This window comes from Mustela erminea, chromosome 19 (genome assembly GCF_009829155.1).
Source record: "Mustela erminea isolate mMusErm1 chromosome 19, mMusErm1.Pri, whole genome shotgun sequence".
Classification (NCBI taxonomy): domain Eukaryota; kingdom Metazoa; phylum Chordata; class Mammalia; order Carnivora; family Mustelidae; genus Mustela; species Mustela erminea.
In genome coordinates this window covers 41816943-41874325 of record NC_045632.1, presented here as the reverse complement: position 1 = coordinate 41874325, position 57383 = coordinate 41816943, and the positions used below count along the sequence as shown (strand labels likewise).

The 57383-nt window shown below is 52.7% G+C and overlaps 1 protein-coding gene across 2 annotated transcripts; it reads right to left on the bottom strand.

Moving 5' to 3' along the window:
- Positions 1-13350: 13350 nt before the first annotated feature.
- BEAN1 (brain expressed associated with NEDD4 1) lies at positions 13351-50068 on the bottom strand. Of its 2 annotated transcripts, none has more exons than XM_032326180.1 (5): positions 49861-50068; positions 40073-40179; positions 23487-23747; positions 16607-16757; positions 13351-15621 (listed from the first exon to the last, which is right to left on the bottom strand). In XM_032326180.1, the coding sequence occupies exons 2-5, from the start codon at positions 40095-40097 to the stop codon at positions 15282-15284; spliced, it is 777 nt and encodes a 258-aa protein (XP_032182071.1). In that variant the 5' UTR covers positions 40098-40179; positions 49861-50068; the 3' UTR covers positions 13351-15281. The 2 variants fall into 2 exon arrangements, with proteins under 2 accessions (XP_032182071.1, XP_032182070.1); XM_032326179.1 differs by lacking the exon at positions 49861-50068 and adding an exon at positions 39456-39617 and having other exon boundaries at positions 40073-40155.
- Between the last annotated feature and the right edge of the window lie 7315 nt (positions 50069-57383).

The window sequence follows — 57383 nt, the reverse complement described above, 5'->3', positions numbered from 1 at the left end:
AAGATCTAAAAATGGCCTGTAAACATGTGAAAAACACTCAAATTCAGAAATAAAAATGCTATGGTCTGAATATTTGTGCCCCCCCACCCCCACCCCATCCCACCCCAACACCAAATGCACATCTTGTAAACATAATGCTCAAGGTGATGGTATTTAGGAGAACGCTCTGGAAGTGATTAGGCCATGAGAGCAGAGCTCTCATGAATGGACTCAGTGCTGTTATTAAAAGGGACCCCACAGAGCTCCCATGCTTCTACTATGTGAAGACACAGCAAGAAGTCAGCAGTCTGCAAACTGGCCAAGAACCTTTGCCAGAACCCAGCCATAGTGGCACTACATTGTACTTCTAGCCTCCAGAACTGTGAAAAATAAATTTCTGTTGTATGTAAGTCAGCAGTGTGTGGCATTTTGTTATAAAAGCAAATGGACTAAGCAAATTAAAAGAACAGTGACATACTATTTCTCGCCTACCAGACTGGCAAAACAAACCAAACCAATCCAAAACAACAAACACATTCTGCTGGTGAGGCTGTGGGGAAACAAGTACTCACATACGTTACTGGTGGGAGTACACGTTTGTACAGCCCTTCTGGAGAGAAGTTTGACAACAGCTAACAAACTACACCTGGACTTACGTTGTGACCCAGCAATCCCACTTCCGGGTTCCAATATATACTTCCTACAATATGAAAATATCTATGCACCCGGTTATTTATTGCAGCGTTGGTTTTAACTGCAAAATAATCGGAAACAACCGAAAGATCGTACGAAACCGCTAAATGAACTACGGTACAGCCACACAATGGAGTAGAAAGAAGAATGAGGAAGCTCTCTCTGAACAGGTGTGATTTCCAGGATGTAAAGAAATGTTGAGTGAAAACAAGCAAACCAATATCCAAAGGAGTATCTTTGGTACGTTACTTCCTATAAAAAGGAAGAAGAGACCTAAGAGCATACACAGATGCAGAGGAAATGCAGGAAGGATAATCCAGAAACTGCACAGCCTGGTGAGCAAAGGCTGGAGACAGGCAAGGATGGGGTTGCAGGGAGGAGCAGGGAATGATTCTTGTGTGAATGTGACTTTTTGTGTAACTGACTCTTAGAACCGTAAGAATGTGTCACTTGACCCCCTCGATAAACAAGATCAATTAGAACGTAGGGGGAATGGAACACAGAATATAAACATAGCTGATCCTGACAGCATGGCAAGTGAAAAAATGGCCACACTGGAGGGCAGGGGAATGGGAATATAGAAATAGCCTGAGTAACTGGAAAACAGTATTTCGACTGGATGCGGAAAGAGTAAAAGCAAAAATCACTCTTCCTAGATGCTGTCCTATAGTTTTACAAGTGTTTCTCATGGAGGTAGGGTCAGGAATTAAAGTCATAGACTCAAACAAGTAAGTAGACAGTAAATTTTTTAAAAAAAGATTTCATTTATTAATCTGAAAGAGTGAGAGATCCCAAGCAGGCAGAGAAGCAGGCAGAGAGAGGGGGGGATAAGCAGGCTCCCTGCTTAGCAGAGAGCCCGATGCTGGGCTCGATCCCAGGACCCTGATACCAGGGACCTGAGCTGAAGGCAGAGGCTCAACCCACTGAGCCACCCAGGTGCCCCAAGTAGACTGTAAATTAAGAGAGTTGGGTTCATTCTGTTCTAGAGAAGGAAGTCATAAATAAAAGGGGGGCAGGTAGAATAAACCCAGTGATGTTGGATTAGAAGCAGAGGTATCCGTATAAACTCACGGTTTTAAAGTTCTATGTAGTTACGGAAGTAGAGCCACATGTGTATATGCATGGGTTAGGACACATCCCCGTGTTTCCTGACCATCCCCTAAATAGGCTTGGAAGCAGTGACACCTGGTAACAGTGAGAACACCTGGCGCCTGGGGCTTGGTGACTAAACATCATTCTCCAATCAAAGGAACCAGGACTCCTAGGACAAGGGATTTATTCCAGGGATGCAGCAGGTAAATATCATCAGTAATAAGATGTATTAATGTCATGAACCCTTCGATAAGATGCACCAAGGACACAGCATAGTTTTTTCACGATTTTTAAAAAAGATTTTGTTTATTTATTTGACAGAGATCACAAGCAGGCAGAGAGTCAGGCAGAGAGAGAGGGGAAGCAGGCTCCCCGCTGAGCAGAGAGCCTGATGTGGGGCTCGATCCCAGGACCCCGAGACCATGAACCCAGCCAAAGGCAGAGGCTTAACCCACTGAGCCACCCAGGTACCCCATGTTTTTTCACGATATTTTGCCAGAAATGCATAATTCAGCCATTAAAAAAAACAAAAAACCCACCACACTAGACAAACCCAAATTGTGGGACATTCAATGAAGTAAAACTGGTCAGTATTAAGTTTTGATCCAAAGCATCAAGATCATGAAAAACAAAGAAGAGACTGAGACAGTGTTACAGACTGGAGGAGAGGAAAGAAAAGTAACAAATGCAATGTGGGATCCTGAATAGGATCCTGGAATGGAGAAGAAGTGCAATGGGAAAACGGATGCAATTTTAAAAGGTACGTGGTTTTGTTAATGCCGTATCAGTATTAGTTTCCTGTTCTTGACAGCCATGCTGTGGTTATGTAAGACGTCAGTTTCAGGGGAAGCAGGGGGAGGAGTATAAGGGAATTCCTTGTGTTGTTTTGTAACTTTTCTCTAAATTTAAAATTAGTTAAAATAATTCTCTTCCTGGGAAATAAAAGTGGAACACAATACTATAAATCTACAATCCCACATTGACAAGAAAAGACCAGGGGGTGCCTGGGTCGCTCAGTTGGTTGGGTGTCTGAATCTTGATATGAACTTGGGTCTTGATCTTAGAATTGTGAGTTTGAGCCCCGCTCTGGGCTTCCTACCAAAAGGAATTAAGCTAACACCATAACACTGAGTACCTCCCGATGGTGGATATTATGGTAACTTCTGCTTTTGTTTTCGTATTCATCTATATTTTCTTTTTTTTTTTTTTCGAAGATTTTATCAATTTATTAGAGAGAAGAGTGCAAGTGGGGGAGGAACAGAGGGAGAGGGACAAGCAGACTCTGAGCTGAGCATGGAGCCTGACTTGGGGCTCGATCCCACCACCCTGAGATCATGACCTCAGCCGAAATCAAAAGTTGTACACTCGACCTATTGAACCACCCAGGTGCCCCTCATCTGTATTTTCTAAGTTTTCTACTTGATGGTTTCATTCGATGGATCCTTGGAAACCATGGTGAATGAGTCAAGGGGAAGTTTCTCAGAGAGCTTATGTTCTAGTGTGGGAAATGGAAAAATGAATCAATGAAATGTCTTCGTGTAGAAAATAAATCAAGCTGATGTGATAGATGCGTGGCCGGGGTCTCTCCAAGAAGGTGACTTGTGAATAACAAGAAAGATGGGGATGGGGTGCAGAGTGGGGAAACGAACAGTTTGCACAGAGGCTGGGAGGTAGGAGTTGGCTTAGCTTGTTGGGGAACCTAGAAGACACCAGTGTGTCTTGTCTGAAGTAGGTTGGGGGTGGGGAAAGGGCTCGAGATGAGGTCCACAGGATAGGGAGCCCCTGGGGCTTGTGGCCTTGGGAGCCCCTGGAGAAAATTGAGCAAGAGAATCCTGGAACTTGGTTTAGACAGGGACCTTTGGCTTTAGCTCGTGGATAGATGGGGTCATTTGCTTGCATGGGGAGTCTTGTGGGGAGAGCAGCACCTCTGGATGTACCCATTGTGTGCAAGTGTGTGTGTGTGTGTGTGTGTGTGTGTGTGTGTGCGTGTGCATGCACATGTGGGAGCAAGAGGTGGCTGGTGGAGGGGGACTCAGCCGAGATGAGGGGAAACCCCACTGCTGGATGGGGGGCCAGCATATGATCCTGAGCTCCAAAGTGTGGTTTTGTTCTCTCTTTTTTTTTCCTAAGATTTTATTGAGGGAGGGAGAGAGAGAATGAGCATTGAGGAGAGGGGAGCGGAAGAGAGAGAGTGAGAGCCTGATAGAGAGAGGCAGTCTCCCCACTGAGCCAAATCCCAATGTGGGCCTCGATCCCAGGACCCTGAGACCATGAGCTGAGCTGAAGGCAGGTGCTTAACTGATTAAGCCACGCAGGCGCCCCAGGTTTGTTCTCTGTTAACCAGAAATTAGCAGCGAGAGAGGGGAGGCTGACAGAGGAGTCTAAGCGGGTTCAGAGTGTATTCTGAGTCTGTTTATCTACACAGCTGTCTTTTCATCTGCCCTGTGACAGGTGCCTTAAGGATGCTTAAGGAAACTGCCCCTCGGAGGTGCCCAAAGGATGTGGAGGGACAGGAAGTGCCCAGAGGAGGGCAAAGGGGCGCTGTGCTCCCCTCACCTCTCTCGCTCTTCCCAGCTTTCTGTGAGTGGGTCTCACCACACTCGCTTTGCCCATGAGGAAACAAGGCTCAGAGAGAGTGAGTGGCCCAGAGTTCCACAGTCAGTAGATGGCAGGGCTGGGACCTGAGGGACAGATGAGCAGACTTCTCCCTGTGCCTGTTAAGCTGTGGGTCCCAGCTCTGCTGCTTGAGTAGTCACTTCCCTGGTGGAAGAGCCGTGTCCTCAGTCAGGGTGTCTGTCCCGGTACCATCCAGGGGTGACATTTTCAGCTGTTGCCTGAGTGGTGGTCTTGGATGGAACTCCCAGCTCCCACAGGAGGGAGGTAGTGCGTGTTGGGGGGCTCTCGTACATGAGAGGGCGTCTGAGTCGCCCTCCAGGGCCGAGTGACCCTATTGTCTGGGCTGCTACCCTTGCTGGTGGGCTCTGGCTCCCCGAGAGGCTCCAGTTCACTCTCTTCAAGCCCAGGACCTGGGAAGCCCCTCGGATGGCGCACTAGAGTTGGGGGTCCAAGGAGTTGGGAGAGGCGTTCACAGAGCTCATCCATCTCGGAGGAAGTGTTTGGAGGAACAGTGTCCGTGCCAGGGGTGGCCAGCTCTGGCTCTACTTCTGGCTTTGGGTCCAAGGACTTCCCGGACAGTTGGGGACCTGGTGTCAGGCAGAGCTGGCTGGGTATGGTGACCACCGTGTTCTCAGGAGCTCCATCAGGGATCGGGGACCACTCATTGCTGCTAGCTAAGGAGGTGACTGCCTCACCTAAAGGTGGACTGGGAGCCAGGCCTGGGCCCTGGGCTTGCCCTCCCTTCAGGCTGCTCGGGAGAAGGTCCTTGGGGAACAAGGGCGTCTGGTGCAGAACAAGGTCACTGTAGCAGGTCAAGAACTCCTCACTGTCTGAGCGAGTGCTGGCGCCCCACTGGGAGTCGAAGGGGAGCAGGGGGGCAGCAAGGGGGTTGTCGGGCAACGTCGAGACCTCAGACAGACTCAGGGCCTCCGGCACAGTGCTCCGATGGTCAGGGCCCTCAGCCAGGGCCCTCTCAGACCCCAGCCCTTCGGGGGGCCCCAGGCCTGGCCGGGTCCCTTCGGGGCAGTTGTGGGCCTTCACCGGCCTTCTCCCGGAGCTGTGCCTGGAGTAGGGCCTGGCTGATTCCTCTCTTCTCAGTCCCAGGACCTGCCTTCTCGAGGTTTCCAGAACGGCCTCACATGCAGCTCTCGCCAGGAAGATCTCAAACACCATCTGCTTGGCGTCCTCCTTGCCGGTGGCCCGGACTAGCGAAAACTCTGCCTCGGAGGTGGCCGCGTAGCCCAGCCTGCCCAGAAGGGTGTGCAGCGTGTGTTTGGAAAGCACGGGCTGCACCCGGTAGGCGAAGTTCCCAGTGTATGTCTGGAACCAACAGGGGTATTCATTAGAGATGGGACACAATGCAGCAGAGTGGCTGTGAGTGGCCGTGAGTGGCCAGGCAGGACTGAGGGCTGATGCCCGGGGGCACTGGAGGCTCCTGAGAGGCAGGGGTCTGGAGCATTTGGCCAGAATGGAAATCTGGTCCATGATCATGTTATCCTCTGTCCCATTTTACAGAAGGGCACACTGAGGCCTAGAGACTGAACAGGACCTGGGCTCAAGTTAAACACAGCAAGAAAGTAATTGAACTGGGGTGAGGCTCCGATATCCTGGCTGCTAACCCAGCAGTCCTGGCCTGCAGCTTGAAGAGATTACAGTTTCCAGAGCCAGATTCCTCCCCTTGTTGATTATGAGTTCCTCGGTTCCTCCTCTTTAGAGAGGCCTATGGTCTAGCAGCTGGAGGCTTGTGCTGCCTGAGTTTAAGGCCTATCTGGGCTACTTATTAGCTGGTGACTACGGATAAGTTGCATTAACCTCTTCTACTCTCAGTTTCTCCACCTGTAAAATGGGACCAGAGTCAGTGGGCAGGATGGATATGCTGTCCCCCTCAGCTGCAGAGCTCTGGCCACTACCCGAGACCCCTTTGCTCAGAGGCGTGGTGGTGCCTACCTTCAAGGACCTGATTTCCTTCCTCCAGGGAAACAGAAGTAGGTTGACAGATATGAGCTCCAGAAACTCTAGTGCCTGTACCAGGTCATGGCAGACATGCTGGGCAGGGCTGGGCGCCCCTGGGAAGTGAGTGGTCCCCGGACCAGGGACCAGAAGCTCAGGCAGATAGAACCGAGAGGGGGCTCCCGTGGCCAAGAACCGCTGGGCCCTGTTGGTGAGGGCTGCGTCCCTGCAGACCCGCAGCCGGCCTGCCCCTGCCTCCTCCTGGTAGTAGCTGATGAGGTCACCCAGGAGGGACTCCAGGGCAGCCTCCTCTAGGCCCGGGGATCGAGGCTGGCTCATGGTGGCTCCAAGGGCCTGGGTGACGAGGGAAGCCGTGGGCCTCCCCAGGCCAGGCCCAGGCTGGTCTGCCTTTGGCCCGCCCCAACGCTCAGACAGGAAGCCGAGGAGGAAGTGTGCTAGCAAAAGAGAAAGCTGCACACAGCCCGGCCCACCACTGCTTGTCACTCTGGGGGGCTCCGACCTGAGAGTGGCTGGGGCTGGGCCATCTCCCCCCGCCCCCACCACCGCCCTGGAGCAGTGCCAAGCTCTGGCTCCGTCCTCGCCCGTCCCCAAATGGGAAGTCAGATACAGCTGCACCCACATCCGTCTGCACTCGTGCCAGCCTGTAGCCTTCAGCCCACTTCGGATGTGCCTGGCTAAGGTCCTTACGCTCCTGCTTGAGAACGTTCTCTGGCTACAGGAGTGTGCTCTGCTGGTGTGCGGAACAAACGGCGAGGGCGGGGGTGTTAACACCCAGGCCCAGCCCTCGGCCAGCCAAGCAGGGTGGGCGCACAGACGCCCTAGCTTCTTGCATTCGGTGGGACAGTTCCGAGGTGTGTTCACCCTTGCTCCCCAGCGGTGGCCCACAGCAGTAACCTGCTCACGACGGCACGCTTTGTGGGTTCACGTCTCTCCCTTGTCTTCGTTCCCTACTCCCCTACTCCCCCTGTGCTTCCTGCCATCCCTGCCCAAAGACTGCTTTGGGGGTAACAGAGCCCAACAGCTGTCCGTGTACTCTCGACCCTTGACCATCTCTCTCCCTCCCAGCCTTCTGCCGTCCGTTTTCATTTTTATTTTGTAACTCACTGGTTTATACTCAGACTCGAGATTCGAATTCTGCCCTATGGCCCCGGAGGGGTGGGGATCATGCTATAATCTCACCAGGTCCCAGTGTTCCCTCAGGAGGAAGTAGATTAAAATGACAACAGAGATGGGGCGCCTGGGTGGCTCAGTGGGTTAAGCCTCTGTCTTTGGCTCAGGTCATGATCCCAGGGTCCTGGGATCGAGCACCGCATCGGGCTTTCTGCTGAGCTGGGAGCCTGCTTTCTCTCTCTCTCTCTCTCTCTCTGCCTTCTTGTGATCTCTGTCTGTCAAATAAATAAATAAACCTTTTTAAAAAAAATGACAACAGAGGAGATTTTCTCTTTTAATACAGACCCAGGTATAAATTAGGGCAGCACGGTTAGGATCTGGATTCACCCCACTGTCTGAGCCCCTTCCCACATGATGGGGCAAGGTGAATTTGGGGAGAGATGGGTGAGGGACAGTTTTCAGAGTTGGGCTTCCTTTCTTTCTTCCTTCCTTCCTTCCTTCCATTCAATCACCCAATACTTAATTAAGTCATGATTCACTCATTCAGCCACTCAATGACTCACTCCTTCCGTGTGGGTCAGCGTTTCTCAAAGGGTGCTCCACACGGAGCCCTTACTGGGGGTTCATAATCAGTCTTATGTGAATAAGAGTTTCCTGTGGCCAAATAAATTCTGCTGGGCTACTGAAGGGTCCCCCCGCTCCTTGGCTCTAGGACTTCTCCTGGAGCAGGTGTCGGGGTGTGTTTCTGGGAGGGGGCAGCACGTGCACTCTATCCTGACTTCTCAGACGCTGGGTCCCCTTTCGTGTCCTCCCGTGATGCTTGGGGAAGAGCTGTCCCTGGGAAGCCAGCCTGTGTCCCCGTCCATGCTGTCCTGGGGGCTTCGGAAGCCAACAAGACAAAGCCCCAGCCCTGGGGTGGCTCACAGTTTGGAGAGCCCCAAGGAGAGGGTGGTGTGACCTGTAGGAACTCAGCCCAGGATTCTTTCTCATCAGCTTTCTGTGACACCGGGCTGGCCTCCGGGCCCTCCCGTCACCAGGAAGGGCATCTGCCTGGTGCTTGGCCTTGTAGCTGCCTCAGACCTGGCCTCGCCACATCTGGGGGCTCTCGGATCCTTGCCTCTAGCTCCCCTGCCTCTTGCAACTTCTCTTGAGCCCCGTGGCCCAAGGGGAATTCTATCCCCGTGCTTGGGAAGTCACTTTCTCATTGGAGGACTCCTTGATAATGGGTTGCCAGGGAGCAGCACCTCTCCTCCCGAGCCAGTCCTGGAGGGTAGCAGGTGTCAGTCTCTCATTTTCCTCTTCCGCCCCTTCAATTTGGCGTGTCTTCTCTTACGCTGACCCTGAGGCCTTCCCCTGGGGATGACCCCTGGGTCCTCTTGGGTCTATCTGGATAACCCAGGCTCGTTGCCTCCTCTGAGTGCCTTCGCCACGGAAGCTAACACAGTCTCGGCTTGCGGGAATTGGGGCCTGCACATCTTCGGAGGCTGTTACGCAGCTCACCATACCAGAGGTATGAGACCCAAAGCCATGCTTTTCCCATGATGCCAAAGATTTATAAGGGCAGAGAAGGGGGAATGGTGGATTTGGGCGAGGGGGATATGTAGAGTTCCAGGCCACTGAGCTCTATGGAAGAGGCCATCGCCAGGCCAAGGAAAGGTGGTAGTGGTGGTGGCGGCGGCGGCGGTGGTGGTGGTGGTGGTGGTGGTGTGTGTGTGTGTGTGTGCCTAACACAGAAGGGCCTTCATTCTCATCGTCTCTTCGTCTCTGTTTCTCTCCTTGGCCCCAGGCGGATTTGCTGCCTAAGGAGAGGGCTGGAGTGGCTTGTATTTTTTTTCCTATTAAAAAAAATACTTTATGTATTTATTTGACAGAGAGAGAGACACACACGGAAAGAGAGAGCACACAAGCAGGGGGAGTGGCAGGCAGAGGGAAGGAGAGAAGCAGGCTCCTGCTGAGCAAGGAACCTAATTTGGGCTTGGTTCAGGACCCTGAGATCATGACCTGAGTGGAAGGCAGATGCTTAACGGACTGAGCCACCCCGGCACCCCCTTTTTTTCCCCATTAATAGCCAAAGTTTAACAATTTGGTACACACAATTTAATCTCCACTGCCACCCCCCCCCCCCATCCCGTGTAATTCTTCTGTTGCTTTTAGTTACTTATATATTGATCTAAGCACTTCACTCATTCTGGACATCTTGTTCCCCAGCTCTGGGGAAGCCCATCGTGCCTGTGAATTTTGTCTCTAGGGTGGGTCGAGAGCGTGGTAGGGAAGGCTGGGCCGGGGGCCGGGAATTCCCACTCTGTCCTCTGGTGCCTGGGTCAGCTCGGCTTCTCCAGGACCAGCTTCCTCCCCACCAGACCTCTGCGGCCCCGTCAGCTGTCGGATTTGGTGGTGTTGTCTGGGCCCTCTGGTAAGTGACTGGCTTAGTGAGAACCTTTCTCTGCCTGCCGGCCTAACTAACTTTGGTGACAATGCAGGAGACGGGGAGTGAGGGGGGCACAGGAGATATGCGGGAGCTGTGGTGCGGTCGGGGAGGTTGGGGGTCCCGAGGTCCAGAGAAGGAAAGGACCTGGCTCAGAGTCACAGTGAACTGATGACAGAAGTCGCGACAGCCAAGCGTCTGGGTCCCAGCACCTAGCCTTCCCTCACAGCTATCCCTGCTGCCCAAAGGCTCCCAAGTCCCCTGCAAAGCCTAGGAGCTCAGGGACACTCAGGACCCAAGGAGTCTACAGGGGTGGGTGCTGCCTGGTCAGGGGCTCCCAAGTCTGCAAGTCTGCACTTACCCTCCTCCAGGCTGTTACACACACAGAGGAATTTGTTTCCATTGTAATTGAACAGACTGCTCTTGTCAGTTGTCCTCTCCATAAGGCCCCCCGATCCCTGGGGGTTCACCACTCAGAGAAGAATCATTCGAGTCTGGCAGGGATGGCTCAAATACACAGGGACAGGCCAGGAAGGGAAGGGAAGGGCGGGCAAGAGGACGAGATGTCAGAGCCCAGCAGTGAGATAGGCCCTGAGGCTGGGCCTTTAGCCAGCCAACACAGACTTGGGACATCCACAGCCATTGCTCCTATGGGAGAATGAAGGTGACATGGTGGGCAGCAGAGCCAAGAGAGGCAATACACCTGCCCATATTCTTGGACCTCCTGGATGCAGCCAAGCCTGAAGTCAGATTTATCACTTGGACAATTTAGTTACGCGAGTCAATAAATATCCTTAAGAGGGTTCAAGCTGGGTTTCTGTCTCTTGCAGTTGAGTCATGGAGATAGGTAATGGGTCTCAGAACCTGCCAGAGGATAGCGGGTTCCCCTTTCAAAAGTTGCCTCTCCTCTCTCTGTAATCCAGGTGGTGTGGTTTTGTGGTGGGTCATGGAGCAGGCAGCTCCCAGCTGTGGAGCAGAATGCTGGCCAGCCCCAGGACCTCAGGCGTCAGGCCGGGGAGGAGTTAGTGTGGTAAGGCTGGGGCTGTGACAACAGGGGCTGGGGACCTGGAGCCTTGGGATTCCCGGGAGAGGTGCCTAGCAGGCACAGGGGGATTGTGACCCTGGGGGCAAGGGCGTGCCCAGCCCCCAGCCCCGACATACCAGGCCTGACCGGGTAATTAGCTCTGACTGAGAGAGTTCACCTGACTGGGGAGGTTCAGTGTGAGGTCAAGCAGAGCAGAGCCCACGACCAAAGATTCGCTCTCTCAGACGCCGCAGCTGCTTGTCGTTCTACCGCTCACGCCCGTGACCTGGTCAGTCATCAGGTGGACACCAGCGGTGGCACCTGAGTAGAAGTGGGTGGCCTCGGAGTGTGCATGGGGGACCCCTGAGCGTGTGGACGCCTAGTGTGGGGCGCTGGCGTGTGCGCCCCAAAGCCGCCCAAGCGGGCATGTGTGTAGCCACGGGCGGTGTGAGCAGAGTGAAGCACACATAAACATGTGTCCGAGGGTGTTGCGAGGAACTTGGTGTGAGAGACCCCCCACTCTGTGTGCATGTGAGGGGGCAGGCTTCGTTATGTCGAGCCAGGTGGTGTTCTGAGGGGCGGCTGTGGGTGGCCAGACTTTGTATCAACCCTCCTTCCTCTCTCGGGTGATTCGGGCTGCTCATGCGTGGCCAGCGTTGGTGGTGTCCTGTCCGAGACCTTGGGGTGCGCCGTGACTGTGCATACTGGCCCAGTGGCAGAGCTTGCTGACCGTGGGGATAACTTTACCTGCCAGCCGTGGCATTTCCATCATCAGAAGATTTTCTTTGGCCACAGAAGCCCGCTTGGCTGCACCAGGGACAAGGAGAAAGCAACTCATCTCCGTCTTAATTACCAATCCTCCTACCCCCTTCCTGGTAGTGGCAACCATCAGGGTGCTTGAGAGTCTGTGAGCTACTGTGAGTGCTGTTGCCTTTCCTGTCTGGTGGCTAACTTTGAGGTGTGCTCTCCACTGCCTCCTTGGAGGGGGACTGTGTGACCACAACGTCCTGAACTGGCTTCCTTTCCTTCCTTGTTCCGCTGCCCTCTCCATCTGGGTGCTCCTGGGTCACCTCCCTCATCAACCCCTGGTGCCCTCCTCCTGTCCCAGGATCAGGTCCTGCCCCGTCCTGTTCCCACCATCCTGAGAATTGTCACCTCCCCCTCTCACCGGGCCCCTGATGAGCCCCACTGCCTGGGGTGTGCTCCTCGGCCCCACCCCTCAGGCCGTGGCAGAGAGAGGCCAGTCTCCTTATAGGAGTGTGCTTGGACCTTGCATGTGGCGCCATGTGTAGACACAGGGTGTGTCATGGGTAGGGGAGGCAGGAAACGCCAATCCCCGCAGTCTCCTGGGCTGGTGGGGGATCCTGTGTGTCGTTGGAACTGAGTGTTGGTGTAGTTTGGGCTGGAGTGGCTGGATACCATCGCCGTGAGGGCTGCCACATTCATTCTGGACAAGAGGGCCCCAGAGTACAGAGGTGGCCCCTGAGCCACACACACTGGTGTTGAGGTCAGAGGCGTGATTAGTTTGCATACAGGGAGGGGTGCTTAGGCCTCAGGCTGTGCCCAGAGAGAGAGGCTGGGGGGCAGGCGGGATTCCTGAGAGTAGAATGCTTGACTGGCTAAGCCTCACGAAATATCACCAGGGTGGAAGACCAGTTCAGAACCCAAAGAGGTTTTGTCTACAACTGCTAATGTCGGTGGGCGGTGGGTTTGCAAGTGAGAGAAGGGAAGCGCGTGCTATTTTCCCAAGGCAGACCTGTTGGCTTTGAACAGTGGCAGCAGGCGGCCAGCAGGTGGCAGTGTGGGCTTGGAGTGGGTGCAGGATGGCTGGGACCTGGAACTGATGCTGTACCTTTCTTCGGGACTGCGTCCCACTTTCAGGGTACTCCCGGGTCTAGGACTCTGCTGGTGGATGCCACTCGAGTTCGAGTGGGAGGGAAGGGTGACAGAGGAAGGCAGCCAGCCTCTGCCAGAGAAGGGATTAATGAACAAAGCACAGGAAAGAATTTCTGCAAGGGGAAGAAAGCAACTCATCTCCGTCTAATTACCAATCCTCCTACCCCCTTCCTGGTAGTGGAAACCATCAGGGTGCTGAGAATGAACTGCTGGGCTAGGAGAAGGCTCAGTGTCCGGGGATCCTGAAGTCAAGTCCAAAACTTGATGGCCCGTGTTGGTGACACCCTGACCACGGCTCAGAGAGACGAAGCTGTGTTTCAGGGAGGTTAAGAAAAGAAGCGAGTCAGCGTGGAAGTCCCTGACTACCCCAATAGCCGTGTCAACAGGGAAGTGACAAGATTTCAGGGCTTCTCCTCTTGAGAGAAGGAAGGTACTTCCGATTTGCTGTTATTTACTTAACGTTCCTTACATGTGAACGATGGCCTGAGCCCCTTACCACACGCACTCCTTCTGAATATTATTTTTGCAATATTTTTATTGATACGATATATTTATTTTGAACACAGAAAAGATACATTGTTGCTTATTTAGCGCTTAAACCAGGAACGAGAAAAGCTGTTTAGCTCCATCCCTCAAACATTGGTGAGTACTTAGGGATTTTTATCTTTTTTCCCACAGTACTCTCTAGGGTTGCAGAAGCAGGATGCATTTCTTAAAAGAGTCCCATCCCTGGAGTGCATTTAAAGGCTATACAGTACAACAGACAGATATTTTTTGCCTAGAAAACAGTACACCACAGAGGCGGACAGAACTGCTTGTAAACAAGGTCCCTTTCCTGGCGGAGTCGGGTGCTTCAGGATGCCGCAGAACCTCTGCACGGATTCCTTTCGGTTCTGCACCGGAAGAAACCCTATTTCTACAGAAAGTAAAATTCACGATTGCCATCCTTGTCACCCTACTTCTCAAGAAAGGGATTACTGAAATGTCTTAGCCCTTCATTAGAAGAATGGAAATGGGGGGCGGGGGTGGGTGGGGGCAGGGGGGAGGCAGGGTGGACTCGAGTTTTCCACTTCCTGCCGCTGGCAATGCTGGCGGGACACTCTGCAAAGCTGTTCGGCTGCCTCCCTCTGGCAGGCTGGGTCTTCATCCATCTTCTTGGATGGAAATTGCTGGGAGTTGTGGGCCACTCTGTAAGCAGGCACACCCATATATCCCTTCCGGGTGCCTCTGGCGGTGAGGCCCAGATCTGATCTCTCATGGTGGCATGCTAGTATTTCGGGGGCCCGCTTCCCCAGTATTTCATCTCTGCAAGTGCCCTGGAGGGCAGGGGCAGAATGCATCAGCTCACGATTCCCAACTAGGAGCTGCCGCCCGGGGGAAGGGTAGACAGCTCACACTCGGCCATGGTGGTCAGCTGGGCACGCACTTAGCGAGGGGCCACGTCTCTGTCTCAGAGCTGTGCCCAGGCCACCCTTCTCTTCTTTGAAGACCCTCAGCCCTGGGCCGTGGTTGGACTGACACGGGGACAGCTGTAACCCACCACCACCACTGTCGCACGCCGGCCAAGGACCCTGCTCATCACCAGTCGCTTGGGGTGGGGGCCCTCCAAAATAACGCCGCCAGCGCCATGAGGCCGGGGGCACTGGGTTAGGGAGGGGGCGGGGGGGGCGGTGAGGGCTTCCAGGTTGTGCCTGGGCCCCCAGGCCCGTGTCCCTCACCCCGTAAGTGTCAGGGTGGTGATAGTGTGGCTGCCCTGGAATTGAGGGAGGGGTCCAGTGTGTGGCTGAACCTCACTGAGGCCTGTCCCACTGCCCAGGAGGGCGTGTTGCCCTGGAGTGGGGGTGGGGGCAGGCGGCCGACCTGGGAGGGTCAGGCAGTTTCTGGAGGCAGAATCAGAGTTTGGGCACAGCCTGCCAGGCGAGGGCAGAGGCAAACAGGCCAGGGAGAGGGGGGAGCAAGGCCCTGTCCCTCTCCAACTGTCTTCTCCCAGCATTGCCTGCAAAGGCATAACCACAGGCTGGGGAGGAGACGGGAGGTCAAGAGAGCTTCATTTTTAATGAAACCTTAGCAGATGGGTTTGTGTGGATGTGGGAGGGGGGCTGTGTGTATTCACATGTCTGTACATGTGTGGTGCGTATCTGGATGTGTGTGTGCATGTGTGTCAGCGTGTATGTGTATGTACAAACCGTTTATCTGTGTGTGCACGTAGAAGTGTGTGCACAGCTCTGTGTGTGTGTGTGTGTACTTGTATAAACTATCTGTATGTGCACATGGGAGTGCTGTGTGTCCATCTGTGTGTGTGTGTGTGTAGGTGTACAAACTGTGTATGTATGTGTGCACGTGGGAGTGCTCTGTGTGCATCTGTGTGTGTGTGTGTGTGTACGCATGCCCTTGTAAGCCTGTGTGTGTGTCTGTGTGTGTGCACGCCCTTGTGGCTCAGCCCGAGGGACCGCAGGACCTGGCTGGCTGGGTCACTCACAGAATCCTTTCTGGACGAGAGGCCGGGGCCCGGGTCGGGGTGGGTGAGCCTGGGGAGCTCCTGGGCCCCGGTTCTGGGCCCGGCAGTGGCAGCAGACCTGATGGGGGGCCAAGCCCGCACACGGCCTCGTAAGGGGGCAGGGTATCCATGGAGACGGTGTGGAGGCCAGCCTGGCCCAGGATCCTCTGCGCCTGCTCGTATCGGCCCGGGCTGTGGATGATGCCCCCATACAGGATGCCATCCAGCACTGGGTAGGAGTCGGTCAGCGAGTAGGGTGGTGGTGCGTCCGTGGGGATGTACAGCTGAGTGGCTCCTGGTCCCACACATTCCTCATAACTGCAAGAGAAGAGGCTCCCTCAGGGCTCAGTGGAACCTGGCTTCAGGGGCCAGTGTGGGGGCTTTCCCGAGGGCTGGGAGCCTGGCGACAGGGACAGTTGCCCTGGAGGTTTGTCATGCTGGCTCTAATGAAACCCTCCAACCCCCCCAGGAAAGGCACCGCTGAACCACTGAGACTGGATTCTAGTCCTGACTCAGCCCGGGCTCCGTCTGAATGTGCTTGGGCAAGTCACTGAACTCCAGGTCTTGGATAGCTCAGAACAGTAGCCACGGCCAATGGAGCGGCTTCCTAGCCGGCACTGAGAGTGCATGGTCCGGGTCAGCAACCTCAGTCTGTCTGACTCTCCTGGGCCTCAAGTCATGGAAACGGCCCTTCCAGGCTTAGAAGGAGACCCTGGGGCTCCTCAGAAACCCAGAGGTGTAGGGCAAAAGAGCACTTACAGCCCCCCAGGGGGAATGGGGTACAGGGTGATGGGGCTGTGGCTGTTTGTGGGGCCAGAGGGGTCTCCTGGTAAGAAAGCAAAGGAGGTCCTGATCTCTCTTCTTTTGCCAACTATTAGCCTGTGGGTCATCTGCCTGAGGGTGCCAGGGAGAACCCACAGGCCCCCCAGAGAAGAATTCCCCAGTGGGACCGGGCTACCTGATGGTCATGAGTGCAGTTTGGACACAGTAAGGCCTGACCCAGTGCATGGGGTTTTGGGTTTTGGGGGTGCATACGAAGGAGCCGGGGCCTGGACCCTCCACCCCACCCCCTGACACGAGTCAGAAGGAGCTGAGCTTCTCCTTCTCCAGTGACATCTGTTGAATCATGCCCTGTGTCATTGGGACCTGCTTGGTCAGGAGATGGCCACATCCAGAGATTTTCTGCATTTACACCGTTTGGGGGAGATGTTGCTATTTCCCCTGGACGGGGTGGGGGGCGGGTAGGGATTCATACCCAGTGCCCTTCCGGCTCCTGCCCTCCCCCCCAAAACCGTCTCCTTACCCTGGTGGAGAATCCGGGTACATATCTCGAAGCACTGTGGCATCCACGTCCCCATCAGAACTCAGGTCCAAGGGAGGGGACCAGTCTTCGACAGGGCTACAGCTGTAGCGTATCCGGTGGCTCGAGCGACTGTACGTGTGCCCATCAGACACTGCGGGGGACAGACATTCAGCCTGGGCTTTAGACCGGGAGCAGGGAGGGCCCTACGTGTGTAGCTGAGGCCACTGAGACCCTGTGCTCTCCAGCTCACCATCTGGTCCCTCACCAACCCCAGCGGCCTGTCATTCTCTCAGAGCTATAGCCCCAGAATGTAAGCACCACTGCTGTGCTGGGCATGGGGTCTCTGAGAGGAAGTGGAGTGGGTTCTGCCCTGGTGGGACTCCCAGGGTGGTGAGCAGCCTGTCCTGGTAACAGCCTGGTACTGAGTCATGAGATTTGATAGATGCAGCACTGGCTCTATGGGAACAGGGATGAGCTGACTCAGCCTGGAAGTCAGGGAGGCCTTCCTGGAGGAGGGGCTCCTAAAGCTGGGTCTTATCTAGGAATTAGCCAAGAGAAGAGGGACAGACTGGGCAGAAGGAAAGAACAGTTGAGCTAAGGAAGGAGGTTAGAAATAAGAGTGTGGTGTGAAAAGGAAGCTTTGAAACTGCGGAGAAGGGCTGGGACATGAAAACTGGGGAGTCAGGGAATGAGGGCCACAGAGGTCTCTGGGGTCAGGCCTCCCTTCTCCCTGCACCCAACCATACATTATTCCCTTATTTATCCCAGGAGAATAGGCACTTCTGTAATGAATTCTGGCCACTGCATATACTGTCTTCTCTTCTGTTTTGTTTGTATGTTTACCATATAGTAGTACATTAAAGGCTCTGAAAAGTCCTGCAGCTGAGCATTGCATTTGACAGTACTTGGGCAGCATTTGATCACAGACTCTTCTTTTCTTGGATCTAGTAACACTGCTTAGGAGGTGCTGATAGAGCACATGCATTCAACAAATGTGGTTCAGAGGGGCTCGGCGACTTGCCAGAGGTCACACAACAAATTACTGGTAGGACCAGAGGGCAGCTCAATAGCCTGGCTCCTCACTCTCTAAAGCGCTCCACCTCCCTGTTTCTGGCAGTTCTAGTAGAGGCTAGGGGACAGGGGAGCTGCAAAGATGGCTGAGGCATGAGGTCTCCCCACCCACACTGGGGTCTCCGCAGGCTCCTCCCTTCAGAGATCAGGAGGCGACATCAGGGGGTGGGGATTATCTGTCTGGGGTGGGGTTAGTGACCTGCTTTGAGGTCAGCAGCACCGTCTATTCCCATCTTACACACTGAGGCTATCCGTCCCCATTCTCCATTCTACAAGCTGTATAATGTTCTTTCCACTTCCCTCATCTCTTTTTGCCCACTCCTGATACAACAGTGAGTAGAAAAATCTGGACGTGAAACTCTATCTGCAGGTACAATCCCGGGTTTATCTATGGACCTTGAGAAAGCTCTCGGAAGAAAATATTCCAGACACGTTAACAGTGGCTCTGTCTTGATGACAGGATCATGACCCTTATTTTCTTCTTTATATTTTCTGTATTTTAAAGGTTTTCCCACGGTGAACACATATTACTTCTCTACTAGGAAAAAGGTCCCCAATAACGCATGCTATAAAAAGAAGCTGAAATGAGATTTGTTTCCCTTTAGGGCACCAGCTGAAGGGTGAGAATTTCTGGAAGAACTTGAGGAAGAAACTCAGGAAAGAAGAAAGCATGAAATAGGGTGAGGACAGAGGTGGGATGTGGGCCTCTGGGCTCTGGGGCGAGGAGGGGCCCACCAAAGCACGCAGGAGCTTAGGGCTTGTCTCAACTTCGGGAAAGCTGAGGCTGTGTCCTAGACCATGGTGGGAGAGCTGTGGTGGGCACGCCCGACAGCTAATGGAGCCGAGCACACTGCCGTGCCCCTCTCTGCTTGGGCTGCTTTCCTGGGGCTTCCCAGAGGCCGAACAGCTTAGGGAAACTGAGGTTGCTCTGAGGCGCTCACCTAGCTCAGAACCCGATCCTGAGTTCACCCAGCTCAGTGCAGACAGAGTTCCTGAGGAACAGCTGGAAAGACTCCCCCGGCCCCTCATTTCAACTCCCCAAATTCTTTTCTCATCTCCTCTCTCTACTTCCACGTCAGCACAGACCCCAGTGGTCTAGGCCTCTGGAAGTCCCCTTAGCCACCTCATGGGGAGTGAGATCTCCCTACCCCTTTGTTTGCCAAAGTCATGAAACGCTTCAGCTCATGATTTAACCCCAATCTGAGGTAAACGCCCCTCCACGAGCCCAGGAATAGAGAATAGGAATTTGCACCCACAGGCACCTGCTGTGTTCACCCCACACCTGTGAGAGGCGCTGTGGCCGCCTCCTGCTCTCAGATGGGGAAACTGAGAGGTGGGGGCGCTCACTCTAAAGCCCCGGCAAGTGAGAGACCCGCTCTGCCTCCTAAAACTGAAGATCTTTCCATCTTACAGAAATAGAATTTCTTTCATTCACTCACTGGTTCATTCATTCATTCATTCATTCATTTTCAAACATTTATTGGCTCTTCTCTCTGTGCCCGGCTGGACGGCAGAAGGACTCTGAGCACAGGCAGAGGAGGGCCAATTGTGTCCTGAAGGCAATGGGGAGCCACTGAGGGGTGTTGAGCAGAGGATGGCAGTGTTCCCAGGTCAGTCACTTAGGCTGCCTTGCAGAGAATGCCTAGCAGCTGCCGGACAGGTGGCTGGCAGGGGGCAGTGGCCAGTGTCACCAGTGTGGTCCTGGCTCAGGTTTTCTCGGGAGAGAAAGAATGAAAAGAATTAACATGTATTGAGCACGGACCCGGAAGCCAGGTTCTGTGTGACTTAGTCCTCACAGTACCCTGTAGGCATGGGTCCCCGTGTACCCATCATGTAGGTGACTCGCCTGAGCTACACAGTGGTTAGACCACTTTCCCCGGGTTGGACAGTAAGACGTGGAAGATGAAGGCCATTTTGGATCCCTGGTTCTGAGGGGCCCGTGAGACCTTGAGGAGAGACGCCGGGGGGAGCCCTGGCCGAGGGTGACCGGTAGTGCCTGAAACAGGCAGGTGGCTGAGATGGAGCCGGAAGTGCGTGTAGAGAGAGGACCTGGGGTCAAGGGTTTGGCTTGGAGGGACCTTGCTATTCCTCTCCTCAGAAACTAGGAATCCACAGAGAAGTCTGAGGAGGTGCAGGCAGAGTGCTAGGAGAGAGAGCAGGAGAGCCCGAGTCAGGGCAGCCAGGGGAAGGGGGTGTCTGGAGGACAGAAGCGTCTCCAGGGCTACCGGGCGGGTGCTTGTCAGTGCTCTGCTGCTTTGCCCTCCCCAAAGTGAGGCACGGGGTGCTTTCTTTCTCGCCAGCCTCCTTCCAAGGCTCCTGGCACCCCTGTGCACCCTCCAAGAAGCTGTGGGAAGCTATGGGGGGCGTCAGTGCCTCTCCCCACCGAGGCCTCAGGCAAGAGCTGAGAACCTAAGCAGGGCAAGGAGGCGGGAACCCTACACATGGGTACCCATGGGGACAGGGAGGCAGGGCTGCACCCATCAGCACTGGGCAGCAAAGGCCTGATGCCGGGTGTGGCCTGGCTGTGACCTGCTGTCACACCACTAACTCCACAGAGATCAGGGCCAGGGCCTTGCTCATGGGGCACCAGCCCTGGGCCTCCAGGCCCATCTCTCTTCTTAAGGCCAAGGTCGACCTCAAACCTCAGCTTGGGATTTACTCTGGCCCCCTCTCCCGTGCTCTAAGTACCAGGCTCCTCAGGCCTGGGAACTTCCAGGCTGTTCAACAAGGTGCTTTGGTACCCCGGTCTTTAAAATGGGCAAGGGGCACCTGGCTGGCTCTTGATCATAGGGTTGTGAGTTCGGGGCCCATGTCAAGTGTAGAGACGACTTTAAAAAAATAAAACACTAAATAAAAGGAAATGGGCAAACACAGCTCTTGCAGTGAGGAGGAAATGGGGTGGTTCCTTCCCTGGTGGAACATCTACTCTGGGTGAGATCCTGTGCTGGGCGATGGACCCCACTGGTCAAGAGCTACCCACAGGTCCTGTTTTCCATGGTGCAACTCTGCCATCCCATGATAGGGGCATTGGCAGAAGTGTGGGCAAATGCCAAACAAGTACAGGGAAGGGTGATTCCATCCTACCTGGGCAGGATGTGGTGGCATTTGAGGTGGGCCTGAAGGACAAGTAGGCTTTTGTCAGTTGTGCGGGGCGGGGGTGGTGGTGGTGGTGGTTAGTATGGGGAATGGCACTGTGGACCTAGGAAGAGCATATGCAAAGGTGTGGAGGTTCCCCTAACCCTAATCCTCACTCCTTATTGGGAGTGGGCATGCCTGGGCAAGAGCCTCCCACTCCTCCAGGAGCCGGCTGGTGCTATAAGCATAGGAATAAGCCAGGCCAGTGCTGGGCAGTGCTCCTGGCTTGTCTTCTTGGGGAGTCCTCAGCTTCTGAGGACCCTAGAGGGGACTGGGTTGGCTGAGCTTCCAGTACCTGCTTGATTCATGCTGACTCTTCTCTTTAGCTTCCCCTGTTGGGCAGTGAGGGCAAACCACTGACCTGCTGACCTGCTGTCCCCTTCCTCCGTCGTGGCCACATGTCCCCTGCCAGGTGATGTCCCTCTGTGTCTCGTTGAGAGGGGCAGCTTCCTGCTCTTCTACTTCTCCTACCAGCATTGCCAGCGGAGCAACATCCAGGTCCACAGGGCCCCTAGGTCTTGGGTGCATTTGCCAGATGGGGCCCTGGGCCCATGGGGTGCCCCTGGTGCTGTTTCCCCCACACCTTCAGCCTCCCTCAGTGGTGCGACCCATGGCACGTGGTGGGGAGCCTGCAGGAGCCTAGGCTGGGCTACCTGTGCTCAAATCTGGGGTCCACCTGGCTGGTTGACTGACCTGACTATGGTCTGAATGTTTGCTAAACCCTCTGGCCCCCAATTCTTATATTGAAATCTGAACCCCCAAGGTGCTGCTAGTATGAGTTGGGGACTTTGGGAGATGATTAGGTCACGAGGGTGAAGCCCTCACAATAGGGACCAGTGCCCTCACAAAAGAAACCCCAGAGAGCTAGCTCATCCCTTCTACTGTGTGGGGACACAGCGAGAAGGACGTGGGCCCTCACCAGACACCAGATCTGCAGGGGCCTTGATCTTGGGAGTCCCGAGCCCCCAGAACGTAGGAAAAAAGTTCTTTTGTTTACAAGCCACTCCGTTTTTGGTATGTTTGTTATAGCCTCCTGAATGCCCCAACCTCAACTTCCTTTTTAAAAAAAAAAAAAAAAAAAAAGATTTATTTATTTATTTGACAGAGATCACAAGTAGGCAGGGAGGCAGGCAGAGAAAGAGAGGAAGAAGCAGGCTCCCTGCTGAGCACAGAGCCTGATGCGGGGATCGATCCCAGGACCCTGAGATCATGACCTGAGCTGAAGGCAGAGGCTTTAACCCACTGAGTCACCCAGGCGCCCCTCAATCTCAACTTCCTTATCTGTAAATAAAAAGTAGTCTGACCTCCAGGACCACAGTAAGGGTGAAATGAGATCATGCGTGAAAAGTGCGGGGCCATCAGTGAGTGTCCTGCCGTCCAGGTCCTCCCTGCCTCAGCTCCCGGCGGCCGGGTGCGGGAGGCGAGTTGTAGTTGCTGAAAGGTAGCCCCTTCCTCACCCAGTTAACTCTGTGTGGAAGGGGGAGGAAGTGGCACAAAGCTGCTGGGTGATCAGGGCATGTTGGGCGGGGGCTGTGGATTTCAGGCCTCTGGTCCATGTGGATGAGATCCCACCCAACCAGTTCTTAGATTTTTATTTTCATTCTTTCTCCCAAGCTCTGCCTGTCCCAGAGGAGGAGGAAAGATTCCCAGGCCCTGCCATGGCTCTGGAGCCTCCAGGTGGCTTCACCTGTGGTGTGATGGTGGCCTCTGGGCCCATATGGCTCCCAGAGTCCAGGCCGAGGCTCCGTCAGGCCTCAGGGCAGGCTTTTTCCTGCTTTTGACAACCATTCTGGGAATTGAATGAACTGAGCTCCTTCTTGCTGCTGTTAGATTACGGTCCCCTTCCAAGTGTCAGACAAAGTCAGGTGGCTGCCTTCTCTAAACAGTTCAGGCCTTCTGGCCAGATGGACACTTTGGGGACTGGTTGCCCCAGGAATTAACCACCACGTCTGTGTCAGGGAGATTCCCCTCATTGGGAAAATCTCCAATCCGTTCTCTGTGCACTTTGCAGGCTCCCTGGGGGTAGAGTCACTCACGCATCACTCGTGCCATCATTCATCCATCCGCTTATTCATGTGCCCAACTGACCCCCCACCTGTCCATCCCACCACCTTCCTATCTGTCCATCTTTCCATCCATCCATCCATCCATCCGCCCCCCCATCTATCCATGCGCTCACTCAGCCCACCCAGTCCACGCCTGTATCCACCCACGCTAGCCATTCATCCTCTCTTCCTGTGTCCTTCTGTCCACCCATGTCGCCAACCATCTCCCACCCCACCCACTCACCCATCTTTCCCTTCAGCCGCTGGTCTGTCCACTCGCTCGCCCCACCCCCATTCCCTCACCTCTCCATCTCCTCATCCCCCTCCCCATCTGTCCCCCCATCCCACGCCCCCATCCCTCTCTCCCTCCGTCCTTCCACGCAGGTCCCAGCTGGACCAGCTGTCAGTACAGTCCCACACTGGCCAAGGCTGGGGAGTAGACCACACCCTTCCTTTGACCTTCAGGGTCACCTTGGCAGACTCCTGGACCTCTCAGGCCCCTGAGAGCCTCTGATCTCTTCCTGACCACCCCGTCCCACCCCTGGCAGGGCTGCCCCCCTCCCCTGTGTCTCCTGGGTGGCCGTCACAATCAGACAGGAGGCCAGGCCCCGGGGTGGACGGCAACTCACCGTATCCTTGCTCGTACTCTCGGTGGTAACGGCGGCGGTGGCGGTGGTGGTGGTGATGGTGGCGGCGGTGGCGGTGGCGGTGACGCTGGAGCCGGGCCTGCCGGTCCCTGCGGATACTGCCCACGATGATAGTGATGCAGGAGAGGATGATGACCACCCCTATGACTGCACTTGCCACCAATACAGGAGACACCAGCAGGTGGCTGTGCTCCGAGCTCTCTGAGTACGTGGGGTAGAAATAGCTGGTTCGGTTGTACCGAGCTATTGGGAACAAGGAGAGGACATTGAGTTGGGGAACAGACCCTGCCATGTTTCCTCTTCCAGCCCGGCTGCCTGTGAGTGATGTATCCCTAGTAAATGGAGGACAGTCAGGCTTCAGCCCCATGGACGGTGTCCCAGCTGCCTATGAGAGGGAGGAAGGGAACAGTGCTTTGCTCTACTCCCTGAAGGAGCCTCTGAGACTGCGGCTTGACCTCCCCTCCTCTTTTCTTCAGCTCTGGCCGGAGAGCTCAACTAGCTCACAGGTAGGAGAAGAAAAACTCCAGGCAATAGACTTGTCCAAGGTCACAGAGCAAATCAGTGGCAGAACTGAGGCCTGAAGTCAAGACTCAGTGCTAGATAGGGACTCTACTCCACCAAGATTTGAGGTTGGAAGGTGAACTTTACCTTGGAAAGGGGTCAGTGATGGATGGGGATGTTGGTCAAAGTATGAGGACTAACTCTGCTGGCCTCTAACACTGACCTCCTGCTTTGGGGGGGTGATACCTCCCCAGGGGGTTCCAGGGAAATCAAATGGTAACTGACCCAGACACGTCAAGGGGTTGGATCAGAACAGAGAAGGCTTCCCAGAGTGGCTGTACTAATATTAAAAAAGACAGACTTCAAAACAAAAACTGTCATTAGCGATAAAGGGGCATTTTATAATGATGAAAGGGCAGTCTGTCAGGAAGTCGTAACAATTATAAACCTATATGCACCTAAGAACATAGCCCTACGATATAGGGAGCAAAGGCTGAAGCACTGAAGGGAGAGACCAACGACACGGCGGTAACGGCCGGAGACACCAGGACCCCACTTTCGACAAGGTACAGAATTCAGTTTCATGTTTGCTTTTGACTGGTTGGGCCTGCTTGAGTTTTTGGGGAAGTGCCAGCTACTTATTTTTATTCCCTTGGCTGTCAGCTAGCTACCCTAAGCTCAAGTTGTCTGTTTTTCCTGAAGACCCACATCTGGAAAGGGGCAAAGTGGGGCTCTCCTCCTTGTCTCTCAGGCAAAAGAGATCCATTTAAATTGTCCAGTCAGACCTCAATTTAGGAGGACTCAAGCCCTTGGCTGTGGACATGGAGCACACCAGCCACACTTTCCTCAGTCGAGGCTGGTGACAGACGTTACTAAATGACAATGGTTCTTATTCCTTTTGGGTCCAGGAGGCAGCCTCCATGTCCTTTCTAGTAGTGGTCCACATGGTGATTCTACCCAGTCAGGGAATGGAGCTTTTGGTCCCACTTGCCTAGTGTGACCACGGTGCCCTGTGCTACTACTACTCTGCAGCCAGTGGCCAGGGCTTTGGCTCAGACTGGAGCTGAGCCATGGTCACCTATTACTGGATTCTCTCTAGTAAAGTCCAGGCTGCCCAGCTGTCCAATTGATGTCACACTCTTCCTCCTCACCAGGTGGCCTCTCATTTTGGAGGCCAAGGGCAGGGGTGGTGCATGTCAGGGACATCGCTCTTTTCCAGAAAGTAGGAGTGGGGGTGGGGTCCACACCATTGTCAGGGCTCTAGACTGTCCCATTCAGTGTGTCCCCGCTGCTGCCATGGCTTGCGTCATACCGGTCACCCATGACTCAAGGCAGACGTGCTCCTGGAGAGCTGGCCCGTCCAGGATGGTGCCAAGCCCGGCTCCCTAGAGCTGGATATGAGTGTGTGTGTCTGTTCTGTGCTGCTGAGGTGCCGGTGCCTCAGGGTTACCTTGAAGATGCCCCGCCCTCCTCCGCGTCACCTGCAGATGAGAGCCTTGTCCCCCAGCAGTGCCAGTCTCATCACCAGTTGGGTGCAATGATGGCATCACCCATGCCCGCAGACAGAGCCAGTTGGTGCCGGCGCCCACCTGCCTGGCTGGTTGAGCAATTAATCTCCCAGTCACTGGGACTGGCAGAGGTAGGTGCTACTTTAAATTATGAGGGAAACTCTTCCAATTTCTAAACGCAGGGCCCATTATATCAACAAGATATGTATGACTGCAGAGAAATAACAGGGTGACAGCCCTCCTTCCCACCCCTCTGCCTCCCCATCCCCCCTACACCAGCTGTGGCAAGCACAGAGGATAAGGCAGGTTTTGCCTCTCTCCTGGACTTTCTTCCCAAGTGGCTTCTACAGAGGTGCCCATGGTCAAGAGGAAGTTGTGCCTCAAAGTTCCAGCTCTTCCCTGAGAGGCTGCCCTCCCTCCACAGACCAGCCTGAGTAGCTCCCCTTTCTGGAACATCTACTGTGGGTCCCACACTGTGCTTGGTACTCCTCACACACTTAATTCTCATGATGGCCTGGGCTAGGATCCCCAATTTACAGGTGGAGAAACTGAGCCCTAGACAGATTAAGCAACTTGCCCAAGGTCACGTGGCCCACGGAGAGGGAGCTGGGTTGGGAGGCAACCTCAGGCCTACAGTCTGAGCCAAGGGCTGGAGCCTGTGACTACCAGGCACTGGGCTCTGGAAGCTCATGTTTTCTTGGATCTTGATAAACTAAAAAGTTCCTGTCTCTAAAATGATGGTTGGCTGCTTCTGGATCCCTTTATTGTAGTCAGAGCAGGCCGTGATCTACAGCTTATGCAGGGTGAAGGCGTACTGACAGCTGAACGTTGCTGATAAGACACCAGGATTCCAGAGAAGGGAGCCCGTGTGTGTCAGGAAGAGACAGATTGGGACAAGTAGATACTCAGGGCTGAGGGGCTGGGGGAGGGGACCCCTCTTCTGTGTATCTTCCATTTCTGCATCTGTTCCAGAGATGTGGTTGGGACTGTGGGGAGGGGCCCTGGGGCAATTTCTCCACAGAGCAACAATGGGAATACTAAGGTAGCTCTCACCGGGCACTTACCAGCAATGGTCAGGCTCTACACCCTTTATAAGCACCATAATCTCACTTAATCATCACAGCAACCTGAGAGGCAGATATCTTTCCCACCCATTTTACAGATGGGGAAGCTGAGGCACAGAGGTAGTGAAAGGGGTGGAGCCAGAACTTAGATCCAGCTTGTTCTGTGCTGTTCCCGAGCCTGCACTCACACTCCCTCTGGTTCCACATGGGGTTGACAGCCCCTGGAGGGCAGGACCTGTGTCCCCTCGGTCTGGTCACTGGGTTTTTCCAGCGTCTTGGGCGAAGCCAGCCCACAAAGGGAACTCGGGGGCCATTTGAGTCTCAAGGAGGGAGGTCAGGGGTGGGTTGCTTGTGTTCTTGGGGGCATGGGGACGGGCTCTGTGGCTACTCCGTCATTCTCACTCACCCGCTGGCACGTCCTTCTGCTCATCACTCACCCAACCGCCCAGCCCAAATGCGGGATCCGCGCTCGTTCCCCAGCCCGGGCAGATTGTGGGGATGGAAGGGGCGTTACCGTCTAGGGGAGTGGATCAGGTCTTAACCGAGGAGTCCAGGTCTGGGGGGGGGGGCTCCAGATCGATGGTGAATCAGTCTGGCAAATCCCACCACAGGAGAACCTTGTGCTTCGGAGGAGTCATGAGAGAGGTGGAGGCTGAGGCAGTGGCCAGACCGTGAAGGGTTTTGAATGTCAAATCAAGAGACTGTCCTCTATCTCCAGGGCGGAGAGGAGACTTGGGTGAAGGAGTGTGGTCACAGTGTTTTAGGAGAGCCCTCTGAGTGCAGACTGGGGTGGGGGGCAAAGTGGGGACTGGGGGGCCAGGGAGGAGGCTGCTGCCAGGGTCCACGTGAGCATGGGGCTGGGGTCGGGGAGGCTGAGGCCCACGGCCCCGCGCTGTGCAGAGCCGAGTACAGAGCCAGGCTCTGGTGGACACCCTTGGTAGGCAGAAGGCCACTGCAGTTCCTTTGCCTCTCTGATTTGATGTGCTCTGAGCAGGCCTCAAGGAGAGGCCTGATGCTTCCCTACTCGGCAGGTAGGGTCCCAAGGGCCCCTTTGAGGCTGAGGCGGTACCCCGAGGCCATGGGCCACTGTTGTGCCAGGCATAAATCTCTGCCTCCAGATTTCTGGTCCAGCTGGGAGCCACAACTGAGTCAGAAGGCTCTATGTGACCCAGGTCTACATGTGGGGCAGGGTCTGGGACCGGCTTCTCTTCTATGCAGATACCTTTGTTACCCTCATTTATAGATAAGGAGGCTGGGTCTTGGTGAGCTGAAGATTTGCCCTGGTTTTGTGGCAGATCTGGGATTTGAACCCAGGGTGTCTGACAACTCATCAAATAGTGGCACCAAGCAGGGGAAGAGAGTGGGATGTGGTGGGGGTGGAGGCAGGGGAGCTGGGCTCTGTGTCTGGTTCTATCGCTCATTTGCTGTGTGACCTTCGGCACACTCTGCCCTCTCTGGACCTGCTGGCACTCTGTCCAAAGAGATACCTATTCTCGAATGTTCATCCCTCCAGGGTGGGTGAATGGGTCTGAGAGGGGTCGGGAGCGGGTGGCAGCTGGGTGAGCACAGTGGGTGTGAGGGGAGGCGATAAGATTCAGTCCTGTGTCAGGAGGATAGGGTCAGGGCTGTCTCCAGTCTGGGGAATAGGCAAGGTGGGGAAACTGAGGCAGAAGATCACTACCAAGTCCTTGTTGAGTGTAGTGTGCAGGCAGCTCTACAGTCCCTCTGTCTGTGTACAAGGAAGTGGTCTTTGCAGCCTGAAGCTCCCTGAGGAGCGCTGACAAGGGAAGGGCACCAAGACTGGAGGTGTTGAGCCAATATCTTTAAGCCTGTTGTCCGGCCCACTCCCTCAGAGAGGATGGCTAAAAGGAAAAGGAGGGCCATCAACTCAAATCTGACTGATGGCTCCTGTCACAGGAAAGTCTGAGGACATTTGTCATGGATCCACTTCCCTGGCAAGTCTGGCCTCAGCTGTGCAGTTCTTCCTACACTGCTGAGTGACCTCCAGTGAGGTCACTGGAGGGAATATGGGAAAGAAGATTCAGACGCCATCTTCTCTCTGCTGGATGTTGGCAGGTCCCAGCCTTCTGGCAGGAATATGCAGAGGGGCTGGGGCAGGGGACATGGCAAGGTGGGCTCACTTGCATGGGCATTTCTGGGTCTCCTCCTTTGCTTTTTAGGGTAGCCTCTCAGCCCATTTGCCGAAACCTGTCCTCTTGCTAACAAGTGTCTGTGATGGAGAGATACAAGAGTGCTGGGGCAGGGTTCAGGGATATCCACATGGTGGGGCTGGCTCTTGGAGGACAAACAGAGGAGGGAGGAAGGAACACAGAGAGGTGAGGTCCCAGCAGAGCTCCAGAAATGAGGAGGTGCTTCTGGGGTGAGGCTGTAGGAGGTCACCTAGATGGCAGCTAGACATTGGGATCATGGAAGTGAGGAAAAGGCGACTCGGTGTTCAAGATTCTTCTTACAATGGGGATGCGTCTCTACAAGAAGTCAGCTAATGTCATGTCAAGGTCTTGAAACGTTTTACTTGGCCATTTGTGGCATCATAAACAGGGTAGATTATAGTGGAGAGGAGGACTGGAAAGTGAAGTCATCTCCCCTCAATCCTCTATAAATTTACTCCGCCAACCAACCATCCACCCTCCATGTATTTATTTACCTGGGCATCTACACAGCATTCTCTTGATCATCCATCCATCCATCCATCTGCCCATCCATCCACTCACCAATACTCACTAAGTGCATTTTCCACGTCTGGACATGTGCTAGACACTGGGAACATGGTACAAATCAGACCACAATGAACCTCAAACTGTGGGAAGCAAGAGGTCCTACATAGGTGCTCCAGGGCCAAGAAGAGAAACTTGGGACATGATGGAGCTCCCTGCTCTCCCTTCACACAGAGTAGCTCTGTTTCCATCTGTTTCACACATCAGGCTTAACAGGGGAGTGCTCCACTGCCTACTAGAAGCTTCTCAACTACTACATTAAAATATAACTGGAAAATCTAAGTGACTACCCACAGGCCTTTCATGACTCTATAAATACAAGATGAAAGTGGTTTATTCCACTATTAAGATGCCACTTAAATAAACTCACCAAAATGAACTCACATGGACGATCGCTTCTACATATCGAAAGAGCTTACTGTCTTGTTATCATTCACTAAAGTTTTATCTCTGGTTGGGTGGATAATTTATTCATTGGCTGGGGAAATTCACTGTAACAGTGTCACAAACCACTTTTCCCTATTTCTATGGACTATTTCTACGGAGCAAATGGTGAACTGGGCGACATCCCAGAAGGAAAGCCATGACAGAATTAGGCTTTCCACTTGAACCCACACCAAACTCTCATTTTCTTGCTAGAATCATCACTGGTCCCGACCTCCTCGTTTTCTCTCTTCTTTTGTCAACACCTAAAGTTGGCTCTTACGCTGTTTTCCACAAAGAACATAGGTTTTTATAACACTGGCTGAGTCATGGTCAATGTTCAATGAGTAGGAAGTCATGTAACTGTGTTGGGAAGAAGATGCTGGGGGGCTGGCTTGGCCCACCCATCAGCTGGGGGGATTAGCTCCCACATCCCAGCTTGCATTACGAGACTCAAAATCATGGCTTGGAAAATGACCATTTACTACAACATGGACTTTCCAGGAAGTTCATGAATAATTGATATATAACATGTTAAATTTATGAAAGCTGCAAATTATCCTCAGCTATCCCACCACAACTGGTCCAGGCTCAAGCTATGTACTTGGGCTACAGTATTCTCTTCCTTGAGTTTTGCTTTGGCCTTTTGCTTTCATGGGTTCTGATTCTGGAAAATGTTAGAGGTGATGAGATTTTGTCCCCTGCTCCACAGAGGTTCTCTCAGCTCCTAGAATTTATGAGGCCATCTGGAAAACCACCAGGGCAACAGTGTATTAAAAATAATGTCCCAGAAGTAGACAGGGCTTCTTCTGGAAATGCAAGAATGGTTTAAGACCAGGAAATCTATTAATATGTCATTTCCATAGATAGGATGCGAAAAACTAGATGGGGCAAAGCCAGGCATCTCTTGGCCATGATCTTGGTGATATTAAGTGGTTGTTAGCATCACACTGAACCATGGAGCTCTGGAATTGCTTCTTAGCATTAGTGGTTCATGGAACATGGATTTCTAAAAATGTTATGGGATGTCTGGGAACAGCCTTTTATCCTCTGAACCCCCGAGGTTGCTTTGTAGCCCTTAGTGGTCTTTGGAGCCAAACAGGCACATTATCAGTCCCTTTATTCACCAATATTCTGAGAAGGGTCAGTCCTCACCTGCCTTCCTTGGGGGGAAAGGCTAGCACTCCTACATAAGTGTGGCTTGTCCTAGGCTGTGGCTAAGTAAGACACAGATGGTCCTGGGTTCAAAGCCTGCTTCTTGCCCTCTGCTCTCTTTACCCCTCTGAACCTCTATCACTTACTTCATCTGTAAAATGGAAACAGCAGTCTCGGCTATGAACTAATTAAAGCACAGTGCCTAGCAGGATGCTTGTCACACTGTGTGTGCTCAATATAGGACAACGAAACCTTAAAATCTTAAAGGTATCTCTTAGGGGCGCCTGGGGTGGCTCGGTGGGTTGAGCCGCTGCCTTGGGTTCAGGTCGTGGTCTCGGGGTCCTGGGATCGAGCCCCGCATCGGGCTCTCTGCTCAGTGGGGGGCCTGCTTCCTCCTCTCTCTCTCTCTGCCTCTCTGCCTACTTGTGATCTCTCTCTGTCAAACAAATAAATAAGAAATCTTTAAAAAAAAAAAAAAAAGGTATCCCTTGGACATTGATCTACATGTGAAAGGCAAATCAGTAAAGCTTCCAGAGGAAAGCACTGGAGAATGTCTTCATGACCGTGGGTTTCTTAAGTAGATACAAAAATTCCATGAAAAAATTGGTAAGTTTGACTATATTAAAATAAAGATCTTTGGTAGGTATTTGGGCTTTGAGGTGGGCAGGGGGCCAAGGAACAACACAGGACTCAGATGTGAACAGGGTCGAGGCCAGGGCTAGAGCAAGCAGGAAGTTTTGAAAGACTTTCTTAATATATTCATCACTTGCAACCTGCCCCAGGACATTGGAGAATGCTGCCCATGGAGGTTCCTGTCTGTACAGGTGCCTGGAAGTAGTTAAAAGATCCCAAGACACTAAAGGGTCCTTCTTCACATCTCTGTGGCACATCCCCTTTTTCACAATTAGTTATTTACCTCTAATGGGTTTGTTTTTTTTGCGGGATACCCCACAGACTAGCGGCACCATCAGTTATGACAGACAGTTCAATGTCAAACAGTATTAACAGAGTATAATACATCTCGTGATGCTACGGGAAAACTAATTTTGCAACCTAGGCCTCGTGTTCAATGCTGGAACCTCAAACAGCCTTTCTTCAAACAAGTGATAAGTAAAAAGCCCCGCAGGATTTCTTTTCGTTTAGAAACATGCAAGTCTTAGCAGCAGCTGACAGGAAATGTGCGATATTTACCCGGCCTGTCTTTTGATGATGACTCACATGACCGGTGCCTTTGGTGCCTCTGATTACCTATGTTTCAATATTCGTGCAATATTGAAAACTTCCATCCTGCAATGGTTTCTACAGCACAACCATGGTCCTTGGGTGCCGAATCAAACCTACGGACAGACCCTCGTTCTGTGTTTATGGCATGTTTTTGTTTTCTGTTCTCCGTCAAAGCCAGTGCCGAACAAAGGGAGAACACTGTGTGCACCTTTCTCCTCTTACATGTGTCCGTCACCCTGCCATCCCCCTGCCTCTTGTAACAAGACAATGGCGTGGAGCTGAGCCTCTCGTTCTCGTGCACTTCAAAATAAATCCTACTGAGAGAGAAATGCTGGATGTGCTCAGACCGAGCAGGAATGGAGATTGAAATGGTGGGTAAACGTTCATTAAACCCTACCCTGAACTTCTGCCCCGATCGAGGGGACACTGCTCGGTTCAGGGTTTTTACTTAATACTCGATATAATTTATATTTTAAAAGCATTCCAAGAATACTCCACAGGTTTCTGAATATACAAATCCTGTTATAAATTACAAAGTGTCTGAGAATTTGATAGTCATGTTGTTTTAGATAATCGGATTTTACGCTCCGTAGACGGGCCCGTGTGCTGGACCGCGCGGCTGTCATTGATCCTCTTGCTCCCTCCCGAGGGCGGCATGGGGTTAGGGTGGGGGGCGTGCCCAGGGCTGCGGTTCCCACCGCTTAGGGAGTGGTGGTGACACACAGTGCACAGACCACAGCCACGTGTGCTGTAACCACAGTCCTGAAACTGTTGGAACCACTGTCAATATTTTAAAATGTTGGCAGTAACTTATCTCAGAAAAAAAAAAAAAAAAGAGACATTTTTGAAAAAGTTTAAACTATTTCATTTCATTGAACCCAAAACCTAAAATTTCAAAAAGAGCTGGAAACTCTCTAATAAGGCTGCTGTCCAACGTAAGAGGGGTCCGCCCTGGCTTTTTGGATTATAAAATTATATTCTCGTTTTTACTGCATCACCCCTAATCCTCACCCTTACCCCCATTTCTGGGGGAAACAAGTGTTATCTAGGGGCTAAAGAGCCTGGGGTATGGGCAGAGGAGAGCTCTGGATGACGGTCTCTAGCAAGGCCTAACCATCACCTACATGATCACATGGAGTCCAGGTGTGGTCTGGTGGGCTGAGGGAGCAGCCCCTAGAGCTGATGCTTAGGGAGCTGATAGAAGACACGAGAGAAGCAAATAGATAGGGCTCTGGGAGTTGAAATGTACCTGTGCTCCCAGAGGGGTCCGTGTGGCCAGTGCCCTGGACTTAGATCCAGGAGCCCTGCCTTTGAATCCTGTCTCCTCCTCTGGCAGGTCCCTGGCTATGCGACTTGTCTCTCTTGGAGCCTCTCTCTCCTCTCTGGAAAGCAAGCAGGCCTGCACACGTCTGCAGTGACGTCACAGAGGACAACCAGTTTTCCCCAGTCACCCTAGGCACAGTTTCAGTTGCAGGCAGAGCTGAGTTTAGGGGTCGCTAGTCGAGGATAGCCCTTAGCAGAGAAATGGCTATGTCCTTGCACATTCCTGTTCACAGGAAAATCCACCCTCTCCTCCCAGTGTATTTGGCTTTGGGATGCCATAGGTGACAACTCTGACAATCGGCAAGATGTCTAGATACAGAAACCACTGTCCCCTCCACCATCTCAAGGCTCAGTTTCTAGAGCTTTCCTGGTTGTGGCAGAAGAGGCTGGACAGTGGTCCAAGAGATGATGATGGTGTCTTGGTCCAGGGGGGCAAGACAGAGCCCGATTTGAAGATGAATCCATTAAATGGAGTTGCCAGTGGATGAACTGGAGAGCAGTGACAACTGACAAAGTTCGGGGCCTGAGCCCAAAGAAGGACTGAGCTGTCATTTAGTGAGATGGGGAAAATGATGGGCAGCTTTGATGCGGGACTGTGAGTCAAGATTTCAGGTCTTGACATGTTACATCTGAGATGCTCTAGAGACCCTGAGTGGACATCTGAGGGGCCAATACATCTGAGGGGGGCAGACGGTTGGGTATATGAGTCTGGAGCTCAGGGAAAGTCTGAGCTGGGGATGGAAATTTGGGGGCTCTCAGCGTATCTGTGTGCCTTGATGCCAAGAGGCTGGATGACATCACCTGGGACGCTCACTGCTGGGTGTGGGGGGTGGGCAGTGGAATGCAAGAGCCCTGCAGGCTGGGAGCGTTCTGTGGAAGTGGAGGGGGGGGGCGGGTACTGCTGCCATGATAGGTTTCCCCCACTATCTGAAAGTAGAGCATTCCCACAAAACCTTGCATAAGCCAAAATGGTGTAAAGTGAAGAAGTGGTGATCAGTAATCCATATGAAAAAAAGTTCTAGCGTTCTGAGTCCCAAAAAATAACCTCACTTAGGCTTTTCTGATACCTCAGGCTACATCTTGCTAACGGATGTGCAGAATTAACTGGGATAAGGAGATGCTCCCAGACGCAGTCAGTTCCAAGCTCTGGTGGCTAGAGGTGGGGATGCTGCCGGGTGTGGTTTTGGGGAAGGAGCTGGGTGGAACCGCTCTTGCTGCCTGGGGTGTGCAGCTGCCTCTGTTACACTGGCTTGCTTTGAAACAAAATGCCGGACCGTCTTCAGTTTCCGTGAAAGCAGAACTGTCTTCTGATTTCTTTTGGTTCGTGAAAAGAAGTACTAATGTAGGTCTTTTGTAAAAGCGAAGTGGTGTAACTCAAACTTTCAAAAAGGAGAGAATACCTAGAGTATTAGCACGTTAGGTGTTCAGGCTGCGGTGGGCACCTTTTTGCCAGGGACTCTAATAGAACACGTGTATTTACAAGTAAGATCAGCGATCCGATGCTGAGCACCTACCCTAGTCAGACTCTGGTAGATCAGAGAACTCTGAGGACGGGCAGCCAGGACCTTCGTGGGGCATGAAATGCTGCAGAGTGGACCCTCCCTCCAAGGGGTGGACTTGATTCTGTTCTTGTCCTGCTGGCCATCTGCACCTTACCTAAGATTGAGCCCTGGAAAGACTCACCTGGGGTATATCCCCGACCTGTCACCTAGACTAGTTTCTCTATGTCCTTGATGCTCAGCTTTTTCATGTGTGGAACGGGCACACTCACCCTTCTCTTGCAGAGCTGCTGCAAGGAAACCATGGGAAGAGATGGCCATATAAGCCCTTGACCTGTGATACTGCCTTGGATCCTTACAGCAGTCCTCTGAGGTATAACCTTTTATTAATTCCCATTTTACAGATGAGAAAACTGAGACTCAGAGAGTAATGTCTAGCTGAAGTCCCTACTTCTATTCCCTTGCCCACTCCAAAGTGAGACCACAGCAAGGAATGAATGAGGGCTTCACTCCACAGGCCAGTGATCATCGGGTAGTGTATGCTTGAGTTTTGGAGAGCCTGGGATTGCATGGGGGCCCAGTAGGAGAGCGCTGCTGCTGATTAACCATGTCTGCTCTGGGCACAGGAGAGGCAAATGTTGAGTGTGTCCCATCATTTGCGTGCCTTGCCCTCAAGTCCTTCCTTCTGCTGATAGTTAAGTATCTGCAGAGATCACTGTTACAATGAGCTGAGCAGAAAACAGTAGTATCTGGTCCAAACCCCAAATTTCCCTCTGGAGTTTCCATGTGTCTCCATTCCCCTGCTCTATCACTAAAGGTGTAGGTAACACTACCCTGTGTGTAGTGAGGAGAGGTCAAAAGGATAGGACTTTCAAGCTTCTTGAGGATCTTCTCAGTGCCTGGCACCAGCTGAGACTCTCCTCATGGAGCATGTTAAATCTGAACATCACATCTGGTATGACATTGCCATTTTACAGACGAGCGAATTGGAACTTCTAGATGTTATGTAGCTTGCTCCAGATAGCACAGCTGCTAAGTGTCGGCACTGGGTTGTACAGAAACCCAGGCATTGTCTACTGCATAACACTGATTCTCGGGGAGACCCAAGCCCCTCCATGGGCTCTGCCAGGCTGTATTTCCTGGCAGGCTGTGGGCAGCATGAGAGCTCAGCAGAGACGAACCCCAGCTGACTTCTCCAGCATCAGTGCATGCTACCTTCCCTGCCTCCTTCTTGCTCTGATAGAGCCTCCGTCTCTCTTGGGTCCCCCAAAGTCCCTCCTCCCCCAGATCTGTCCCCGGCAGCCAGCGGAAGGCGGGCACCCCCGTGTCCCAGGGAGCTCCATCGAACGGCCATCTGCCAGTGGCTAAGAAGAGGTTATGAAGCATCTGTTCTTGGAGCCTGGGTTCTGGGGGAATCCTGGGCTACTCTGCCCAGCTGGGGCCAGATGGAGAAGGCTCCCACGCCTCCGGCTTTCTCCTGAGGAGCCAGGCTGGTCCTCCTCCACCTCCCTCGGTGGCTTAAGGCTGGAAAATGGCTCACCGGCCTGGCACTTGCAGGCAGACGACCTGATTTCCCACTTGCAGTGGCTAAAGCCCTCTGGTCTCCCCCTTGCCTATTCTTGCCTCCATCCTCTGCCTTCAGTCTTCTCACCTGTAGAACTTGGGGGAGGGGCTGTCGCTGGGGGGCAGGGATGAGCTGCAGTGCCTGAAAGGTGGGATCGGGTTGGGAGGGGCTGCCGTTGTGTGGGCCAGCGCGGGCTGTGCCTGGGAGGAGTGGGCCCCGCCTGCTCTGGTTAAAGCCTGCGTGATTCTCAAGAAGCCAGTGGACAGTCCTGCTTCCCCCGGTGTCTGAAGCTGCCTGGTTTCCAGGCAGACCTCTGCCCTTTGCCCAGCTCTCGCCCTACACTGGCGACCCTTCCGGCTCACTCCTCCCACCTCAGGAGCTCTGACTCCCAGGAGTGGGGTCTTGCTTGGGAAACGCTGGGGCTTGTTTTTCCTTTTGGGAACTGCCCCCACTTTCTCAATTGGCAGCAGGGGATGGGTGTAGAAACCCAAACGGGAACAAGTTATGGCTCCTTCCCTAAGTTTTCCAGGTTTTAATGGGCTTTGGTAGCTTCCTTTGAACTGGGATAGATAATTTTGTGAGCTAAGAAGGGTAAACCAATTCTATTAGATGTCTAAAATGACAGAACAGGAATGGAGGTGTTAAAAAGGAGGGTGTGTGTCCTTGTCAGGGCCCTCCTGGGATTTCTGGTTTTGTCCCTTAGAATGGCCCCATGTCAGGTGTTTGGAGGATGTCCGGAACTCGGTGATTCCGCATCCCTTCCAGAACGGGTGTGAGGGTCACTGGTCTGTGAGCTGAGGAGGCTGCCCGCAAGGCGTCTGCTTCATTTTGATTTGTTTCCTTGTCCAGCGTTCAGTACACATTTACTGAGGCAGCAATTTCCAGGTTGAATCTGAAACGTATCCCAGATCGGGGCAAAGCCTGAATGGCAATCTAATGACCCACTTTGGAAACCGCTGGGTCTCCTTGGGCAGTTTGGCCTGAGGGACTGAGTCAATCGTGGTACCCTAAAGCAATAGAGCAAAACCAAGCCAAGCCAGCTTGGAACGAAGAGCTGTGTCTGAGACAGCTCCTTGTGAGCTGCAGGGGTGCGGGCTGCCCAGGGGAGACAGGCAGCAGAGGACAGAAAGAGGAATCTGGAGGCAGGTAGGAACTGGGGGAGAGAGAGAACCTTGGAAGCTGCTGGCCTAGAAGCTGCAGCTGAAAAGTGGGTGAGGAGGGGAAGGTCTGGAGTGTTCGGAGGGGAAGTCCAGGTCAGGGTTCGAGCCCTGGGACCCTGGGGTTCCCAGGGCAGGTGTGGCAAGAATCTATCCTTCCCCACTGCCAAGGGACACCACCGATGGCTCGATGGCTCGTCAGAGAACCAGATGCCCGGAGGGTCTGGAGGAGAACCGGAAGGCTCCAATCAGAGAACCCAAAGGAGGAGTCCTCAAGAAAGCTGCCCCATGAGGAAGAAGGAGAACCAGAAGCTACGGACTGGAGTTAGTGACCCAGAAGTGGATAGAATGTGGGGAGGGGGTGCAGAAGCCAGGCTGAAGTAGGCTGGGGTTGCTGACAGGGGGGGACAGTGAATACTTCTCAGACATGTTCAGAGAAAAGAGAAGAAGTCAGACTGGAAAACGTGAGAAGAATCTGGCAGAGGAGGAGAGGCGGATGGAGGAAGGGGTGGGTCTGGACAGCCCCACAACCTGTCCAGTGGACTGCCATTGCCAAGGACCACTTCCCCGAAGAAATCTGAGCAGATCCCCACCTATAGGTAGACATAGGCTTAGCTGCTCTTACTGAAGCCAGGGGCAGTGAGGGGCCAAGCGTGCCCATCCGTGCCTCCCTTGCCTTCCCTGGAGCCTCCCAGCAGCCCTGAGCTGCTGGGATGCCCTCGCCTCAGACCACCCCTTCGTCTCAGAGAGAGCTGGCTGCCTGAAGCTACAGAGAAAATCTGGCGGCGGAGTCAGGAGCTGCAGCTTCTCCCCCACCTACCGCCTCCAGCTCCTCATTCAGAGTGTTTGACTATACATTTATTCATTCAACAAACATTTACTGAGTGCTCACTGCATGCCAGGCACTGGGCCTATAGGGGAGGGGCGAATGAAGAGATGTGTAGGAACTGCTTCCGAACAGCCTAGAATATCCGCGGGCACGTCCTCTTATCCTCAGGGAGTGGGTATGCAGAGAGCTGTCTTGTGCTGATGGCCTCTCTTTGTGTAGACAGGGCTTCCCAGGGCCCTTTACCAGCCTTTTCCATTCCCAGCGGCTCAACACGATCACCCCAGCCCTCTGGGGGGCAGGTGTCCCTGCATGGCAGCCTTCTCACCTGGCCTGGGACTCGGGCTTCCATTTCCACAGCAGCAGTAATGACAATAACAAGAACTTACCGAGCTTGTTCTGGCTCCGTCCGGGCACCGCTCTAGGGACAGTGAATCCCACCGTCACTGTATTCCCCAGGGCATGCCTGGTGACCGTCCCCCTCAGGCAGGGTATACCAGTTTCCTCTACCTGACCATGGCAGCCGTCCCTTGATATTTAAAGATTTAACGGTGGACGTTTCAACTACTGGGAAGAGAGGACCCCAACTCCAAGATGGGGGACAAGTCACCAGTGGTACATATTTGAATAGACATTGGTGAGTGGGAGTGAGGGATTGGCTAGAGTGAGCCTGGGAGCTGGGAGAGGACAAAGAGATATCATAGGAAGGGGCTAAGGAGGGGTCCTGGATTTCACATAGGCTCGTAGTCCTGAGTCATCAAGGAGAAGGCATGTTCTCTCAAACTGCATCAAGTGATGGTGGTTTTGGGGGACACAGGGAACATCATGAGAGAAAGCGGGTGGCTGCCATGGGGACAGGTGAAGGGGTCCCCCAGGTGGGTGGGGCTGGTGGAGACTAGGGGAGTAAGCCCAAGGGGGCTGTAGCCTTGATCCCCAGGGGTACACCCGATTAAGCCCATCACTTGGACTTACAGACATCAGGGAGCCATGAGAAGGATGTTATGGGCAAAGTCATCTCAAGGCTTCATTAGATGAAATGAATTAGTAAATGAGGGGCTTCGTGGTAGAGATGCTGCAGGGAGGGTTTCCTTAGGACAGTGAACTCTGACGAGGATGTTCTGTGGAGCACCAGTCCTGTGAGACATTCCTTGTGGTCAGTTAAATTTGGGAAGGCCACTGGGCTTTCTCTTTTCTATGGCAGTCTCACAACACACATCACCACATTAAAGGCTCTGAAAAGTCCTGTGGTCACAAAAGCTACTTAACTTGTCTCACTCAGCATTTCCCACATTCATTTGGCCATGGAATTAAAAAAACAAAAAAGTAATCTCATTAATATCCCTCAGAGGAACCCCGCCCCACACTTTGGGAAGTGCTGATATAGAGGGACCAGTAAAGGACAGATGTCGCTTGCAAATGTCAGGGGTCTTCTGTGTTGCCCTCCCCAAACCCCTCATAGCACATCAGCCCCTCATCAGACCCTTGGAGCCCTATGGCCAAACATCTAGAAGCATTCTCTGCAACCCTGTCTCCAAGCCCAGCCCTTGCCTGGCCCCGGGACACACGGAGAATGTGGGAAGGAGACTTACAGGGACAGGGACGTTTGAAGGACATGTAATCCTTGGAACAGAATAGCGGAGCCAGCCTGCCGACTTGTTGAGTCCCGACTTAGAGTAAAGAAGGACCTGCCGGTCACCTGTAGAGACACAAACAAGCAGATGATGGGGGAACGCCCACACAGCACCCCCTGATCCCCAAGATACACATGTCCGTTGGCTGTGCACCTCTGGGGAAAAGGTGGGGACTTTGACAGCATATGCCCAGTCTGGGCATGGGTGGGGGTTGCTGGGGGAGCTCTGGGCTGCAGAGTGTGGGGGTTCTGGGGCAGAGGTGGGGTAAAAGCATGTGGGGATCTCAGTGATGGGTGGAGAGGAGAAATCTTATCTGGGTGGATCCTTGAACAGGCATGAGAGATTCCCTGGAGTTCTCCTGTCTCTTGAACCTGTGAGAAGCCACTGCCTGAGACAACTACAAGGGACCATGGCATTCTGAGCATCTTATAACTGGAAGGACCCTTAAAGACCAGCCCAAGGCCCTCCTATCACAGAAGGGGAACAGACCTGGAAAGGGTGAGGAACAAGTTCAAGGTCCCAGAGCTGGCTTTGGAAGGGTGATTAGAGTTGCTTAACTGAAACCTTATTATTATTATTACTGTTATCCCAACAGTAATGGGATAACTTTAAGGGGATGATGCTCTTTTCATTCTCATTTTATAAATAAGGAAGTTGAGGCTCAGAGAGAGGTAATGTAGCTTGTCTAAGGTCACACGGCTTCTAATTACAGGCTGGGACTAGACCCCAGGTCTGTTTGACTCCAAAGCCCCCATTGTCAGCCAGTACTTGACTTAGAAGGCACCTAATAAAGGCCAAGAGAATGCAAATGTCTCTTTCCCCAAATTCCCGGTCCCCATGTGAGCCTGGTGTGATACTGGAAAGCCCATGCAGCAAGAGAGCACCCATGTGCGAGAGAGGAAACATTTTTAAAAAGTAACGTAGCCTTCCATGCTGCTAAAGGTCTGAGTTGGTTCAGTCTCTCCTGAGCTCCAAGCGACATAAAGCTGTATGAACAGCAGGGGGATACGATTCTTATTTTCTAGGGACTGTGGTCACTAGACTTGCAGAAACCAAACTGCACCTCTGGGGGTTGCTGAGCAGGGACCCTGAATATGGAGCTCAGTGGACTCTTGGCGGGGGGGGGGCGGGGGGGTGCTTGTAGCCAGAAGCTAACAGGCAGAGAGCCTGGCCCCTCTAGGTCCCCAGGAGGCAGCTGACCTCCCTGGTCCTGGGGATGACACTGTGGACACAACTTCTGTGTAAGAGGCAGGTCCAGAGGTTCCCATCCTTGTCTCTTACAGAGATCCTTTTTATTATCTACCTTTTTCCCCTCCAAATGGGAGCCACGTTTTGATGGAGACCATTGGCCAAATTGCACTGATGAATAAATTTTTTTTTTCTATTTAGTCAATGAACCAAGGACTTACCTTTGGAGAGGCTGAGCTCAGAAGTCCAGTCCCCAGGTTGGTATCAACTCTGCCATTCCGGGGAGTGTGACTTTGGGCAAAGCACTTCACCTCTCTAAGCTGTGGTGTCCTCAGGGGGAAAGCAGGGTAAGGCTTGGCCCTTCGCCAAGTTCGAGGATGAAAGGTATGTACTTCATGTTCATTCTGATGTCTGAGGGGGTGGGAGGGAGGGAGCATTGCTGCTGCTGACCCTGGAATCCCTCTTTCCAGATGGCTCCTTCCAGCTCAGCCTTCTGGGTGTGAACCCCGGGCTGATCTGATGCCCACTCCCAGTCCCCACAGAAACCAACAAGAGTTTTGATGGGGGAAGTGAGGGTAGGATGTGATCTCCCGAGGCCTGGTAGAGAAGTCTCTCTGGTGTGGCAGGCTGCTTGGGGAGCTGTGATTTCACACCAGAAAATTCATGAAGAATCTCAGGGCTTGGGATCTACACTTTCTAAAAACACACGTGTGTACATGGGTCTGTGTTCGTGTTTGTGGGTGCGCCCGTGTGCACTGCAGCCATGTATGTGTCTGGAGGGGGACTTAAGTGGGCTGACAGGTCATCTCTTGTGCTGCTTCCAGAGAAGTCTTTCTTAAAGGTGAAATGGATCATGTCACTTTCTTGCTGAACACCCTTTCATAACTCCCTGGTATCTTTAGGTGAATGACCTGACTTCTACCATGATCTCCATAGCCCTGGGGCTCTGCTCACCTCTCTGGGGAATTGGCATAATGTGGGTGCTTATTAAAAATATGCTGAATGTATACTTCCTGTAGGGCCACACTGGTGCTATGTGGGGGGTGCTGACCACCCCCTGAACTCCAAGTGGTTGTCCCCAAGGTCTTGCTTCTCCTAGAGGCCCCCTGTACCCTCTCCTCTTTACTTCCCCTGGACCCTGTGACTCTTAGATGAAGGCTGAGGCTGTGGAGATGGGGGGTGAGGAAGTGGGAGATGGGCTGCCTAGGGCAGGGTGCGCCAAGAATCCTCGCATTGCACATTTTGCGGTCAGTCTGGGTGTTTGGTGGACAATGTGTAAGTTTCCCAATGGCTCAGGAGGCTGGCAAGGGACTGGGTCAGGTAGACATTTCTGTATATGGAAGCCTTCTGGGCACTCGAGCTTTCAGGTGTGACCTACACTCACCAAACAGCTACACATGCCAGGTAACAGGATCAACATTCCTGTCACATGTCCCCTGATGTGGGTAGCATCATTTTCATTTTGCAGATGAGAAAACTGAGGCTCAGTGACTTGGCCCACCTGAGTTCACAGAAAGCAGATGGAGGAAGACCTGTGCAGGGTGGGGTCCTTTCCCCCAGTGTCCCCCAGTGTTCCCCAGTTACACCAGGGACACACCACAGAGATCTGACACCCTTGGTGTTCTGGCTGGCCAGCTTTCTGGACCTTCCCTGGCCTTTTATACCTCCAGGCTATTCCCTCTCCCTTGCATGTCCTGCCCTTCCTCTCTACCTGGCATACTCCCATTAGCTTTCAACATTCAGCTCAAGACACCTCTTCAGTGAAGTCCTCTGTGACTGCTGTAGACGGAATAGTCACTTTGGCTGTGCCCTCCCAGCATCTGGACATCCTTCCAGGACAACTCTTCTTCTAACTTGTTCTAGATTATTCGTTTCTTGTGTGGGTATGCAGGAGAAGTGTGGCCTCTGGGAATTCACTTGGGGCTGGGCATTGAGGGGACACTCTAAAGTACGAGGAATCTAGAAAAATCTCCCTTGGTCTGATGTCATCATCAGACTGCAGTGTTGAGGCTGCCTTTTAATGATGCTCAGCTTCCTGAGGAGAAGGACGCCCATGTAAGGAACTTACACGGTTCATGACATCGTGGGTGACAATGATGCTGACGTTAGCTAGGGTACCATTCCCTGCATCATGTAACCCAATCTGTACCTCACACACATCTTCTTGCTGCATTCTCCCAGGATCTCTGGCTTACATCAGTTTATTCAAATATTTACCAAGCTCCAAGAGCGTGTCACACAAAACCCTTGGAAAACAAAAGGAGGGGCTTTGGGCGAGGGGGTCCTAAAATGGCAATCTCGGCCTCACAGTGTTCTCCCCTCCCCCAATTGTGGATTTCAACATGGGGACCTACAGGAAAACCATTTCATGGTAGCATCAGATCCTCTGCTTGGGTGGAGCTTGGGTTGGGGTCATTGAGACAAAGGAGATGGATGTCAGGTGTCTGTGTGCGCAAGTGCCCACCCTGCTCTCCCCACATGTGACCAGAGCGGCAGTGAGGACACAGCAGGGTGGGGGTGGTGGATGGCCAGGTCTGGCACGGATGGGCTGAGATTGTGTTTTGCTGGGCGACGAGTTCCGAAGCGGGGACTGCGGGAGTGGGGGGTTGGGATTGGACCCACTCTCAGGTCACGTCTCCCCCTGCCCGCCTGTCTCGGAGCCCGGCATCCGAGGCGAGGCGCGTTCCTGTCTGTGACTCATCTGCGACAGTATTGTCTGGCTAGGAATCGGGAGGGCGGGCGGCGGCGGCACTCCAGGCTCTGAAGTGGCTTAATGGTGTGCGGCAAGTCCACGTCACTCCCATTCCGCCTCACGTCCCCGCTCCCAGAATACCTCGTCTGGGGCCCACTGCGACACTCAGACCTGGGCAAATGCGTATGTGGCAGAGGGGGGGCGGCGCCGCGCCCCTGGCGGGCAGAGCCTGGCTGGCGGAGCAGAGCTGGCGCAGACAGTGTGCAGAGGCGGCACGGCGCATGCGCGGCAGTCGGACCCGGGAGGGTTGTGCCGCACCGCGGTAGACGGCGGACAGCGAGGGGCCGCAGGAGTGGGCTGGCCTGTGGAGGAGGCCACGTGACGCGGTGACGCCGCTGCGGCGCCCGCTCTACCGCAGTCACGTGTCGTCGGCCCAGGGGATCGCAAAACAAACCCCCCATTTTGCAGATGTCAACACTGAGATTCAGAGACATGGAGGGGGCTGGGTGAGATAATGAGCTCCCGGCCCCAAGACTGCCCTTTGGAAGATTTTAAGCAAGGGGACCACAGGGTCTCCTTTCAGGAAGGTCTCCCTGGGCTCCGTGGAGAGGGGCGGACCAGGGGTGGAAGGCAGGTGGCAGGGGAGCAGGGAGGCTGTGGCAGGAGATGATGGGTCTAAATGAAGGCAACACGCAATGGAAAAAAGAGTGAGGGGTTCGATGGGGATAGAGAAATGAAGGAAACACTGGCTATACCTGTCCTCACCGAGCTTCTTGCTAGCAGAGGAGACACACACATAATGGTGGGGTTTGTTAGATAACGGGGAAGGACAGAGGCAGTGTGGAGGTGGAGACTGAGCATTTAGGGATAGTGGCTTCAGAAGGCCTTGGTGAGGGGGTGACCTGTGAGTGAAGAATGGAGGAAGGGAGCTTTAGGAAGGGATAGATAGGTGCCTATCTCAGAAAGGAAGAGTTCAGGTAAAGGGAACAGACAAGTGTAAAGACCCCTGGGCAGGAGCATACTGGGTAGGGCATGCTGTGTATGGAACAGGGAAGAAGCAGGACAGATAGATCAGATACAGAGGGTGAGGAAGAGGGAGCAGTTAAAGATGGTTCCCTGTGTCTGCTTGGGTGACTGGGGGATGGTAGAGAAATGGAGAACCTTCCAGAGATGGGTGATGTGGAGACTCGAGGTATAGATAGCCCAGATGACTACTGGTTCTTTTTGTTCCTCCCGCAGTAAATTCTTAGGAACTACTGGCTGAGTGAATGAATGAATGAATGAATGAAGTCATCTCGCAGGGGTTCCATGAAGCTGTGGGTGCATCTGTCATTGCCCAGAGCTAGAAAGTCAGGGATTTTGGACTTTGGTGAGACACACTAATCTTAAAAGTGTTGTAGGTACCTTATCAGGCAGGGGGCTAACTCCAGGGGCTGCAGGTAGAGGTCCCCAGGTGGCAGAAACCTTTCTTCTCCGCAGGAAGGTCTTTATGTGAGGCTGGGACCCAGCTGGTGTCTTCCCCAGTTGAGAAGAACCTTCCTTGGCAAATAGCCTTCTATAGGATCAACTGCCACCTCCTTCCTCACTGCCACCAAGGCTCAACCTCTAAGGCTTGATTTACTGTCTAACTGCATAAACCAGTCCATCTACCAACTGGCAAATAGGTCTCACCAGGTGGGTACAGAAGCCTGATTTAAGGCTCAGGAAACACCACAAAGAGGACATGGGGGTACAACCCCACTGTCCAATAAAAGGACAAGCTAAGCAAATTATAATGGAATAATATATAGCCATGGAATCATATTTTTAAAGGCATTTTAATAACATAGGTAAAGACTTTCAGTATAATGTTGAGGGAAAAAAAAAGCCCAGGTTAGATATTTTTTTTTAAAAGCAGGTTATAGAACTCTGCATACAACATGATCCTTATTCTGTAAAAGAAAAAAAAAAACCTTAGAGAAAATATTCATATATAGAAAAGGATTAGAAAGGAAATGGATGAAAATATTCACAGTCATTGTGCTCTGTGGGCAAGAGTGGGGTTAAGGAGGATTTCTGTGTTTTACATTTTTTATGATTTTCCCAATTTTCTACAATGAACATGCATTACTTTTATAATCTGAAAAATCATTAAAATGAAAATTTGAAAAAAACCCTTCATGCTAACAAAGAGTAATTAAGTGAATAATTCAGTGATAGTTAACTCATTGAAAAATTTTAAAGCTAACTTAATTGCCTTTGAACATGCCATTTGTTATTGTAAAGATTTACAAAAATAACTTGTCTTTGAACTTACTGATAAGGAGCTTTATTAAAATGTTAGGAAAATAATTCCATTGTTTTTAACCTTCATCAAAATTTCCCTGGCACTTGAGCAAGTCTTATTTGCCAAATTTTTGAGGGAATGGTTTCTGCCATGAACCTTAATGTTTTATTTTCAGGCAAGCTATATACTTGGCAAAAATAATAACTGTAGACCTTATGTTTGTAAAACACTTCATAATTTGCAAAGCATACTAAGTGCTGGGTACTATTCTAGGCTCTGCATATAGGCTATATCATGAACAAAATGAGTAAAAGTCCCTGTCTTTGGGGGAGTTTATATTGATGAGGGCAGACAATAAGCAAATGAATATGATATAGAGATGTTGGGGTGATAAGTGCTATACAAGATGGAGAGAAGAGGTATAGGAAATGGGGTGCTCTTTTAAAATCAGTTTGATTACTGTTTGAATAGTGAAGGTGTTTCTAAAAATTCTCTAGCCCATAGACAAGTGACATAGAGGTATAAAGTGATTGAAGATATTCCTGGAGGAAGCATTCCAATAACTAATTACACATCATCTAAGATACAATGTGCTAATTATCAATTTTATGAACTCATAAAATTATGATGAGTCATAGGGATGTTTTAAGTATTCTATACCTGGCAAAGTTAGATAGTTCTTAACCTTCCTAAGCCTCAGTGTTCTCCTCTATAAAATGGGGACAATTTCAGTACCTAAAGCAGACTGTTGTCAGAATTCAAAGAGAAATGCTTGGAAAACCGCATGTGTTCAATGTATTTTCATAATTTAGACACGGCAAGGCCACCTGGAGAGGTCTGTTTGACATTGCCTGACATTTCTTATCTATTCTTCTAGACTCACAACTGTACTGGGAGGTGTGTAATATTCTGACTTTCAAGAGGACATTGAGGCTCTGAGAGGTAAATCTGCCCAGAATCATATCCTATAAACCCAGGTGGTTGGATCCAAGTAGCCATGCTCTCAGCCACAGCTCTATTTTGTGCTCACTTGCCAAAGGGGCTCCTTCATGGCCTCAGTTTCTACTTTTAGGAGGCTGAGACAAAATTGAGATCTTCCTGGCCCTTACTCTGTGCTCTGAGTACTTCCAAGCCAAAGGCTTCAGGTAAAAGGCCAGAATGTGTCTGATTATTACCAAAGACTGAAGGTAATGCCAATATCCCCATCACATTCCCTATGGGCTGTGTCCCAGAAACTCATATGGACCAGGAGACATAAACCTCCTAATTAGTTCCTGATTAATTCCTTTGGGAAGAAGAGTGAGGATTATGGAAGATGTGACATCCTAGTGGGTGAATGGAGGGGGAAGTACAGATGAAGAAGAGGAGAAAGGAGGTCTTTGTGTAGAAGGAGCCCTGAGGAGGCAACCCACTCTGGCTGCCTCCCCAAGTCCCCACCAGGCAACATGTAGACAGACTCAGCCCTCCCCTGCCCTGTTCTGGGCAGCTGTGCCACAGGTGGTCAGGACTAGCATGGGTGTCCACAAGATGGATCTCTGTTTTCTTCCCAGCAGTGCTCCTGCCATCTACAGCCTCCCAGAGATCCCAGCACCCTCCCCTAGGTGCTGGGTCTCGCCTGCTCTGGCTCTGAGTCTGAGGCCCCCACTGCACAGACAGGCAGATCTCTTCCTGGGAACCTTCCAGCTCTGAGAGGTTCTAACCTCTTGGTCAGCTACTGGCTCCGTTTCCTCCCAAGGTTCATCATTTCTGGTGTCTCCCGGCTTAGGGGCCTGGATGAATACAACATGGTCAGCAAGAAAACAGGGTTGGAACCCTCCAGAACTCCTCTTGTCTCCTCGTCCTGGTGATAGCTCCCCCTGCTGCTTTCTGCTGCCTGTTGAAGCCATCGCAACTGGAACGTCCAAGCCACCTGATAGGCTATGGCTCCTCAGGGAAAGCAGCCCTCCCCACCCCCACCCCCACCCCCAAACTGCGGAGTGGCGACAGGTCTGCAGAATTCTCTTGCATAGATTGTGAGAAATGCGTAAGAAGCCCTCCGCCAGGGCAGCAGACATCAGCCAAGGGCAAAAGGAAAAGTCAGTCAGATACAGTCTTTTCCATTCTGGATGGAGAATGGAATTCTACTCCCCAGGCAGTAGAAAGCCTGGGGAAGAAGGGATGTCTGAGAAAGGGCAGACCCTAAGTTTTGAATCACAATTAGACGTCATCAAGGCCTTGGGGGATTCAGAGGCCTCCTTGAAGGGGGCTTGGTGAGGGTCGTGTCCCCACCTCTTCAGGGGAACTCACTCTGCCTCCGCATCTACTGATGCTGGAAACTTCATAAAATGACACCTGTAGCCAACCTGAATTGAATCTTGGCTGTGTGCCAAGCACCATGGTAGCACTCCCCCCCACACACCAGCATAATTTCATTTAATCCTTTCAACACACGTTCCCCATGTTTCAGATGGGGAAACTAAGGCTCAAGAGAGGTTAAGCGTCTTGTCTAAGGTCACCACAGCTAAGAAGTCAATCAAGCCCATCCTGCGGTACCAAAGCCCTTAAACATTCTCCTCACAACAGAATCTTGCCTACTTGTCAGTGGAGGAAATTGAGGCACAGGGAGGTGAAGTCAGAGTGTTTGAGGAGGGAGCCTTGACCGGCATCCTCAAGACAGGTGCCGGTGGGACTGCGTGGATCAAGACCCAAGATCAAACTCCTGGAACCCCTGCCTCTCACACCTGTCACTTGTGCCTTCGCCTTCCCTGCCACCCCCACTGACACTGGTGTGGGATCAAGAGGGCAGCTATGGGTCTTCTGCGCATCAGCCTCCATACCGCGGAGCCGATGGAGGGGGGCAGGGTGGAGGGGGAGGAAGGGCTGCGCGAGTCGGCCGGGGGTGGGGTGGGCACTACTGAGCCTCCGAGGGCGCCTGGGGAGAGGCGGCTATGCCGCTTGGCACTACGCAGCCAGCCAGAGCAGCGGCCTCGGACCCGGCCTCGGGTCCCGCTTACCACGCAAGGGAAAGTCTGCCCCAAAGCGAGAGAAGGTGCGGCGGGGACGCCCCCCTCTCCCACCGTTGGTGCGGAGATAAGCCAGCTCCGCAGGCACCGAAGCGGGGGTACGGCGCGTGTGACCCACCCGTCGGAGGGTCAAACTTCTGGCTCAAGGGTGGGGGTGGGTTGTAGCTTAGAACTCCACAAAGCCGGAGCCCCCTCCCTCTTCCACCCGGGCCGAAAGTGCGTCTTAGTTTCCCCTTCTTAGGTGGGTTGTTCAGGGGTCCCGAAACCGAGGGCGCGGGACCGGGACGGCTGCCTTATGCCCCCCACACCGGGTGGACGCTCTGGGAGACCTGCCTTTCCCCGTGGCCCGAGGGCGTGCTCATGGGCAGCCTTGGCCCGGCCAGGGGTGCGGGGGTCGGGGGCGGGAGTCTGGGGATCCCGTTCGGAGCGCGCTGCGGCTCGGCTTCGGACCGCCCGTCGGCCCTCCCGGCGCGCCAAGGCTAGGCGCGGAGCGCCCCGGGTGTGTGCGTGCGCCCGGGCCGCCGCAGAGCTCGGGGGAGGGGGCCGGGACCCCTTTCCCGCCCCTCCCCAGCACCGCCCCCGGCCCAACGCCCCTTACTCGGCTTAGCCGCCTTGCTCCGCGCCGCGAGCCGCAGTGCCGGCTCCAGCTTCGGCTCCAGCTCGGGTTCCCGCTCTGGCTCCGGCTCCGGCTCCGGCTCCAGCTCTGGCTCCGGCTCCGGCTCTGGCTCCCGCTCCCACTCGCGCTTCTGCTCCTGCTCTGGTTCCCGCTCGGATGCCTCTGCGCTCTGGCTCGGGCTCGAGCTCGGGCTCGGGCTCGGGCTCGGGCTCGAGCTCGGGCGTCGCGGGGGGCGCGCCGCTCCGCCTCGGCCTGCTGGCGCGCAGGGGCGGGGCGGGGCGGGCGAGGCGGGGCCGGGCCGAGCGGACTTGCTGCCCGCGATCCCCAGTAGAGGCGGCGGCGGCTCCTCAGCCCCAGTCCCAGCCCTGCCGCAGCCCCGCCCGCCTGCCCGTCGGCCCTGCGCCTCCGCCCAAGCCACAGACGTCCGCTCCCCGGCCCCCTAGGAGGCGCGCCTCCCCGGCTTCAGCAGCGCGGTGTGGCGGCTTCGAGGCTTCAGCAGCTCTGGGCCGTCGCCAGGGTCATCCCTGAGATGGGGGGACGTAGGAGGGGGAGGGTCGAGCCGCGCCCCTCTGCGCCCAGCCAGCCCGACACCCACACAACAACAGGCGCGGCGGGGAAGCCCAGAGAGGTGGGGTGCCCAGCGCGCCAGACGAACAGACATGTGTAGAGAATGACGTACAGACTGGCGGGAGCAGAGAGGGACAGACACACAGACACGTCCAGAGAAGGGTAGACAACGATATGTGCAGGGAAGGACAGCCAGGCAGTTTGGTCAGAGGCAAAACTGGGCAGTTGGGAGGGTGGGGAACCCTGTCGTGGCCACTGGGAGGGGCAGCCTAGGCTGGCAGGGCCTCCGCTCCCAGTTGCCAGCAGGTGAGTTCTGGGGCCTGTTGGGATGTCAGCTAGGCCCGGCTGAAGCCTTCCTCTCCTGACCGGTCAACTTGCCCGTTTCCTTCACCCCTTGCTGCACCTCGTGCCCTCTGCACCCTCTCCCTTGCAAACCCCAGGCGCAGAGCTTGACCGCGGCAGATGCACCTGCCCTACACTCTACTTTTGGGGCCTTGGACAAGTCCAGCTTATTCCGCAGGCTTCCCTTACTTCATTACCATAGAGCTCGGTTTATTAACGTCCTGCTACCTTGTGGTGCTCTCCAGTTATTTTTGTCTCCCCTACTTGACTGGGAAGGAAACCCTTGGGGTCCTACACTGAGCCTGCCCTCTAAATTTGATGAGTGCCTTGATGAAATACTTCACTGATAACTCTTTCCTAATTCCCACTTGTTTGATGGAGGCTAGAAGTGGGTCTCAAAAAGAAAACAAAGAGCTGTACATGTTTATGATGAACTTGGAGAAGTGGAGGAGCCAGGCATGGGATGGCTCCAAAGAGAAGTAAGCGCCACTCTGGGTACTGTGCGAAGGTGGGGACAGAGTAGCTCTGAGGGGGGAAGACAAACCTCACTCCCAGTTCTGCCACTCATTGCGTCTTGGGTATCCCTAGGGGGTGGGGGTGCGGAGACACCTGTATGATCCAGGGCTTTGAAATGTGAGGACAGTTCCCAGCCTTCTTTGGTAATTGTTCAGTCTGAGCTCTGCCTACTCTTCTGCCTCCCCCAACCCCCTAAAATTAGAGGGTGGGACCTAGGCTGGAGATTCCAGCTCCATTTGGGGCTATTATGGGACATATGTGCTATGGCGGGGGGGAACCAGAATAAAGGGAAACATCTTTGAGAGTCCTAAGAAAGGGGAACTGAGAGTCCCTTTGTCTAACCGTATGCATTTATTTTATGGCTGAATAAGTAAAGGACTGGCTGGGGCCGGAGAGCTAGGATTGGAGGATCTAGGATTCCCAGGCCAGGGCTGTGCCTACTGCAGAACACCAATAAAGGTGACCTTGACCTCCCTGAGCAGACACCTTGTAAGCGATCCTTGCAGGATGAATATTCTGGTGGTTAGTGGTTATACTTATAAGCTGTCCAGTTTGTCAAGACTGTGTGTATATGTTTTTTGGGATAGCACTTTGAGAACTTGTGAAAGGCTCTAACCCTTAAGAGTTCATCTAGGGAAATGAACTCCACCATTGCTTTGAACATTAGTGATCTGATAAATTTGGCTGGTTCTTCACACTGGAGCTCAGAACCGATTTCCACTGGGCCTAGAGGTGTTGAGTCTAGCTTTGGGGAGTTGAACTGTGTCCATTTACCTAGCTATCTGTCCATCCACAAATACATGTTAGTGTGGGGCACTTGTGAAACATCAGAAGGCAAAAGAAGGACATAGAAAGTGGTCACTGTTACTATTGAGGTTTCTTATTCTTTCCTTGTCATGGTAGAACTCTACACGTGTCCTTAAGTGAGCTTGCTCAATGTCTTTCCTATCCAGCATCACACTTTAATGGCTGCCTAGCATTGCATCAGATGGTTGTACTCTACCTTATTTAGCTAATCCTCTATCGCTGGGTACTTTGTCTGTTTCTAGTTTTTCACATGTCGAGACAGCACAGCGATGAACATTCTCGTGGATAAGTTTGAGCGTGTCTGTGATTATTCCTTATTTCAATGGTTATATCCATAGATTCTTGAGGCTTTCCTCTAGATGGGGTCAGACTTGCAGGAGGGGCATCTCCGGGACACCAAGGAAGCACAGTGGTATTTAGAGGCTGTTTGACCGATAGCAGGGTGGAGGCAGGGTAAGGAGGCTGGAGGAGGATACTTCAGAGGCCACACAGTGATAGTGAGGTACCCTGAGAGTCCTTAAGTGCCAGGCCATGGGGATTTGCCCTAGAGTGTGTTCTGTATCACTGCTGTCATTCATCCATCAGCTTTCCAAAGCCTTTTCCTCTTTCCCTCTTGTTCTTGTCAAGGTTTCCTCTTGACTGTGTCTTGGTGGTGTTAGGAGAGATGACGGAAGGGGCCTGGGTCCCTGCTCCCTCAGGGGCGGGGGCTGGGAGCAGGGCTTTTCTAGGGCCCAGGAGCTGGCAAGCTCTGGCGCAGGTGCTGTGGTGCAGAGCTATCTTCTGGAGCTGCTCCCTGCTGAGAGCTTGGAGGAGTCTGTACTGTAGCCCCACTTTACAGATGAGGAAACTGAGGGTTCTGAATTCAAGTGACTTTCCAGAGTTCCACATCCCAAACCCAGTGAGATGCTGAAGCAGTTTAAAATAGGCCAAAAAAGATTACCAGGTATCTTTTATTATTTTTTTTACATATATATATATATATATTTTTTTTTTTAACCAGGTATCTTTTAAATTAAATATTAGGCATTGCCTCACCCTTGGTTGTCTGTTTCTGTGGGAATTTGTGCCTTTCATGGTCTGAAGTATATTCCTGTTTCATCATTTGAAGAAAGCTGATTGAAATGCAGAGTATTTCTGGCTACTGAGAAGCACATGAATATTTTCAGGTGGGGTCAATTGTGGGGTCAATTGATATCTTAGCGGTGGCCTAAAAGCTATACACGTGGCTGTCTTTGGATTCATTTTTTAATTATAGTATAACATCTTATTGGTTCCCTCACTGATTAATGCGTTCAAGTCTTTGATGAGCGTTCATTTATATTTGTATAACAGTCATGATTTTATCCTTTAAAAAAAATGTATCCTTTATCTGTAGTGAGCTTGGAATTGTATCCAGATGGTCTTACACCAGTGCTTTGTCCTTAATTGGAGGCACCAGGGCCTTGGGCTGTCAGAAGAGAGGGAAATCAGTGTAGGCTGGGGCAATCCTAGGGAGCTTTCTGGAAAAGAGACTTTCAAAGAGGGAAAAGGATTTATAGAGGAAGGTTTTCCAGGATGGAGGGCAGGGCCTGGGATCAGAAAGGAGTAAGAAGTCTGGTCTCTGGGTTTGTAAGCTCTTCTGGGGATTTAATAAGGCTTGAACACCCTTTCTCCTGGCTGGAGGGGCTGGGGTAGGTTGTCCCTTTCTGTCTCCCCTTAGGAAGAAAGTCATCCTTCTGGGCCCCTGAGAGAGGTCACCAGGTGCTGACGTATAAAAGGCAGCTCCCCCTCTGGGCCACCTCCTCCTCATTCTGGGCCTGCTTGAAGATTTGTCTTCAAGGTAGAGCTTACTTCGGGGTAAACTGGCTGAGGAGTGAGCAGGGTCTGCATACAGACCTTTCTGCTGCAGCTCGCAGCCCCATCACGACGTGCCTTCATGGAGACCAGCCCCTCTGTTAGCCACACTGCATGCATGATTTCATTTCATTCCAGCGTTCTGTAGAGGGGGAAAATATCTTCTTATTTTTCAAGCACAGCAAAGAGGTTTATGGAGGTCAAGTAACTTGCTCAATGTCACATAACTCATTAGGGGTAGAACTCAGATTTGCTCCCTAGCCTGTCTGTCCCAAAACAAGTACAGCCAAAATAATCATGGTCTCTCCTTTGTAGGGCTCACTGCCTAGAGATGGTGACCGACATGAACCACTGAGTCCCAGAGACAGATGTAAAGTTGCAGTGATGGGACATGCCACAAGGAACCATGAGAGAGTGTTACAGGAGGTAAGACCTTGTGAGGGTGTGGGATGAGGCAGGAGAAATGGGCAGAGGTCAGGATTGCTTTTGATCCTAAGAGTAATGGAAGGCATTCGAATGACTTGAACAATACTGGAGGAGTGGTGGTGGCAAAACCAGACTTACATTTTGAAATGCCAGCTTTATTGGCAGTGTGGAGGTTGTTGCAAGGGAGGGGGTCAAGACACAATGGAGGTGGGACAGCTGGAGACATGGTGATCACCCTGGCCCAGGAGAGAAGTGACCCTGGAGTGGCCCTGGAGATGGATGGAGATGAACCAGCTGGCAAGAGTTGCCAGAGGTAAAATCAACAGGATTTGGTGACGTCTTGAGTATAGGGGTTGAGGGAGTGGATAGAGTCAAGGATCATCCCCGGATTTCTAGTTGTACAGCTGGGTGGTGGTGTTGCCAGTCACTGAGGAGCAGAATACTGGAAGTTTGGGGAAGACGAACACGCATTTGATTTTATATATGTTTATTTCAAGAGTTGTTGGCAGGCGGCGGAACTCTGAGAAGAGTCTAGGCCACAAAGACAACCTAAGGACTGAACCCTAGGCTTAGACATGCAGGCTTGAAATTGATTGACACATCCATCCCTTGGCTCACTCATGTCTCCGTCTTCTTCCCATGAATCCATGTGTCCTTTGTCCCACCCTCTTACCGTCTACCCATTTATCCACTCATTCACTCCTCTGTCCCCTCACGTATCCACCCATCCTTCCTCCTACCTTCCTGACCACCCATCTGTCCATCACCCAGCCAACCTTCCTCTCATCGGTCCCCCTCCCTATTGTCCCACCTCCCTCTTCTCCTACCTTTCTGTCCATCCTTCCATCCATCCACTGTCGGATTTTCCTCTGATCTGTCCACCTCGCTGTCCTCTCACAGATCCATTTATTTTTCCTCCTCCCCATGTAGCCACCCATCTACTCCCCTCTACCCACCCACTCACCCCGCTCTCTTCCCCATCCCCATCTAAACACCCATACATCCCATACGTACTTATTGATGCCTACTACAGGCCCGGCGCTCTGCTGTATACTGGTAGGAAAAAAGAATGATGTAGAAAAACCAAGGCCTGGCTCTTAAGGGGCCCGTAGTCTGTGAGGAGAGGCAGATGTATAAACCCATGGTCACAGAGCAGTATAATTTCTGTGCCAGAAGTGCACAAAGGAGAAGGACCCTTAACCCAATCTGGGGAGGTTTGAATCGGCTGTTTTGAGGTTGTGCTCCTTGAATTGAGTTTAAAGTTCACTTAAACTCTCAGGGATGCAGCGACTTGGAATATTGGGAGCGAAGTTGAGTGTGAGTGAGCGAAGACAGTGTGTTATGAGCTTAGACAGAAAACGACAGGTCCACAGTGTTTCCTAACACCAATAACCAATTCTCCAACTCCCCAGATACCAACTCGGTGTCCAAAAATTCAACTCAATTCTGATACTAACTACCTGATGATTGTATAGACACTTACGGGCTCAATACCACAAGATTGCTCATGACTCTTGATCCCAATCACAAAGCTACAGTTCTGTCTCTAAAATAGAGGTTTCCCTTGATTGCTTCCTTGGATTCAATAATTTCACGGAACTCAGGGAGACATTTTGTTTATGTTTATCAGTTTATTACAAAGCATACAACTTAGGAACAGCCGGGTGGAAGAGAGGCAAGCTTTTGGGGGTTAGTGTGTAGTGTTTCTGTGACCTCTCTGGGATCATCTCCCTCCCAACACTTTGACATGTGCACCTACCAGGAAGCTCATCAATCTCATTGTTCAAGAGTTTTTATTTATTTTTATATTTTAAAGATTATTTATTTATTTATTTGATAGAGATCACAAGCAGGCAGAGAGGCAGGCAGAGAGAGAAGGAGGGGAAGCAGGCTCCCTGCTGAGCAGAGAGCCCAATGTGGGGCTCGATCCCAGGACCCCGGGACAATGACCTGAAGAGAAGGCAGAGGCTTAACCCACTGAACCACCCAGGTGCCCCTGTTTAAGAGTTTTTATATGGCTTAATTTCCACCCCCTCCCCTTGCCCTGTACCCCCTTGCCCGGCTCCTCTTCCTGTAGATCACTGGGTGGAGCTGAAAGTTCCACCACTTGGTCTTTCTGATGACCATACCCATTCTGAGGCTATGTAAGGGCCCCATCTGAAATCACCTCCTTAGCATAAACTTAGGTGTGACCAAAAGGGCTCTTAATGAATAACAGAAGAGTCTCCTACCACTAGAAAATTCCAAGATTTTTAGGAGCTCTGCACAAGACCCACGATAACAAAAAGATGCTCTTAGCAACCTTAAGACCCTTCAGATTACATGGCTTTTAGGAGATTTGTGCCAGGAACCTGGCCAAAGACCAAATCTATTTCTCACTGTACCATAGCAGGTCATAAAGGCCTTGTTGGGGGCCACATGAGGATTTTGTGGAAGGGGTGACCTGATCAGTTTGGTGTTCCAGAAGATCTCTCTGGCTACCTTGTAGAAGATGGGGTAGAGTAAGTGTGTGCAGAGGGGATCAGATGGTCCAGTCTCTGCAGAATGCGGACTCTGGCCAGTGATGTGCTCTGAGTTCAGCCCCTGGGGTTGGCCAGGCCCCCACATTTGGCCTGAACCCAAACCCAATTCTCAGTTCATTTATTTGGCCAAGAGTGAACATAAGGCGGCCAGACTGAGGTTTGTGGCACGAGGAGGATTTAGGTAGTGTCTGTATTCCAGGGTGGCGTACTGTACCTTCACGCCGTCTTCAGCTGTGGCTGCAGTGGACTTGCATCAGTTGCTTGCTGGCTTCTTTGTCAAAGTCATTAGGAGGTGCCTAAGTTCCATGCCCCACTTTGCTCCCTCTATAAACTATATTCACAAAACCCATTAACTTCCCATCAGTTACGCCATGATGTTTCCTTTGGCCTCGTGAAATCTCCATCCTGGTGGCTGGCCACTGACACCTGACAGTGTTCAGTCCAGGTAGAGATGCCACAATGAGTCAGATGGGGCCCTGGCCTACAAAAAGC

Coding starts and splice junctions, on each gene's coding strand:
- BEAN1 (XM_032326179.1), bottom strand. CDS start 39,498: ATGACTTTGCCCATAACATCCTTCTCATGGCTCCCTGATGTCT. Junction 23,748..39,455: donor CTCATGGCTCCCTGATGTCT/GTAAGTCCAAGT, acceptor TGTTCCCAATAG/CTCGGTACAACCGAACCAGC. Junction 16,758..23,486: donor AGAGTACGAGCAAGGATACG/GTGAGTTGCCGT, acceptor TGTCCCCCGCAG/TGTCTGATGGGCACACGTAC.